The 61,553-nt window shown below is 27.8% G+C and overlaps 3 protein-coding genes across 3 annotated transcripts; 2 read left to right on the top strand and 1 right to left on the bottom strand.

Annotated features, from left to right (window-relative positions):
- The first annotated feature begins 5,844 nt into the window (after positions 1-5,844).
- Positions 5,845-32,019, top strand: LOC135922476 (uncharacterized). Its single transcript, XM_065456841.1, has 7 exons — positions 5,845-6,022; positions 6,205-6,390; positions 6,438-6,668; positions 7,062-7,226; positions 8,371-8,616; positions 30,020-30,235; positions 31,754-32,019. Exons 3-7 carry the CDS (start codon positions 6,572-6,574, stop codon positions 32,017-32,019), a joined length of 990 nt encoding a protein of 329 aa, XP_065312913.1. The 5' UTR covers positions 5,845-6,022; positions 6,205-6,390; positions 6,438-6,571.
- Positions 32,020-39,354: 7,335 nt separating this feature from the next.
- LOC135930981 (uncharacterized) lies at positions 39,355-60,744 on the top strand. Its single transcript, XM_065467814.1, has 12 exons — positions 39,355-39,469; positions 39,516-39,563; positions 39,613-39,737; positions 39,789-39,950; positions 40,122-40,250; positions 41,728-41,922; positions 43,285-44,058; positions 44,268-44,398; positions 55,619-55,794; positions 58,140-58,321; positions 58,553-58,741; positions 60,163-60,744. The coding sequence occupies exons 1-12, from the start codon at positions 39,376-39,378 to the stop codon at positions 60,334-60,336; spliced, it is 2,379 nt and encodes a 792-aa protein (XP_065323886.1). The 5' UTR covers positions 39,355-39,375; the 3' UTR covers positions 60,337-60,744.
- On the bottom strand, positions 52,275-52,947 carry LOC135932044 (vacuolar protein-sorting-associated protein 25-like). The gene has a single exon (XM_065469381.1). The coding sequence runs from the start codon at positions 52,909-52,911 to the stop codon at positions 52,324-52,326; it is 588 nt and encodes a 195-aa protein (XP_065325453.1). The 5' UTR covers positions 52,912-52,947; the 3' UTR covers positions 52,275-52,323.
- Positions 60,745-61,553: the final 809 nt, after the last annotated feature.

The following is a 61,553-nucleotide window of genomic DNA, read 5'->3' as shown; positions in this document are numbered from 1 at the left end:
AAGCTTGTGTAATAAAAGTAGGGGTTTACTTCAGTGCCCTTAATTTATTGTAATTTTTAAGTGGTCTATGAGAAATGATATGTGGTTCTAATATTAATATACTAATGAGTCTTTTATTTTTGTATCGTAAAGTTTTAAATATATATATATAACGAACATAAAAATTAATAGTTATTTTTAAAATATTTGTTTGCGCGCAGTTTAATATTTATACTTCTCTTCTCTCTCTTCTCTTCTCTTCTCTTCTCTTCTTCTCTCTTCTCTTCTTCTCTTCTCTTCTCTTCTCTTCTCTTCTCTCTTCTCTTCTCTTCTCTTCTTCTTCTTCTCTCTTCTCTTCTTCTTCCTTCCCTTCCCTTCCTTCCCTTCCCTTCCTTCCTTCCTTCCTTCCCTTCCCTTCCTTTCTTTCTTTCTTTCTTCTTTCTTTCTTTCTTTCTTTCTTTCTTTCTTTCTTTCTTTCTTTCTTTCTTTCTTTCTTTCTTTCTTTCTTTCTTTCTTTCTTTCTTTCTTTCTTTCTTTCTTTCTTTCTTTCTTTCTTTCTTTCTTTCTTTCTTTCTTTCTTTCTTTCTTTCTTTCTTTCTTTCTTTCTTTCTTTCTTTCTTTCTTTCTTTCTTTCTTTCTTTCTTTCTTTCTTTCTTTCTTTCTTTCTTTCTTTCTTTCTTTCTTTCTTTCTTTCTTTCTTTCTTTCTAATTCTTTCTTTCTTTCTTTCTTTCTTTCTTTCTTTCTTTCTTTGTAATATTTTATAAACCACTGCACAATAAATCAGTCTAGTAAAACAATGAAATTAATTATACTACTTGCGCTTTATAATTATTTAATTGCCTGAATAAATTAGATATACTATATATATGTATAATATTTTTTACTATATTTTATTATTTAATATTTATAAAAATTAAGCCATGAACACATTGAAACCAACCGTTTATAGAGGTTATAACCTTATTTATTTTTATTTTAAGTAGTAAGTAAGTAAGGAAGGAAGGAAGGAAGGAAGGAAGGAAGGAAGGAAGGAAGGAAGGAAGGAAGGAAGGAAGGAAGGAAGGAAGGAAGGAAGGAAGGAAGGAAAGAAGGAAGGAAGGAAGAAGAATAATGATTAGAAGAATATATATATTTTGTATTTTATTTCTCGATCGAAACCATTTTTTAAAATATAATATTATTCATTTCTAAAAAAAAAATTAAAAACTATGATTGTAACGAATTAGATGTCGAATGCAACAGAGAACTCAAATATGGCCTCTCAAAAAATGATGGCATTAATTATAATAATGCATCGATAAAAAAACAAGTAGGAGTGATATGGATGGGCTTAGATAAAGTCCAAAGCCAACAGGTAACGTTAGTGAACGAGGATAATAAAATCTGTATTAAAGTATCCAATTGTAGTTATGATACTGAGGGATCATATAGAATCATAATTGACGATCACGTGATTTGTCAGATTCATCTGACTTATACACAAGGTATTTATTTTAAAAAATATAAAAATATAGTTTTCAGATAAGTTGACAAATTTACCTAAAATTATTAATATAACCGATTATATAGTAATGCTATGAAACTTACTTCTAAATATGAAAGCGTTACTCGTTACCTTGTGGAAAAAAGTAACGCGCGATACTTGCTATTCATAAAAAAGTAAAGTGTTACTAGCTACTTAAGGAATTGAATATTATATAGAACCCCCCCCCCCCCCTCCCCATATATATTATATCAGAATCAAGCCTGCATTTTATTTGTCAAAATCTTTTCTCAAATAGGGTTCCTTCCTCCGCTGCCATCTAATATTTAAGGGCCAATCTGATTTAAATACAGGGTGAATTATTGCTGAAAAATATATATTCAAACAAAAATAAAATATTATCACTATATAAACTGCGAAAAATATTTCACCTCGGTATATACCTTTTATCTTTGTCTTGCAAGAATTGCATTAATAACTAGTTTTATTTAAAAGCTATTTTTTACAATATTATAATAGTTATCTTAGGAAGTGAGATTTTCCGAATGAATTTTTTTCTTATCCTTAAAATCTAAGAGCAGCGGGAATAGGTTCCATGACCATATAAAATCACATATATAGTCAGACTATATTCATCTACGAACGACTTTTCATTATCTAAAAATCTGTGATTTGAATTTATCACAAGATTTCTCAAATTTGTGGTCATTCTCTCCTTAACAAGATTATTAATTCACGGAGTTATAGAAAGAGTTCCCACTTGTTATATTCAAAGATATCTCATTTTTTTTCGTTAAAACGGTTGTAGTTTGGAGGATGCCCATATTTATTCCACAATTGAGGTTTAAAGTATTTGAGTTTAGACACAATTTACACTGACAAAGTCGTAACACTGCACCCTTAGTTTTCTTCATTAGTGTAAGAAATGTTTTATATTGGAGCCAACATCTGCATCTGAAGAAAACGTACACATGACTTAAATATACTTTAGAAAATAAATTACTATATTAATAAGAATACTAAATTTATATACAATTGATTGATTCGATATTAATTAGATTATCACATTTTTCACTGAAAATTTAAACATAAAATTGAAGGATATTTTGTGTTTGATGTGTTAATTAAAAACTCGGCTTTAATTATTTATATAAAATTTCAAAAATAAAAAGTAAATGTTTTTGCAATATTTTTTAAGAAAGATTTGAAGTAACGAGTAACTTTTAGAATAAACGCGTTACCGTTACTTTTAGAAGAAGGTAACGAATAGGCGTTCCTTTTCTTCCAAAAATGTATGGCCGTTACTTTTGACGTTACTTTACAGCATTTACCTTTATATAACTTATATCTATACAAACGAAGACACGATTGTCGAATTAACGGAAGGCAAACCTGGTATCATTAAGATCAAATTTCCCTCACATTATGTAGAAGACCAAGTAATCCATTTTAAAAATAATATTGGTAAATTCTCGATTGATATCTCCAATAATGGTCATGTTGTATTAACATTTGACGTGGTTACAATGAATATGAAAGGGGAACACCAAGTAGGTGATGGCGATAGTTGGATAAATCTCAAAATATACGTGAAAAGTATATTTATTCAATGTTTATGACGTTCCCAATGACATATAATAATATATAGAACCGACGATTGCATTCATTGACATGGTGCACATCAATGAAAAACAGCTGAGGACACCATTTTTTGTTACCGATATCATTATTAAAAAATTTTAAACGGGAGGGCTAAATTAAATTCCTATGTCTAAAACGTAAACTTTATTAAAAGAATTGCCCTTATCACCGCGATGATAAGGAAAAACAAAGTTATCAATTTAATTGTTAGTTTTTTAAACATGAAGAATAATTAAAATATGGATTACCAAAAATGGCGGGTCCAGCTGATTTGTCATTCATCGACGCTTTCTAAGGCATTATTTACGAATTCATCGTCAGTCTAGATATTATATGTCATTGAGAATTTCTAATTAGTTTATATGTAAAATTGGCATCGGTATTTATAATTAATTATTCTTAAAAGTTCCTCTAAATAAATGATTTTTTAAAGTTCTGAATTTCTTATTATCATTTCCCGCTCCTTGAGTCATTATATTATTATCCGCAAAATATAGATTATTTTTTTTTAATTAAAATTATATCTTATTAAAATGTAATAATAAGTATTAAAAAATAATATTTAAATTAACTTTAATATATTTTGTTCAAATTCAATATGGCGGAATATAAATTTAAATGGTTTTCGTATATCTTTATAAATAATATTTCATGATTTTAAATTGTGTAAATACAAAGGGGAAATATCTATGTACTGTCACGATAATACTCTAGAAGATTGTAACCTGACAGTGAATACTGGATCTTTCCAAGATACTGAGAATCTGTTGATAGAAAAATCTGGCGATGTCGAAGAGATAAGTTGGACAAGTGCAGAGAACGCCACTATGATTCGTGTTTCCGTTCAGAAACGATATCGTTCTCCTCTAGGCATAACATTTGAAATCAACAATGATTATTCAAAAACACGTGTGCGATTAGTACCATTGGGTAAAATCAATATTTTGTATCATGCTAGATAATATGGATAGATGCACCCATGAGGGCCTTAACAGTTGGGCAGAAATCTCTAAAATGATAAATAAATTTTCATAAATCTAAAAAAATGGCTCTTATTTAACCAATCAAAATTAAAACAGAAATGATTTAGTACAAATATTTTGTTCATACTAATAATATACCCTTTAACCTAAAAAAAAATAAATAAATACGAAAATAAGAATTGAAAGTCAAAAATTTGGGGGAAGTAGTAAACATCTCGACATATGTCACTTATGACATTCAAGAAAAATCTCCAGTTTGGATTCACGAAAAAGGTGGAATGAAAAATGAAATAAATGGCTATTGGGTCGGCAATTTAGCAATGCTGGATGTACGAATCCTTGATGAATTAATTGGCAATTACTCTCTGAAAGAACAGCAACCTGAGGATAAATCATATCAATTGGCAATATGTAAAAAAAATAATAATAAATATGTCTCTTAGGGAATATTTAGGCTTCGATTTTTTTTATGGTGCACCAAGGAATAGCTCTTCAGAGATCAAAAATCTTTGAACATCTTGAACTCTGGCGAAAAATAAACAATTTTTTTTTATATGAGAAAATAGAGAAACATAAAATTATATTTTGTTGCATTTTATTTTTTATAGTCACGAGATTCGAAAAACAAGTAAAATATTGCGAGTCTCTCGTTTTTAATTGGTCAGCGGTTGCCGATTATTTGGCGCCTAACAACTATGACCCGCTACTTCAAGTGAAATCACCTGATACTGATGCCGAATTAATAAATCTTACGATCTATGGTGATGATTTTATTTTCGGCATAAAAAAATGTGTTCCTACTGGAGTATATAGAGTAATGATCGAAGATGTTCTTGTTGCAGAAATCAGCTTGGAAGTAAAGGGTTAGTTAAAAAATAATATATTTATATACTTTTTCCGTTTTTTTATGTCAGGATGGATTCATGGTGGGATTCAAATTAGGCACTAACTTAACAGCTGATGATATGATCGATTTTTCTTTATTAAAATCGAAATTTACTGATTATTTAATCATAAATAGAAATTAAAAATAACCAATCTCATATACAGATCCTAAAAAAATCGATCAGCTGTTTAATCGATCCCACTATGTATCCAGACTTAGACTAACTGCTTATATTCAGCATGTCTTTATCCACATCCGCTCCGGGGATTAACCTGGAATCTGATTCTTTTTTCGCACGACTTAATTCCAATGAATCGATATTTAGAATCGTGGTCAGCCTATTTCTATGTCTCACAGAACCGTTTTTCTTTAAATTGACGCACGCGCAAGATATATTTTATAAAAATTTGTGGAAACATATGATAGGACTCACAAGAAATAGGCCCCATACAACATGGAGTCTGGAACTAGAGCCCTGTATAGTTAGCCTGAAGTTATAGAAAAATATATTTTATTTTAACTACTTTTATTAAAATGTAAAGATCATTAGAACTTTCATGGCAATTAGGTCAAAGTAATTCTAGAATTTATTTCACCTATATTTTTAAAAAAATTCAATGAGCTTAGAATTTTTATCAATATTGAGCTGGCCAGTTACTAGATTCCAAAAATTAAACTAAAATTCTGGTTGGGAAAATAAGAATTCACAGCTTTATCTGATATTCTTAGTCGACATCTACAGTAGATATTTTCGACATTAAAAATTTATTTAAATTATTTAGGCTACATTGTGAATATTGAGGCCTCTTACAATAATGAAAAAGATGTCGAGTTTGACCTAGGCAAATTTAATATCAACGTTTCCATAGATCAGATTCTAGTTTACTATTTGAAAGATTATTCTCTGGATGAGAGTGTCAAAGTGAAAGCTGTTTTAAATGACAACAAATTGACAGTGGGTCTTAAAAATTTATGAAATCAACCAGGAATCTACCATGTATCTGTTCCTAGACTAGGACCAATATTCAGAATTAATGCTATCGCCATAAGTAAAAAAAATATATATACACGTTTAGAATTTACTATTTCATTTTGATTACAATGGGTCTGCTACAAAAATGCTAATTTTTTAATTAAAAAGTATACATATCTAAAGCATTTTTATTGACAATGTTTTAAATATTCTCAGAAAATTTTATAAAATATATAAACAATTTTTACTTTAAATCAGGCCTAGTCAAGAATGCTAGGACTGGTTTGCCGAAGGTGGCGAGTATGGTTAAAATGATAGGAATGAAACAATGCTAATTTATAATTTCTGCGCATTTGAAGATTCTAAGATGTACCTACTAGTCATTGCTGTTGAGAGCCTGCCTGGAAAGGGCCTTATATTTATTATTTTATTTTTTTTCTTCAAGTTTTCATTTTCTCGAAATTATAAATTCACATTTTATTTGAATTCAGGAAATTATCATCTAAAAGATGGACAATCCTTGCATATCAATTTGCCAAATTATTTCAAAGATGGCAAAAGAGATCTTAAAGTGAGTCCAGAATCTGTATTCAGTATTGATGTCTCGCCTATATTATACATTGAGATGGATTTAAAAGCAACCTTTACTCCAGAAATCAAGGGAAGATACCAAATATCATATAAAAATTTTAGACATACCATTAATCTATTCCATTTTTTAGGTATAATTATTTTAATATATTTAAATCTTCTCTTCTCTTCTCTTCTCTTCTCTTCTCTCTTCTTCTCTCTCTTCTTCTCTTCTCTTCTCTTCTCTTCTCTTCTCTTCTCTTCTCTCTTCTATTCATTTTATTTTATTTTCTTTCATTTCATTTCACTTTACTTTTCATTTATTAATCTGTTTTTGACATTCATCCATCTCACTAAAAAAAATTTAACCTTTCTATATGGATTTAAGGAAAATAGTGCTAAATAATCTAATTATTTATTTTTTTCCTACTTTTAAAAACAATTTACTACGCATCCACTAGGTATATCAAAATCAAACCAATTTATTTAATCATATTCGTAACCCACCTAATTATTTATAAAATGTTTATAATAATATGATAAAGGAACACAGAAATTAAACTTAGTAGAGGGCAAGGAATACAACAAAACCTTTATATTTAATGATGGAAAAGAAATAGAAGCATCAGGAACTGCGTGGTTCAAAGATGCTGGAATTCAATATATCGACCATAACTATGAAATCCAATATCTAGAACTTATTGTTCAGAGTAAGACTTTAATTATGATAAATAAAATGCAATATATTCAGTTCTAAGGAGTAGCCTGGGAGGGGACAAGGGAATATTCCACTCTTACAGAAATATGTAGCACTGTTAAACGGCTAGGTTTGAGGCGATTTTTATAAACGGCAACTCAGTATTCAGAAATATATTAAGCTAGCCTGAGGATTTCGTTCATGGCAGGCATAAAGGTATAGAACATATATCAGTGAAATTTTGAAGTCGAAGTTATAGCGATATTTTTCTAGCTAAAATATACTGAGTTTTAGTCGATTTCTAACTCGGCTCAAAACGGGCCAGCCGTTCAATAACAACACTACTGATATGCCACCTTTTGTTGTGAATATCATTTTAAACTTATAAAAAAAATTATATTCTTGCCTACCAAAAAAAAAATGCATGCATATATCTTAAAAAATGTTTTGAAAAAGAAAGAATGTAAAAGTTTAGTCTCAATGCTAGCTATATTTTTGGTCTAAGGAAAGCAAAACTGGAGGCCCCTAAGAAAATATTTTTATAATTTGTTTTTCTTTCAATTTATATCATATTAAAAAAATAAAATTTCTTATTGACAAAGCGGGGAAGTTCTTGCCCTGAGAATGTACTCTCTCTAGTAGTATGTCTTGTCGTCGGTAGTACGCTAGTAATATTTTAGAATGTGAGGTTCAGAACCGGGGTTCAGACCGTCTTAAATAACAAATTTAATGATGTAGCAATAACTGATTCAATTTTTATAATATAAGATCTCTTTTTATATTCAAAGGTAATTCAATTATGTATTATATATATATATATATCATATAAAATAACGTTTTCTATATCCAATTTACACAATATAAAGGTTTAATTTTAATATATCACACGATCGCCTATAAACCCTCATTATCTAAAATGAAAATGTATTATTAACACAATAAACAATAAATCGTTACAAATAATGTAACATTTCTCAATCACCCTCTGGTATCCTAGGAATATATAGCTTATCATAAACAGAGGCGATCTCGGATTTTCGCGGGCTATTTATTATATATTGATTCATCTATGCTTTATATTAGAATTTTTAGTTTAATACTAAATAGAGTATTATAGTGCTTTTGTTTTTTTTTAAAATAAAAAAAATAAAACTTAGAAACTTCGAAAATATTTTACGATCTTAACATTAAGCATCCGAATTTTCTGATAAAAGCAAATGGGATTGATGCCGGTAAATCACAGATAATTGCAAGGAATGGAAATAAGGATGAGCACGATTTCAGTACCACAAATGTAGATGGAAAATTATATTTAAAAGTTACACCGATGCTTAGAGATGCTATATCCATCGATATTAGATTTGGTGATTACAAGATATTGACCGTTCACCTAGCTCCTCAAAGTAAGTCAATAATAAATTTTATTTTTACCCATCTGTAAAATAATCTACATTAAATAAACACCATGCGTGTTAATTAATTGTATGTATAGTTTAAAATGCCTAAATGACGGTCAATTCGGTTCAATATAGGGCGTACTGGAGATAATCCGTTAACATAAAGATGTTTTAATTTATATATGAGCCGCTATATTTTTTAGCCCAAGACCCAAGTGATAGTTATCGGCTAAAACCTTGGTTTTAACCGATCTTTTAGCCTATCTCAAAAATCAGCTTAAACAGCTAAAGATATAGTAATTATTATCCAACTATAATTGTGTGTACCAGGGATCTTTATGAATAATCATTTCGAGATAATAAATAATTTGGAAGCAAATCCTGCTTACCCCGTTCCACAATTATTTTTAATTCTTACTCTTTTATATATATATATACGGTTAATTCCCCCCCCCCCCCCTCCAACCTCACACTCTTATCTATGTATACTGAATTATTAGGTGGTTATTGACGAAGAAACATTATAATAACAAAACTAATAAAATCATAAACTTGATATTTAGAAATTGTCATTCTAGAAAGCGAACGGGATTCGGCACTTTACTTAGAAGCCACATGTAATAGCTCAGAAATTGAATGGATCCTCCCTAACAAATCTAAGCGGAGTATAGATGAACCAATGAATCGTCTTATTATCAGAGCAAATGACGGATTTGATGGTTTGACAGTTGTCAATTGTAGGAACAGGCCAATCATGGCCTGGTTAGTAATTTCCTTGGGTAAAACCATTTTTTCTTACATTTCAAGCTAATTTAAACATATATTGGGAATTTATTATGTTGGATACTATTTAGTGGTTCACTAATTTTTTAATATGGCAAAACCTTATTTATCCCATTAAATTATAACTATTATTTGATCCTGAAGTTATTTAAAATACATTTCTTGTCTTGGCACCTTGATATACTACATTATAGTTTTTTTTTTGCATTTTATATCTTTGTTTCAATGAACTATTATTATTTAGGTATTACTTCCCTGAATACATTTCTCAGCAATAAAGGTTACTTTTTGTTTAATTCCCAGAAAACTATCTATTTTAGGGTTAATCTTTAACTATCAACTCTCAGTTTTATTTTTCTACTTTCGTCCATTTAGAATGAGTTTTTATTATTAAACCAAGAAATTGTGCTTTATATATTATATATATAAAGTCGTTGGAATGCGAAATTCATCTAAAACTTAAACAACCTTTAAAATTAACCAGGACATCTAACAAAAACACATTTCTAACTTGCATCCAATGCTAAGATTATTAGCAGGAGCACCCATACATTTTTTTGCCACGTTATAAACATATATATTTTTTATTTATTTGTATAAGGCTAATAAAAAAGTTTCGGTTATAGCCGAGAAACACTTAGATTAATGTGATGATGGCATCATAAATTTTAAATTTATTATTTAATATTTGTATTGAACTAAATAATAGCTTCATCTGAAAAATTAATTAATTAATTGTTTCTTAATCATATATATATATATATGTTTACTATATACTTTCACGAATGAACCATAATTGGGTATACCAATATATAAATAAAAGAAAGGAGAATTTAAACGATGAATTTGAATGTCATGTTTTAATTTTTTTTTCTTCTTCTTAGGAGTGAACATAATGCTCTTTTGACTATGCCCAATATGTGCGTCAATAATCATTAATAAAATAGTACAATTATCTGTTTCGTATATAGAATATGTTTCTCAAATAATTTTTCATATTTTAAAACAACATATTAAAAAAAATATGAAAATGTCAAGTTTTCACCCAAATAAGGCTATTTTAAATACATCTATACCTATTAATAATTTATTAAATTCATGACGCTACTCCCTATAGACTTTATGTCAAACTTCATAATAATAACATAATATGTCTCATAGTGGTATATTATCAAATGAGATATGAAACTGAATCTCAAATCAGTGCTGTTAAAAGGGCATTTTGAACCGATTTTTTAAAAAGGGCTAAATCAATATTTTAACTAGAAAGATACTGCCTAAGCCTCAAGATTTCGATAATATAATGTCTAGACATTTGTGTTCCTTCTATGAGCAAAATCTTCAGAATTGGATAACATTTTTCTAGATGTAGCATTGAGTTAGCCATTTTTAGGCTCAAAACAAGTCGTTTAACAACACTATCTCATAATAAATCTTTAACATTTAAATAAAAATTATGGTTTAGCATTCATCATAATCATTCATAAATATATTCAATTTAGACGCGTTCAAATTAACTTAGATATGTATAGTAATTGTTACCACTCCTTACATAGGATTGTAATTTATTTGTCGAAGCTAGTGGGAGAGACTTAATACAAATAAGGATCCTAGTATTAAATAAAATTAATATATAAATATTTAATAATTTCGGTTAATAATCTTATGAATGTTACAATTCCTTATATGACTTGTAATCAACTTGTCGAAGGTTGTAGTAGAAACAGTAACAACTCTAATTTTGATTTTATTTAAAATTTTTCCATTTTATATACATCTTTTTAATATGCAAAAATTACAAGTATAATTGAAAATTCATAAACATAATTAAAATTACCAGTCTATAAAAACAATAATTTCCTTGACTACATATTCAAATTAATAATTAACCTTCGTCGATTTATAATAAAAATTCATAAAAATTACAAGTATGTATTCAAATTAATAATTAGTGCACGAATACAACAGTAATTAATTAATTAATCAATCGATATCTATATTCTTTCTAACAATAAAAAATAATTAAAACAAGTATAATCATAATAAATATAATGATTAAAAATTACATATTTTAAGGGAGTAAAAAAAAATATACGTAAAATATAATTTCTTAACGAGATCATTTTTTTAGGAACATTTTCAAATAATTTCTAATATTTTAGAAAAAATATATTTTATATATAGCTTTTAATATTATTTTTACAGGGCTCGATTTGAACCGGTTTTTAAAAACCGATAACTCAGTACTTTCGCATGAAATGTAAAATATTGAGTTTACCGGTTTTAATAATCGGCTCGAATCGATCAGTTTAACATTTCTAAGTTTTAGTTTTACTAAAACATTGATATACCCTGAGATCTGAAATCTTTTTAATTAATATTGCTTCTCTTTATGTTTTTAATTTTTTTAAACTAAAATTATAATAGTATATAGATGGTTTTAAAATACTAAGCTATTAATAAGTTTTAGAAAGTAGTTCTATTTAAATTAGTGAAATTTTAAAGCTTAAATCAAATGTATTTAACTCTTAAAATTATTGATTTTAAAAAAGGGGATTTTAGTTAGTTCTATTTCGTATGATTAAAATATTTCAAGATGATCGAAATATACTATCATTTTCTAATAACTAAACATTATAATATGAAATATCTTGAGAATCTTGTCTCTGTTCTTTAATGTAAGAATTGTCATAAAAAAATTTTGCGTCACATTTAGTAATTAATGAGCAATATACTATCATTAAACCATCTAAGTCCATCTAAGTCAGTGTCTCTTGCTTAGGAGCAAATTTGTTGGTAATATATTTTAATAAAATCTTATTGGTTTTCTTTAGGTCTTCAACTAAGCTAAATTAACTCTATTTCCCCTCTTAACACAAATATGATTCATATATTATATATAAAGTTTAAATTATTAGTTTTTGTAGCTCTTGTTAAATATCGTTTCGTCTTTTATAAAAGTGCTCACTTTGATATTATACAAGTTTGTCCCAACAATTTCTATCTTTTAGACTTTTTATAATATCAAATGAAAAACTGAATCCTATCTTCCATATAAATAATACAACTATATTCAATTACAATACTTTTCCTGAAAGTATACATTGTTTTCTACAATTAATTTAAATGCAAAAAAAAACATTTTAAAACGAATTAAACGTTAAATATATTAATAAATATATAATATAAAATAAAAATAATAATAATTAAATTAAAATATTAATTAGAATAATTGTAATAGAATCTTCTAAATAATGTTATTTTTGAGCTAAGCCTTATATCTTATGATGATAGTCCAGTTATGCGTAGTTCATTGCTATACACGATAATATAGCTGTATAGCAACCGAGACTTGTGCTATTTTCGTGGTTAATGAAAACAGTAAATTTAAAAATAACATAATTTGCCCACTTAACAATAATATTTTATTAAAGTTGTAATAAGCATAAATAATAAATAATAAATAATTAATTTTATATTTTATTCAAGGGACGGAAAATCTAACGTTGAACATGACAACCAAGACAGCAGTATTAACAAATGCTAAAAGATTCCTAACACAAGCCAAGTGCTTATCTTAAGTCTTTAAGGATTGAAATGGAGAATACAAAAATAGAAGCTAAAGATGGTTTCAACTGTGATACGGATACTCTAGAATTGGTATTCAAAAGTTTCACGTTAGATTTGTTTAAGAAATCTCCCTCGTTTCCGCTAAATATTGAAGGCCGTCATGTAGTGGACATTCGCTTTATTTAAATATTAACGACTTTCGGATAAACCATACTTTACTTGATTGTTATAATAATATCATAATAATTTGCAAATATAGGAACTTTATGGGTTTAAATTGAAATCATAAAATTTTGGGGAATTTTGATAAACATGAAATATTGTTTTAAATAAATAAAAAATATTTCAAGTATTATAATATAGGAATCGTTTTTCATATAATTCACTCCTTAAAGTTCTAAGTAGAGCTAATAATATAAGACTCTAATAAACATGTTAAGATATAGTAAACACGTCATATAATATAGGTATAATACCTTGAAGGGTTTTGATTTCAGATTATGGTAATCTAGAATATTCTTAACTTTCTCTTACTATTTTCTAACAGAAAAAAATTATTTTGAGACATAAAAACTATCTATTATATGTGTAGTAGCAAAATTCTCAAGAAAGGACTGAAAAGTTTCACTTGACCTGATGGAATCTTATATGTTTTAAAATATCTCAAAATTCAATAAACTATTTATTTTTGATGTGTTGTGATTATAGTTAATATTAATTCGATTTAATTTGAAATAGTGAGCTGTTCTCAAAATATAGCAGCTAACTCCACACTAACTTTGCAACTTCCTGGGCCAAATTCAAATTTCGAAACAAGTAATATTTTAATTAAGGTACTCGAGTAAAAAGATACTTTTAAATGTATCTGGGATTTTAGGGATAAATTAAAGGTTAACACACATATCTAAAATATATATTATAAAATAATATAAAAAACATTTATTTATTAACTTTATAATATTTTAAACTTTATTATAAGGTTATTCAAATAAAAATAGTTAAAATACTAAACATCTTTTTGGTCAAATAATTAAGGGAAAGATACATTTCAAAAAAGTGCAAATTGTCACGTTAACTCTTGTCACAGTTATCAACTTGAGGTTAAGAATGATATTAAAAGAATTTCAAAGTGATATTTGATTGAAACAACTCCCGCAAGTTAATTGTCTAGTTTTACTTTTTGAATTCCCCGGCTGCCAATTTACCTTAAAAAAATTTGTTAATCTGCTCTCCTGGAGGATATTTAGAAATTATTTTTTTTAGAGGGGATTTGGCTCCTTATTTATTTTTACTTAATAGAAGTTTTATTTAACTCAAATAATAGTATACATTCTTGATCTTATTGGGTTATTTAGTCCAGAGGAGGAAGGAGGGGGGGGGGGGTTAAGAAAAACAAAAATTGGATATGGGGTATCAAATAAAAGGTAACACCTATCCTCAAAATTAAAAAGGAGATTCAATAATTTTTCGATAGGACGAGAAATATTTGCTATTAGAAATATAGATAGGTGAAGTAAAACAATAAATAAAATTAAAAAAAATTTTTTAAAAAAAGTAATTCGATTGTGGACACATTATCTTACTATGGATCCAATTACTTCAAAGATATGCATTCCCATGTAAATCTTATAAATCAGTTACTTCAGACCAACAGTCGAGGTTCCACTGTTTTTTTCTAACCTGTATAGTATTAGAAATCTATTTTACACATTTTAAAATAATGGTCGTTAAAGTTGAAATGATACTTTTACCAGGTTAACTGACATAATATTATAAAATACGATTAATAAGTAATACAAATTTTTTAAAAAAAGTTGGTAATGCGCATGAGAGAAATATTAGTTAGCTTAGGCTTCATATTCTAAATATGCTGAATATACATCTTACTGGAATGAGAATTTCTTTCAAATTCAAAAAAAAAAGGTTTAAAGTTAAAAAAAAAAAACAAATGAAAATAATTTTTCAGCATATAGAGAGTAAAATCTACTGTTATAAATTTAAAAATTTTTTCCCTTTAAAATTTATAACTAAACACAAACCTTTAACGGAGAAAATTGGTCCGAAATTTTTAGCAAAGATTTTCTACATGCATTAGATTAAATTTCCTATCAAAATCAGATTTTTCAAAAGTAATTTGATCAACCCTAATAAATGATTTTAAAATTCAGAGATTTCGAATCTCTCCATGAATTCCATATCCAAATATGAAATATATAACTAAATTTAACCTTTGTTTTATCGAAACTTTGTTCTATTTCAAATTTATTTATATATATAAAAAAAAAATTCTTTAAAAATTAAGATTGATTTTTAAAAAATTTTTTTTTATAAAAGATTAATTATTTTATTTAATATAATTATTATAAGAATATCTTTATTTTTACAACTAAAGAAATTGCTAAATTTTTATTATTACGATAAATAGTTAAATAAGGTTTTGATATTGTATGCTTTCATTTTACATTTGCTAAGACTTACAAGATTTATTCTTAGGTAATTTTACTTCCGTAGCTAATATATTTTTTTTTATATATATTTACTAAAATTAAAATTAAAAATAGAAATATTTTTTAATATTTTTATAGAGATATGTTTATCTTAAAACAACCATATCCTTTATATTAAGGATAAATAATACAATTGAGAACCTTCCTTAATTTAGCACTATAGGACTGTTCCCTAATTTGGATTCTTTTTGTTGGAAGATATTATACTTTAGGTAAAAGATATGAACTATACGATTTTGAGAAACCAAGTTAATAGTCATTTTAAAGAGGTTTCAGCTCAGTAAAGATGGCCACTATACGATGTTTTGTTTTTGTATACTGAAATATTTTATTATTTCAAATTTGTTTTTATAGTTAGAAATATATGCTTGTTTTTAAATAAAAATATCACGTAATCTTTTTCTAATATCCAAAAAAAAATGTAAAATTGAGCAATTATTTACAGGGGTTTACTTGTATATTTTATAAAACTAGATAACTAAAATGAAAGAAAGAAAGAAAGAAAGAAAGAAAGAAAGAAAGAAAGAAAGAAAGAAAGAAAGAAAGAAAGAAAGAAAGAAAGAAAGAAAGAATAACGCGAAGAAAATTCGCCAATTGTGTATAAAATCTTAAATGCTTTCAAAGTGGGGTTTATAGGACCATAATTGAGAATGAACATTACATATAAAGACACAAGTTAATTATTAGGATCAAGAATATTCAGTATCTCCCTTCCCCCCCCCCCCCCATTAAATATATCTTAAAATATGTTATACTTATAAATTTTATTAATTTTTGGGTCTCTTCTCTTCTCTCTCTTCTCTTCTCTTCTCTTCTCTCTCTTTCTTCTCTTCTCTCTCTCTCTTCTTCTCTCTCTCTCTTCTCTTCTCTTCTCTTCTCTTTCTTCTCTTCTCTCTCTTTCTCTCTTTCTTCTTCTCTCTCTCTTCTCTTCTCTTCTCTTCTCTCTCTCTCTCTCTTCTCTTCTCTTCTCTTAACATCCACTCTTAAAATAATTATCAATTTTATAAATAAATTGTATCTTATTTTATATAAGTTTATATTTATAGCTATTGGTTTAAATCTTTTAAGGAGAAATAATATAAAACTTCAGTTAGTTGACCAGGGTAATATTTTATCAATACACCGTGTCAAAAGAGCAGCTCATTTAGGCTAAATTGGATCCACCTAACAACCATTTCTAGACAACTATTACTAACATAAAAAAAGGACATTAAATTTTATGTGCCTTAGAGAGGTTAGAGCTGCAATTTAGACAATATAGAAAATCTTCCTTAAATAAATTTTGAAAACATACCAATTGAAACAATTCCAATTTAATTTTTTTTTCTGATCTAGAAATATGGCCAATCATATTTAAAAGCTATAATCAACTGATAACTAAAATAAGCCCAGAGAAACCTTCTAATGTAGATCTCTGATTTTCGGGTATTTAATAAGCGTATAATATGATATATACAAATATAATGGATGATTGAACTGTAGCTAACAAGCTCTTCTCTAAGTAATAAAAGAATACCTGTAAAAGTATACTAGTCAGACATCAATAAGTACTATTTTAGAAAAAAAAATTCAGAAGAAAAGTGTATATGTACATGATATTAAACACGTTTATTGAAGAAAAAAAAAACAACATTATTTCTTATAAGCAACGAAATTGGATACCAGAAAATATATGATGTACAAGTATAAAATGGTTATTTATAAAAATTTGTTTTCGTAATAGGTAAAAGGTTAAAGAAAACATAATTGTTTAGGGGGGGGGTGATGTGGGGGGGGGGGAGGGTTTTAAATCGGTAGATGTACATTTAAACCTATTTTGATACTTTAAATTTCTTTTTATTTTAAATAAAAAATTTATTAATTTCTTTATATTTTTTAAAAAAAATTAATTAAATCTAAAATAAAAAGTTTTACTTTTCTAAGATAGACTGGCAATCAGAAGGAAGATTTATCGGAAAAATAAGGTAAAATTTTTATTTTATTTATATAGTTATAATGTAGTGTTGCTATACGGCCCGATTTGAGTCGATTTTATAAACTGTTAACTCGATATTTTAGCCAGAAAGACATTGGCGAGCTTAGAAATTTCGCTAATAAGACGCCCGGATCTATGTGCCGTTCTGTAAGCAAAATCTTCAGGCTTCGTGCAATATAATTTTCTGGATAAAATATTGAGTTTGCCGTTTTTTAAATAAAATCGGCTCTAATAGGGCAGTTTAACACACTAGCATAATATTTGTGATTGGGGTGGGGGTGGGGGGGGGGCGGGGGTCAAAGTGTTGTTTTCTAAATTTTTTCGATTTTGAGGGAATATGCCCGAAAAATGTATTTTAGGAAATGTGCAGATAACTAACTCTTACCCGACACTGTCGTTCATTCGATACTTTTACCCATATTATAAATGAATGAAGAATGTGTTAAACTGTTTTGAAATAATTAGAGTTCGAAGCAATCTCTTTGAAAAAAAATTTTAAAGTAGTTCTTTTTTCAATGATGAAGAGTATTTTGTAAAAACTTTTAAAATAATTAATTCTTTATCCCTTATTCCGATGATCTTTATATATTTTTTTTGTGATATTCTCATTACTCCTTATTTCCGCCCATAGCCGATTAGATATACTTGGCGCGAGAATCTTAAATGTCGAAGTAAATGATGAAATATTTTGTTTTCCGTGCCGTTCTACGAGAGTGTCAAAGATGAGTGTTCTCTTAATGTTGGAATAATAATAACGCTCGTTAGAGGGATACATTGAATTAATAATATGTCCAGTTTGTTTAATCGGTAAACGAGCAGTTTATCAATTTTTTTCTCAATTTTTTTTTATAGAAATATAAAGTTTTTTATGGAAAAATATCGTTTTTTATAGAAAAATATCGTTTTTTTATAGAAAAATATTATTTTTTATATAAAAAATTCGCAATGCAGTTTTATTTTAAACATTAATAAAATTTAAAAAAATATTTAATCGTAAATTAATTAATTATTTTTATAAAAAAATTATATTTTATTTTATTGGTTCAATTTAATTTGTTAATTAATATTATAGTTTAGTTAAGTATTTAAAACTAGCTCATTCTGCGACAAATTTTCTCTGAAACTTAGAAGCTGATAAGCATGTTATCTTAGGGTTAGACATATACCGGTTAAGATTAACAATTAAAAATAGGAGTTTAAACCTTTGAAACCAAGGAGTTTATAAGTAGGTTATCCTAGGGTTAGACATATACCTGTTAAGATTAACAGTTAAAAATAGGAGCCTAAACTTCTGAAATCAAGGAGTTTATAAGTAGGTTATCTTAGGGTTAGACATATACCTGTTAAGATTTACAATTAAAAATAGGAGCTAAACCTCTGAAACCTAGGGATTCATGAGTAAGATTTATAATTAAAAATTAGGAGCTTGAAATTACCATTTTTATCTTCTCTATTTTGATGGGTTAAAATTTTATACAAATTTTTTTTTAAAAAAATAATTCAGCCTTTTAAAGCAGATATATACTTTCGCCATTATTAAATTTTTGAAACTGCGAAACTAATTTAGTAGCTTTAAATACTTAATTTTATAAATGTTTGGGCTGTCTGTTTGGGGTGGTTATATAGTTGACTCATAGCCTAGAACATTCCGAATTTGATTCTCATCGGAATTAGCTTCCATCTTCCGAAATCAACCTCTTGGGAACTTGTTGAGGATAAGATTAAAAGGAACTCTTGTCCCATTTCTGTAAGTTATAAAGGGCAGGGCGTTCGTAAGAAAGGTCAGGGAAATTAAAATTCGTCACTTTTACCCTTTCCTTTTACAGATTGTAAAATCAACATACACACAAATTTTTGAAATATATTTTTTTTTAAAGATTGTTTCGGAAAAACTCGCAAAGAAAATATGATCCAACTTTATAGATCGATAATTTTAGCAATTTGCCTGTGGTGTTCCGTCATGATTCTAACAGTAACAGGTATTATATATATATATTATAAATATAATATGATAATTAGAGTTGGTCGGTTTTCAGTAGTCTACGGAAAAATGATACTTGGCTCTAATAAATATACTTAAATAAGCCTCTTATTATTTTTTTGTAATTTGTAAAGTTTTAATAATATATAATGAACATAAAAAATAGAGGGTTAAACAGTTAATTTTTTTTCTTTCTTTCTTTCTTTCTTTCTTTCTTTCTTTCTTTCTTTCTTTCTTTCTTTCTTTCTTTCTTTCTTTCTTTCTTTCTTTCTTTCTTTCTTTCTTTCTTTCTTTCTTTCTTTCTTTCTTTCTTTCTTTCTTTCTTTCTTTCTTTCTTTCTTTCTTTCTTTCTTTCTTTCTTTCTTTCTTTCTTTCTTTCTTTCTTTCTTTCTTTCTTTCTTTCTTTCTTTCTTTCTTTCTTTCTTTCTTTCTTTCTTTCTTTCTTTCTATCTTTCTTTCTTTCTTTCTTTCTTTCTTTCTTTCTATCCTTTCTTAAAAAAAGAAAGCTTATGCAAGATCAAAGGGTCTATATGAGTAAGATTGTTAAATATTTTGTTTTACAAAAGAGTATAAAATTTAGTAATCCACTCCACAATCAATCATTCAATCTAAAATTTAAAAATAGTGAAAATTTAATTTATCCAATAACGCATGCGCATTACGATTATTTAAATTTTCGCGAATAAATTAGATAAGATATAAATATTATTCATTTTTTTTTATAAAAATTAAGCCATGAAAACATTGAAAGTAACCGTTTATAGAGGTTATAACCTTTTTTTTATTTTTATTGTAAAGGAAGGAAGAGAATGGAAGGTTGAAAGTAAGGAAGGAAGGAAGGAAGGAAGGAAGGAAGGAAGGAAGGAAGGAAGGAAGGAAGGAAGGAAGGAAGGAAGGAAGGAAGGAAGGAAGGAAGGAAGGAAGGAAGGAAGGAAGGAAGGAAGGAAGGAAGGAAGGAAGGAAGGAAGGAAGGAAGGAAGGAAGGAAGGAAGGAAGGAGAAGGATAATGACTATTAATATTATTATTTTTGTATTTTATTGAATAAATAGATTTCGAATGTCACCCAGGACTTGAATATGACCTCCCAAAAAATTCTAGGCTTAATTATACAAATGCATCGATAGAAAGACAAATAGGGGAGATATGGGAGGGTTTAGATAATATCCTAAGGAAGAAAGTCAAGTTAGTGAATGAAACATTTAAAATCGGGATCAAAATATCCAATTGCAATCACGATACTGAGGGATCATATAGAATCGTAGATGGCGATCACGTGATTTTGCAAATTGGAATAACTCTTCCACGAGGTGTCTTTTTTTAAAATTATTATTTAAAAAAAAAATACAAATACATATATTTACCAAATCTACAATTTTGAATTTATTTTAACGGACATTATGTATAACTATATAAAAATATATCTTTATTATTTCATACAAAATTTCTGAAGATTTATTTTTTATCAATTTAATAAATTAACAGTGAGAATATTTATATAAACCATTATAGTAGTTCTGTGAGCGTTACTTCACAAATAGTAACGCGTTACTAGTTACCTTGTGAAAAAAAAAGAAACGCGTGTTACTGGTACATTGTAACGGGTTACTCGTTACTTTAAAAAAAAATTAAACATTATATAAAGAAATTTTTTGTTTCCTATATGTATAATGTCAATAAAATTATGCTTATAAATATACAAAAATATAATTTTTAATATTTTTTTCAATTTTATTTTCAACAACAATTGATTTTTTAAAATTTTGACGAGATAAACAAGAGGCTAAACACAGCTCCTCCCGCTGTGCCTCCCACGCATTCAAATTGGCGCAGAGCATGGGAGGGAAGGAATCAAGTCTGCCCTTTTCATTGTCAAGATCTTTCGCCCAAACAGGAAATAAGTTAAAGCTTCCTTTCTCCGCCGACATCTAATTTTACGAGAGGCCATTCTGACTTAAATAAGCGGGCGAATTATTGCTGATTATTCGATAGAAATAAATGTGAAAAATACTTCACCTTCATTTAACGACGTCTTGCAAGAATTGGTTTAATAAGTGGTTCACGAAATAAAATTATAGTAATCGTGAGAGTGAGATCTCCTGTATATATTTTTTTCTTATCTCTAAAAATCGAAAGAGCCGCAGGAAAAAGGTCCCATAACCATATAGAATCATATACATATATAGCCCATATACTATATAAATCTAAGGAACGATTTGACATTATCTGAAAATCTGTGATTAAGATCTATAACAAGATTCGTTAAAATTTGTGGCTATTCTCCTTAATAAATCTAATTAACTTCACTGAGTTATAGAGAGTGTTCCATTTTGTTTATAAAAACTAATTTATAATCAGATATTTCCATTTTTTTTCTTCTTTAAAATTGGGTGCACAGTATCAAGGATGCCCATGTTAATTCCAACAATCGAGGTTAAAATATTTAGGTGTAGACACAATTTTCACTGACGAAATATTAACTTTGTACTCTTTAGCTTACTTCATTGGTGTAAAAAAAAAGTGTTTCATGTTGGTGCCAATGGCAGGCTTTACTCATCTTCATCCGAAGAAAGGTGTAAAATTGACTTAATATTACTTTATAAAATAAATTATAATATTAATAAGAATATAAATTTACGAATACATTTGATTCATTAAATATTAATTATTATAATTAACAATCTTGACTGAAAATTTTAACAACGAAAATTTAAAACAAAAAATGAAGGAATTTGGTGGTTTGATGTCAATTTAAAACTCGGCTTAAATTATTAATTAAAAAATAAATAAAAGCGATTTTTAAGAAAGTATTTGAAGTAATTTATGCGTTACCGTTACTTTTAAAAAGAATGTAACGAATGGATTACCTTTTCTTCTAAAAATTGTAACGCCGTTACTTTTAAAGTTATTTTATAGCACTCTTACTTTTATATAAATTATATCTATACAAACGAAGACACGATAGTCGAATTATCGGAAGGCAAACCTGGTATCATTAAGATGAAATTTTCCCCAAAATACGAAGACCGAGTCATCTATTTTAAAAATGATATTGTCGGTAAATTCTCGTCCAATATCTCCTATTACGGTGCCGCTGTATTAACATTTGACGTGGTTACAATGGATATTAAAGGGGACCACCAAGTAGGTGATGGCCATAGTTGGAAAAATATCAAAATTATCGTGAAAATTAAATTATATTCATACATTTAAATGTTCCTATGACCTTCCCTGGATAGATTTACACGTAGAATCTCGGTATCGGTATTTCTCAAAAGTTCTCATTAATATAAGCGATTTTAAAGTTTCTGAAATATGTGTATTACCTTTGGCGCCCATTGAGTTAGTATATTTTTTTATCAGCATATAGATTGTCCTTAAAGAATATTAAAATTAGATAGTTGTTATAAAATGTAACAATAATTCCGAAAATTCACGAGTTTTTCATAACCTGTTAGCGTATCTCTTTTCACATATTTCCGCAGTTTTGGTAAACATGAAGCAGTTAAAAATCGCCAACACTTTGCCCGACCGCCTCTTTATAATAGCCAAAGAATAGTTACAATTATGTCATTATAAACTGACAAAAAAATAATAACTAATCAATAGAAAAATAGTTATATTATGAATAACGGGCAGATTAACCTTATATCCATTCAAATTTTAATCTGGCGGAATAGAAATTCTTTAGGTTCGTATCTTTTATTCGTTATTTTTAAAATTGTATATATATATGTATACAAAGGGGAAATATCGATGTACTGTCACGATAATACTCTAGAAAACTGTAACTTGACGGTGAATACGGGACCTTTCCGGAATACTAAGAACCTGTCGATAGAAAAATCTGGTGATGTCGAAGAGATTAATTGGGAAGGTGCGGAGAACGCCACAATGATTCGTGTTTCAGTTCGGAAACGGTATCGCTCTCCTCGAGGCATAAGTTTTGAAATCACCAATGAATATTCAAAAACACGTGTGCAAGTAATTCCATTGGGTAAAATTTTACTTAGATTCCCTCCTTTCATTTTAATTTGCTACAATTTTTATTTTCTTTCATCATGTCAGATAATATGGATAGATGCATTGATAGAGGCTCTCGCAATTGGGCAGATACTCTAAATTGATAGTTAAAATAAAAAAAATAAGGCTCTTAATTAACCAATCAAAATTAAACCCAAAATTCTTAGCAAATATTAATTTTTTTTTGCCATTATTAAGGGACATCTAGGATAATTGTTAGCGATGATTGCAATATCTTTCTTTATTAGCCTTCATTTGAATATATTCGTCAGATGTTTTTATATACCCGGCCCCTAACCAGATCTAATAGTCCGCGCATGATCCAACAGTGAGATTATCATAGAACTTAAATGTAAAATAAAAAGCTCATAATTTATGGATAGATGAAACCGAACTTCATGATTCATATGGAAAAATACGGAAGTGTAATTTGGGAGCAAAATAAATATATAGATTAAATCACGGGATTAGGTTTACACTGGTAATTCCCCGCCATATGTATTTATAGTTGAGTTTCCGGTTTCCCGCCAAAGATGAGGCTTTTGGAATTAATGGATGAATGGTTGAGTGCGGGAAATATGGCGATAATATTAGAAAGGTGGTAATATTGTCGTCGAATGGAATGGATAAATGAAATATTTTGCAATTAAGAATATGAATGATGGATAATAGCCACGTGTAATCAAATTTTATTTTTGAAAAACTGATAAAAACAAATTAATATGAAAAATGAATATTAAATAAGCGAATGGTGGTTAGATCAAAAATTTGTCTCTGTTAAAGTATCGGTTCAAAAAAAATAGTGGGAGTGATGCATTTCTATAAATCTGGCAACCTTTTACCAAGAAAATAATTTTATATTCAATTTTTTATTTTATATCCACAAATATTTTGTTCATACCAATAATATACCTTTAATCTTTAAAAAAATAATATTTCGAAATAAGAATTGAAAGTCAAAAATTTGGGTGAAATAGTAAACATCTCGACATATGTCACTAATGACACCCGTGAAAAATCTCCAGTGTGGATACGTGAAAAAGATGGAATCAAAACCGAAATTAACGGCTATTGGGTCAGCAATTTGGCCATGCTGGATGTGCAAATCCACGATGCATCAATTGGAATTTACTCGCTGAGAGATAAGCGACCGGAAGATAAAGCATATCAATTGGCAAAATGTAAAAAATAAATAAATAATTATATGTCTCATTGGGAATATTTTAAAGCCTCAATTTTTTTCTTACGGTGCAAAAAATAATTTTGATCAAGGAATAAATCTTCAGGAAGATCTTTGAACAATTTTTATTTTATTTTTTTTTGAAGAACATTTTAAATTCTAATACCTTGGATTATATTGTTTAAGGAGAAAGATAAAGTTTAATTCTTTTGAATTTTATTTTTTTATAGTCACAAGATTCGAAAAACAAGTAAAATATGGTGAGTCTCTCGCCTTTGATTGGTCGGCGGTTGCCTACTATTTGGCGCCTAATAACTATGACGCTCTACTTCAAGTAAAATCCCCAGATACTGACGCCAATTTAATAGATCTTGAAATCGATGGTGATGATTTTATTTTCAGCTTAAATCAACGTGTTCCTACTGGAATGTATAGAGTAATAATCGAAGAAGTCCTTGTGGCAGAAATCAGCTTGGAAGTACAGGGTTAGTTAAAAATACTATTTTATTATTTAGGTTGACCTCAGAGTGGGATAAAATTAGACACTAATTAACAGCTGATCAATTTCGAAATCTTTTAATAAAAAACAATTTTTCATTTATTAAAATCAATAATTCATAGATTATCGGTTTAAATAGAGATTAAAAAATCTAATAGGCAGATTCCAAAAACCGATCAGCTGTTAAATCGATTCCACTATGAATCTAGACTTACACCAACTGGTTATATTCATTAAAGCGTAGCATGTCTGTTTCCACTCCGATATTAAACTGGGGCCCGATTTTATCGGAATAACTTAATTCCAATGATTGGTTATTTGAAAATCGTGACAAGTCCGTTTCCATGTCTTAACCAACAATTTTTTTTAAATTGGTGCATGCGCACGATATATTTTGCAAATATTTGTGGAAACATGGTAGGACTTTACGAAAAAATGGGTCCATACAATATAGGATTCTAAGAAGCACTGAATTGCTAGTCAGAAGACATCGAAAAATAACCTAATACTTTTTATTAGAACTTTCATGGCAATTAGGTCAAAGTAATTTAGAAATTTATTGTAGTATTTTTTTCACTCATAAAAAAAAATGCACTGAGGTTTATAAATTTTTAATAATATTGAGGTGGCCAGTACTAGACCCCAAAAATTAAACTAAAATTCTTACTGGGATAATAATAATAAATTGAGTTGGCTCAGCTTTATCTAACATTCTTCTTAATCGCCATCTAACAGAAGATTTTCAACAAATAAATAAATAATTGAACATAAAAAAATTATTTAAATTATTTAGGTGACATTGTCAATATTGAGGCCTCTGATGATAATAGAAAATACGTTGAGTTTGATGTAGGCAAATTTAATATCAACGTTTCCATTGATCAGATTCTAGTTTACTATTTGAAAGATTATTCTATGGTAAGAAGGACCAGTGAGGAAGCTGATTTAAATGGCAACAAATTGATTGTAACTCTTAGAAATTTATGGTATCAACCAGGATTATATGAAGTATATATTCCTAGACTAGGACCAATTTTCAGAATTAATGCTACAGCCATAAGTATACAATATACATATATATATAATGTTAGAATTTACTATCTCATTTTACTTACAATGGTTCTGCTAAGAAATGCTATTTTTTTTAAAAATAAAATTTACATCGCAAAAGCATCTTATTGCAAAATGTTTAACTTATTCTTAGAAATTTTTTTATAGAAGAGAATGAGAAGATTAAGATGGAAAATCCTATGAGATCTAGAAAGCAGGGATTTCAGTATTTCTATCTGCAGTATTTATCGAGGAACAATATTTAGATATTTTGGATTTAAATTATTAATCTACTGTTTAAGTTACGACACAATCCATTATTTTTATATTTCGTTAATTTATTTTAAATATCATGTTTTATTTTAACGTTTTAATTTATTTTTATTAATAAATGCATTTCATATTAAATAATTTTTCAACTTTATAATTTTAATAATATTTATTTTTTAACAGTGGCGTAGCTTAAAAAATTATTTTTGGGGGTAGTTTTTAATGAACATTCAAATAATTTTTGAGATAATTTCGTTATAGATATTATTTATTAAACTTTATAATATAAAATAAATTTTAAAATATAGAGATTTTTATATATAATGTTAAAAACTTTATTGTAAATAAACTATATATATAATGGTAGAATATATAATTTAACAGTTATGCCTCATGACGATATTATTATCAAAATATAAATAATAATTTCTCTTCTCTTCTCTCTCTTCTCTTCTCTTCTCTCTCTCTCTTCTCTTCTCTTCTCTTCTCTTCTCTTTCTTCTCTTCTCTTCTCTTCTCTTCTCTTCTCTTCTCTCTCTCTTCTCTTCTCTTCTTCTTCTCTTCTCTTCTCTTCTCTTCTTCTTCTCTTTTCTTCTCCGATTGAAAATAGTATAATGAATTGCTAAATTTTTTAAGAGTTAATATAAAAATTATATAAATATTATCTCACGAATAAATTTGAATTATAAATTATTAGTGAATTAAAATATAGATTATTATAATATTAACTTAATAATTTAATCATATTTAAAAAAATTTGATTAGAAATATATAAAGAGAGGTCTACTTTTCTCCAAGATTTTTAATAATTCATCTAAGATTCAAATTTTTATCTAAGAATAATCTCCTTATAAATAATTTTATAGGACTAATCAATATAAATGGTTTTAACCGTTACTATTTTCTTAAATGATTTAAAGGTTGAAAAAGACCTTTCATTAGTCCAGGCTAATATAAAAGGTAGCTTAAATAAGTTACTAATATTTCGATACTAGGCACACGAATCTAAAATTGCAATTACGCATGATCAGAAAAATAAGAAGATTAAAAAGAAAGAAAAAAGAAAGAAAGAAAGAAAGAAAGAAAGAAAGAAAGAAAGAAAGAAAGAAAGAAAGAAAGAAAGAATGTAAAGTGTGATTTACCAATCAACCTTATAATAATAAAAATTAGTTTTATCTTTACACGGTAGAAATAATAAATTTCTTTATATTCACCAAAAAAAATTCAAATTCAAATTTTTTAGACAACAATTATGGTTCCTTTTTGGGAAATAAATTTTAGAACTTTTTTTTAATTATGTAGAAAATTATAAATTTATAAATTATAATTTTTAACTATCATGTAAAATTTTATTATTTGTAATATATTTTTTTATAATATAAATAAAGTAATTCCACTACAAAAAAAAATTATTTATTATTTTTTCAGGTTTTTTATTTACTCGAAATTTGTATTTCCTTTTATTTTGAATTTAGAAAATTATCAGCTAAGAGATGGAGAATCACTGGATATTAGAATAAGTAGGTATGTCGAAAATTACGATACAGATATTGAAGTGAGCCCACCTTCCGTATTCGGTGTTCATGCCTCGTATAATCTCATCGAGATAACTTTGAAAACCGCCTTTACCCCGGATATCAAGGGAAGATACCAGATAACATGTGATAACCTAAGGCATACCATCAATCTCTTCCATTTTTCAGGTATTTAAATATATTCGATATATTTAAATCTTCTTTTTCTTTTCTATTCTTCTTTCATTCATTTACTTTTCCTTGTTTTTTGGCATTTTGTTTTTATCTCACTTAAAAACAAAATTAGAACTTTCGAATTAGTGAATAATTCAAAATATTAAATAGTGCCAAATAATCTAATTATTTATTATTATTTTTTTTTCTTCTTTAAAAAACAATTTACTACGCATCCACTAGGCATATCAAAATCGATTCAAAGATTCATACAATTATTTAAAAAAATGTTATAATATTATGGTAAAAGGAACACAGAAATTAAATGTAGAAGATGGCAAGGAATACAACAAAACCTTTATATTTGAAGATGGAAAAGTAATTGATGTATCGTTAAGAGCATGGTTTGAAGATGCTGGAATTCATCATATCGAACATAACTATGAAATCCAATATCTGGAGCTTCATGTTCACAGTAAGACTTTAATTTATGAAAAAAATGCAATATATAGAGTCATAAGCATGGCCAGGGGTGGGGAGATAATATTAATATGTTGCTTTTTTGTGAATATAATTTTAAACTAATAAAAAAATATTCATTTTGGCTCCCATCCCCATTCACTGTCGCATTCCTTTTTTTCAGACGCCTTCCTTTTTTTTCAGACGTAACGGTAATGTTATTTTTGAAATAACGTTTTAAGCGCTATAGAAAATACATAATGATTCGGATGGAAATATTTACTAGAGAGAAATGGGTATATTAAGGATAGACGATGAAATTTTTAAGCTGGCCTAATATTGCTCTAATATAAATATTGTGTGTTAGCCATTTTTAAAAATTGGTTAGAATTGAAACTTCTAAACAACACTAATAAAGGGATAAATCGCAAAGATAATTTCAACACACCCTACAGTTTATTATGATCCAAGGAGAAGAAAACTTATCATAGGCGTAGACAATCTTGGATTTAACTGACTAATTGATTCGTTTATGCTTATATAAGAATTTTTAATTGAATACTAAATAGAGTATCGTATTGCTTATAATTTTTAAAACTTAGAAACTTTGGAAATATTTTACGATCGTAACGAGAAGAAACCAGAGATTTTTCTGATAAAAGACAATGGGATTGATGACGGCAAATCGCAGGTGATTGTAAGGAATGGAAATAAGGATAAACATGATTTCAGTATCAAAAATGTAGATGGAAATTTATATTTAGAAATTAAGCCGATGATTAGAGATACTATATCCATCGATATTAGATTCGGTGATTACAAGATCTTGACTGTTCATCTGGCTTCTCAAGGTAATTCAATAATAAATTTTATTTATGCCAATCTGTAAAATAATCTACAAACATGACGCGTGTCATTTAATTGTATTTATATACTTTAAAAATGGCTAAATGACGGCTAAATATAGCGCGTACCGGAGAAAATCCGTTAACATTAAGGTGAGTTAATTTATATTAGTTTTTTTTTAAATTTTGAGCTGTTATATTTTTAAGCCCGAGACCGAAGTGATAATTTTCGGCTAAAACCCTGGTTTTAACCCATCTTTTAGCCTATCTCAAAAATTAGCTTAAACAGCTAAAGATATAGTAATTATTAGCCAACTATAGTTGTGTGTACCTGGAATAATCTTTATGAAAAATCATTTCGAGATAATTTTATCAACGTCTAAATAATAAATAATTTGGAGGCAAATCCTGCTTACCCCTCTCCACAATTATTTTTAATTCTTACTCTCTTTTGAATATATATATGATTACCCCCCCCCCCCCAACTCACACTCTTGTTTATGTATACCGAATTATTAGATGGATATTGACGAAGAAACATTATAATAACAAAACTAATAAAATCATAAACTTGATATTTAGAAACTGTCATTCTAGAAAGCAAACGGGATTCGGCACTTTACTTAGAAGGCACATGTAATAGCTCAGAAATTGAATGGATCTTCCCTAACAAATCCAAGCGGAGCATAGAGGAGCCAATGAATCGTCTTATTATCAGAGCAAATGACGGATTTGATGGTTTGACAGTTGTCAAATGTAGGAACAGGCCAATCATGGCCTGGTTAGTAATTTCCTTGGGTAAAACTAATTTTCCTTACACTTCAAGCTAATTTTAAATATATATTGGGAATTTATTATGTTGGATTATATTTAATGGTTCACTAAATTTTTTTAATATGACAAAAAGTTATTTATCCCATTAAATTATAACTATTATTTGATTTTGACGTTACTTAAAATTTTTTATTTGTCGCCCTCATATCCTACAATATAATTTTTTGCATTTTTATATCTTTTTGTATCAATGGACTCTTATTATTTTACTTTCTACTTTCCTAGGCAAATTTCTTGGAAATAAAGATTACGGTTTTATTTAATTCTCAGAATATTTATTTTAGGGTTAATCTTTAACTAACATCTCTCTAATTTAGGTCATTTCCAGTTTCGTCCATTAAGAATGAGTTACACAATTATTATTATTATTAAACCAAGAAATTATCAAGTAATATATATATATATATGTAAAGCAGTAGGAATGCGAAATGATCTAAGACTTAAACAACCTTTAAAATTAACCCGGACATTTAAAACAAACACAATTCTAACTTGCATCAAATGCTAGGATTATTAGCAGGGTTGCCCATAGATTTTTTACCAGGATGAAACCTATATGTTTTTTTGGATATGGCTAATAAAAAAAAGCTTTGGTTATTTATATCTGGAAAACAATGAGTGATGTGAATGATATCATAACTAGATGAACAATTGATGATATTAAAAATAAATAAAAATTTTAACGATGGAGAGTTTTTCCTTTAGAAGTGAACATTATGCCCGTTTGACTAGGACATATGTTCGTCTATAATAATTATTCAAAAAACAGATTATATCTGTATGTATATAAATAGAATATGTTTCTCAAATATTATTTCTTATTTTAAAACATCATATTAGAAAATATGAAAAAATCATTTTTTAACGCCAAAATAATGCTATTATTAAATAATTATTAATAATTTACTAAATTCATGACGCTACTCCTAGACTATCTGTCAAATTTCATAACAATGACATTATATGTCTCATAGTCACATATTATCAAAATACGCAACTAAATCTCAAATAAATCTCTAACATTTAAGAAAAAATTATATACATTATAAAGATGGAATACTAAGATGATAATAATTTAGTAGTAGCTTTACAATACTTTTCTGAAAGTATACATTGGTATAAAAAACCATTTAAAACAAATTAAAGTTTAAATATATTATTAAATATATAATATAACAATAAAAATAATAATAAAATTAAAATATTAATTAGAATAATTGTAATAGAATCTTCTAAATAATGTTTTTCAAGCTAAGCTTTATATCTTGTGATGATGGTCCTGTGATGCGTAGTTCATTGCTATACGATAATATAGCTTTTAACATTGAATTTTGTAATCAAGACTTGTGTTATTTTCGTGGTTAATAAATGTGGCCTTAGGTTAAATTTAAAAATAACATAATATGCCCACTTAACAATAATATTTTATTAAAGTTGTGATAAGTATAAGTAATAAATAATTAATATTATATTATTTTCAAGGGACGGAAGATCTAACGTTGAACATGACAACCAATACAGCAATACTAACAAATGCTAAAAGATTCCTGACACAAGACAAGTGTTATCATAAGTCGTTAAGGATTGAAATGGAGAATACAGAAATAGATGCTAAAGATGGTTTCAACTGTGATTCTAATACTCTAAAATTAGTATTCAAAAGTTTCACGTTAGATTTGTTTAAGAAATCTCTTTCGTTTCCGCTAAATATTGAAGGCCGTCATGTAGTGAATATTCGCTTTGTTTAAATATTAGTGACTTCCGGATAAACCAAACTTTATTTGATTGTTATAATAATGTCATAATAATTTGTAAATATAGCAATTTTATGGGTTTAAATTGAAATCATAAAATTTTGGGGAATTTTGATAAACATGAAATATTGTTTTAAATAAATAAAAAATATTTCAAGTATTATAATATAGGAATCGTTTTTCATATACCTTGACTTTGAGATCAATTATCACTAAAATAATTATAAATAATAGTATATTTAAAGTTATGAAAAGAGCTAAGAATATAAGACCTATATAAATCATTTTAAGATATAGTACACGGCATTTGATATTGATAGCGTAACTTAAAGATTTTGATTTCTGTAATTAATCTTAGTTATATATTACTTATTTCAACAGCAAAATTTAATTAATTATTCTATTATTATATGTTTATGTAGCAACAAAATTCCCCCCAAAAAAACTGAAAAATTTAACTTTAACCATCAAAAATATATAATTAAATATGAGTTAAAGAAATTAATTTTAAAATTAGGCATTTTTAATTTAACCCATCATATTGATAAAATATTTTATTTTCCAATTTTTTATAATCCATATTTTCTAATCATCTTCTCCGCGATATAAATTCAGCCACCATACCCGCTAATAAGATTTGGGATATGTTGGGATTTAGTAGCTCGTAGAACCAGAACATTCGGTATAGTGATCTCATTTTATGGCGGTCACTAAGAATATAATTACTGTTTCAAATATAATTATAATAATGATAACGATAAAATTTATAATTTTAAAAGTAAAATTAAATTTACTAAAGCAGCTATCTCTACTCTCAGAAATATAAAATTCAAAATCTAAATGTTAATCAATATTATTTATCCTTTTTTGTGAATTAATTTTGTTTTTATTGTTTAATATAAAAGTTGCATGTTTTGTTTCGTAATCCATGGGGATTCGGAATCTCTCAATTTTAAATCATTTACTAATGAACAAGAATAGATAATATAGAATAAATTGTAGAATGTGGAATCCGTGAAGATAAGGAATGTTAATAAATAACTTCTTTATTTTCAACTAAGATCAAAAAAAAAAAGTGAAAGGTTATCATAATTATTTAAAGTATATATACATCAATTTAATATTAAAATAAAAATCATTTATATCTTTTCAAAACATCAATTTAATATTAAATATAGTGTAATATATCGTTTTAAGCCTTAAGTCTTCTACAATACAAAATCCATTAATAAACAATGTTACTTGTTTTAACATTTACTAAGGGCGATTTTTGGATTTTAAAACTCTGATTTTACAGGAATGTAGGAATACAATCTCATATATGTAGAATATCTTAATTTTTCCGTTAGTCAGTACAGGGGAGTATATTAACATCGATTGCAATACAAAAATATTCTGAAAATGAAACTATATTTGGGGAAATCGTATACATCTATTATGTAGTTCAACATTCAGAGAGCTCTATATATCATTACAATGTGGGTCGAATCTTTTTCTCATGATATTTAACGAATACAATATAAGTGCAAACCTTACTTGTGGCAATAAAAATGAGCAAGGCTTTCACAATTGTTTTGGTACCTGAATCCTAGAAGTCAATTCTAGACGATTTGAAAGATGGGCATCCATATGCAATTCTAACAGATGTATCTATTAAGGGAAATATTTCCCTTGATCTTCCGCTATTTCAACAATAAGAACATTTCAATAAAACTGTTAAAAAATTGTCCTCAGATAGGGAAAAATCCAACGATGTAGTTAGCCCAATGTTATTATATCATTGAGTTAGCCACATAATATAGCTTCAGGTCAATGATTGCATGCCAGCTTTCTGTGCTGATAATGCCTCTGTAAATTTTAAGCTAAAGTTACCGAATTGAAGCAGCATAAATGAATTAATACCAATTGGCTGTATATGCCATATATACTACATAATTCTTGCAAGAAGGCAATGAATGTACTATCTGTGGATGTCGAAATAATTGTGATGAAATGTTTTAACGAATTTAGTTCAACTAAAAGAGTTAATGAATTAAAAGAGGTGGTGAAGTGGTCTGACTTGGAATGGTGTGAGTTGTTGCGATATATACCTATCAGGTGATTGTCATTAATACCTGCCTTCGATAGAATTTTAAAATTTTACAAACCCTTTAAAAAAATACTTCTTAAATAAAGATTTTAAAGGCTGTCCTAAAATTTTGAAAAAATTTTTCGAGTATGAAATGGCAGAAGCATATTTGGGATTCGTTTCACATGTAGGAAATCTACTGCATGCAGTTAATATTCAGTTGCAATCAGAATATTCTTTATTAAATATGAATCACAAAATCATGCTACAGCTCTGTTCATCTCTATAGTTAAAAATTGATAATAAATTTTATGACGCTATTGCTAAAAATATTATATTAAAATGTTCAAATAATACTCTAATTAATACATTTTTAAATGAAGCAGATATTTTTATTAAGACAATTTTAGAATATTTACAATCAAAATTTGATTTTAATAACTCTATTAACAATTGTATAAATATTATGACATTGGAACAGAAAACCATCAATTGATGGTTTTTATAATTTAATAAATATATTAAAAATACCGAAAGACATTGATGTCTTGTTTGAAGATATTGTAATTCAATCTATTTTTTATGATTCGCCAAAACTTCTCCTTACCTCATTCTAATGCCTCATCTGAGAGCATTTTTAGTCTGAAGAGGAATGCCTTGGAAAAGGAAAGAAATCGGATTTAACAACATTAAAGAACGAACTAATGGTTAAATAATGAATAATATGTCATTCCAAGAATTTTATAATCTCGATAACGACGGTAAACACTTAGTTCTATTATTTAAATTTCAAATAAAATATAATTAAATTTTAGCAATGGCGCCATAAAATTTATTGTCAATTTTTAACTGTAAAGATGGACACATCTGCAGTATAATTTTGTGAATCTTTGTAAGATTCTTCTGATTGCAACTGCACATTCTAGCAATTCCTAAATATACCTCTTCCATTCATTATTGAAAAAAATTTTCAAAATGTTAGGACTATTTATAAAATATTTTTTAAAGGTTTATAAAATTTTAAAATTCTATCGATGGCGGGTATTAGGAACATATCACAACCAACATTGCGCTGACTCACTTCTGTAAATACACTCTGATTTTACCAAATTCACTGAGGCATTATCAGATCAGAAAGCTGACTTGCAATTTATTGATCATCTCGAATCTGATATATTTACCATTATATGGTTAGCTATGTCTTTGGATTTTTCACTATTTGAGGGGAAAAAATTTAATAGTTTTATTGAAACGACCTTAATTTTGTTGAAATAGCGAGATCAAGGGAAATATTTCCGTTAATAGATGCATCTGTTAGAATTGCATATATATGCCCATCTTTCAAATCGTCAAAAATTGACCTCCTGGATTTAGGTCTTAAAACATTAATGATAGCTTTGCTCATTTTTGTTCTATAAGTATAATTTTCATTTATATTAGAGTCGTTATTATGGAAAAATGATTCTACCAACATTGTGATGATAAGTATCTCTGTGAATGTTGTACTACAAGATAAGTACAATTGCCGCAACTGTAGTTGCATCTGTATTATATCTTATTTTGGAGTATAATATGTATTTAAACGTGATACGTGATAATTAAGCGCCTATCCCTATAATGTTATACACATACGGTAGATTTCCAATTGCTGTCGTTTTGAGGGACATTCGCATAAAATATATTTTAAATTGTAAAATTAAAATCGTTTTTTTTTATATTTAAAAAAGATCGTTGGTTTTTTTTTTATAAATTAATATATTTTAATTAATCAAGATGTTATTGTATTTTGAAAAATAGTTACCGACTTTGTATTTATATAAACTAATTATAAAAAATAATAGGCGGATAATTAAGTCAATTCAAAATCCCTGCCGAAGGCCGCCCGCAAAAATTTTTTTTAGCAATTTTTATATTTCTACCACAATTTGAAAATGTTGACCTGGCAACCCTGTTCCAAATCCGGGTATTGTTACACTTGTCACAAAAATCATAAAATGTGGCAAGCCTTTTATTATATAAGATCATAAAATAAATTTATAAGAAGTTGATGTTCTAGAAAATTAGAGTAGCGTATGTGATTTATTTATAAATAGATCACTTGGTGGAAGAAAAATCTTTTGCTAGGATCTACTGTGTCAGATGTTATTCCCACTACCACATCCATCTGTAATTTTTCAATTTTGAAAAATATCCCTCATAACGATCTGTAATCATTTATACTTTCGATGCTAGGAGTAAAGATAGCTAATCTACATCATAGCTGATGTACCAGAATCTCGAACATAAATGCCTTGGAATTAAAGACACCTGACATAAATACCCACGGACAAAAAGAAAGACAAATACGCTCGAACAAAAATACTTTAATTTTATGAAAATTTTTGAAATGCTTAGTTTTTTTTAAAAAAATATTGGATTTAAGTTTTACCAAATGTAGTAGGTTTGATCTCTAATAAAATTAATATTTCTCATCATCTACTATAAACATTAACTTTCCTCTCTGTGAGCTCCAAACCAATCGATATGCGGTTCATTAATTGATATCAGGACTTAGTTTGGTTCAGCAAAAAGAAAAGAAACTTATTGGTTGCTAATCTTTTTACCTACTATAGTGGAGTTTGGTATCTAATAAAATTAGTATTTCTCCTCATTAAATATAAACACTAACCCTTGTCTTTGTTGCATAACCCTAAGCTATCTACTAACGTGTTTGACGAGCTTGGTATTAGATCTAAACCTGAACCGCCTAGGTTGGTGTTATAAAAAACAGCTTCAAAGAACTTTTAGATTTTACCGAATGTAGTGAACTGTTCTAATTGATCATATAAACGTAACCCTATATTTGGTGCATAAGCGTTAGCTAAAGGCTAACGTGGTTCTCGAGCTTTGCATCGTAACTTAGCCTAAACCGCATGGTTTGGTAAAAAACTATAAAGAAACATGCTAGCGGCTTCACTAGATTTTACATAAATGTAGTGGGTTTTACTTTTGCCCAACTATGGGCCAGATTTATATCCTAGATTCATATCTTCTACTATAATTTTACATGTATAATAAAAAAAAAATATCGAACATAAATTTATAGTTTAACTCCAAGGTTTTACTCTCAAAGGAATAAAAAAAATATTTAAATCCCCCTATCTAAATACTTTTTTAAAAATTTTTTTAAAATATTATTTTCATTTTAAGGACCTGGCTAACAAATTCCTCTGATTCGTATTCATTGGATCAAAATTTTGTAAAGCAGTTAAAAATAAATTTACATAATGTTACGAAGTTACATTTTTTTAAAGTAACGTTAACTGAATCGTCAGGGTGATCTGCATCCAATCTAATTTTTCAAGCCCGGCCAGAAATTTATTTTTATTTGCCACGAAAAGCCCTACTCGAAATATAAATTATTTGTCCGCTAGACCAGAATTTATTTAAATACAAAAAAATTTAATTATTTTTTTTGATTGTAAAAAAATATTAGCAAATTGTTTCTTAAATATCATGATATTGGGGCAAAAAAGAATACCACTGACTAGTATTGTTAAAAGCCGGTCGATTTTTCAAAATGGTCCTGATTTTAGCTAAAATAATATTATGTAAACTTCTAGATTTGGCAAATAGTCCAAGTATTTCTTCCAGCTATGAGAAAAATAGACCTACATAATGTTATTTTGGTTATAATCTTTATAGGGCACTTTATATTTCAGTCAATAGTCATTTAAACTAACGGCAATTTTTCACAGTCTACATATATTTTTAAAAAAACTTAATCTCGTAAAATATTTAGCATAACAAACGAAAACCGCGAATCTTATTTCTTAAACAAAAACTTCAATAAGAAATTTTTAAACATAATTATACTTGCTTTTTAGGTACATTTTGATTATAAAATTAAGCTCTTAGAGCCTTCGATACTTTTAATATACATTTTTATTTAGTCATTTTATAAATTTTTACATATTTTTATATAGTTGTTTTAATATTTTAGTGTTTTATCTTCTTTTTAAAATTATATAAATTATTTTGTAAATTTTTCAAAATCAACCTGAAACGGAAGTTTTAAGAACACTACTATTAAAAAAAGGTGCATTAAAAACTTGAACAGCAAGTTTTTTCTTTAAAGTATTTAATAGCTATTATTTGATTGATCTAACTTACATTTTTTATCGAATGCAATATTTTCTTTGCACAATTTATTATATAATTCTTTAAGCTCATATTCGAGTAAATCAATCCTTCAAGCTATTGCAGTTTGTATGATGCAATATGGGAATTCCAAATAACTAAGGATATTCCTAATTCTATTTATTTATTAATCAAACATGCTCATTCTTTTACACATAATATTGGCCAGCGTCTACATGACAGGATTTTCACTGGATTCAAACCCCCTTCAAAAACCTTTGCCTACCCCCCCCCCCCCCCTAAAAAAACCTGCCGCCGCGGCGGTGTCTCTTTATCATTATTTTCACCTATTTATTTATTGATACTCTTTTCAAGGAATTTATAAAGAATAACTTAAATTAATCTATCTCTACTACCAACTATCGATATTTTATGAATATAAAGAATTTATTTTTAAATAATAAATTCAATTAAAACCTCCATTATTTACAATGAATTTATTATTATGGCATTATGAGCTTGCTGAAATATCTAATTAAATTACATTTAAAAGTATAGTTTATTTGGAAAACAATGAGTATGATTGTTTGCAATATATAGATTTGGTCGATGAATTGTATTATAATAATATTATAATAAAAGTATTAATTTTTACAGCAATAAATTTTGTCCTATTTCATCTCAAAATTTATAAGCCCCCCAAAAATTTATCCTACCCCCATTCCTACCCCATACCCCCTCAAAAAAATAGGATGCAAACTGTTCCTACCCTTCTCGCTTATATAGACGCTGATATTGGCTCAAAATATTGAAAGTTTTTTTATTTATATTATATATTTAATAGGATTTTATTAATTACAAATAACCAAGTATTTATAAAATCATAAGAAATAATATATTTTATTAGGCATTCATTATGTGTTTAATATTTTTATTTGACATATAATTTATCTTTTTAAAACTATCAATTTTCACAAAATAACATAATAGAATGTATATGTAAAAAATGATAATATACATATAAATATTATACACTACAATATTTTTCTCCCAAAATAATTTTTATCATTTGACATATCTTGTTGAACATCGCACAATACTGGAAAGATAATTTTGCATTACTTAGGGGTCGGTCAAACTTATCAATAATTACGTTTGAAAAAATGTATCGTAAATTATTAAAATTGAAGATAGGGTCTTTGAATATTAGTAAAGTTAATTGCTACATAACAAATGCATCCCTTGTTCGAGAGGAAGGTTTATTGATATTAATTATACAATTATTTAATTCATTTAATCTAAGATTTCGGAAATTTAAACTTGGATGAAAGTGCTATCAAGAATAATCATGGTTAGATTATAACATATGTTTTTTAAAGTGAGTAATTTTATTGAAATAGATCTATCTACAACATTGGATTCTATTGAGGCTGAAAAATTATCAGAAACAAATAAAAAATTCTTCAAAAAAAATAGTCCTTATTGGTATATGTTTCAAATTCGAAAATTAATTAACACAAAACAGGTGCCCATACACCTTGTAAATTGATTTTAAATTAAAATATTCACATCACAGCTAGATAAAGCATTAGAAATGTTTGAGATTACTATGATTAAGGAAGATGGTTTGCCTCCAATACAAATGATAAAATATCCATTAACACAAATTTTTCAGATTTTAATTAATGGTTGTGGGCATTCAGGTAATTTGAACAAAGCCTTCCAATTGTACAAAAAGGTAAATTTATAAGTTTTTGATAAAAAAATATTACCCTTAAAATAATTGAGATTATATTAAACCATAAACTAGAACAGTTTTATAAACCTTTAATATTTTTTTAATTAACATTAAATTCATTTATATTAATTTATCTTCCTTTTATGTTTTAAAAAAAACATATGATTATAGATGAAAGAATATGGACTTGAAGTTGATACATCTGTTTATACAAGTTTAATAAATTCGTGTGCAGAATGTCATGATAAAACTATCGGTCTGCAAAAACTTCAAGAAATAAGGGAGCATTTGGATCAAAAAGTTAATTAAAAAATTCCCTGAAGATGTTTTTATAATTATAAATATCTATCTATATTTATTGGGTATAGAGGTTTTTTTTTAAATATAAGATTAGAATCTATCTTTAAAGAAATGACTTTTAAATGAAATAAGTTTATTTCTCCTTGATAATAAAATAACCAAATCAAATTTGATTAGTAAAATCAGGAATGCATACAATCCTAATGTTACAGGCAGAGGTTTTGTATTGGCTATATATAACTTTCAAAACCAATACCCATAAAACAAACATTACATTACACAAGCGATTATAATGTACAGAAGTTTTATTTTTTAAATTATATATTTTATAGTCATTTGTAACTATTTTCCCCACCCAGGAAATGTTAGTATTTTAAAATCATTGTATTTTAATTTCTATGCATTAGGAATTGATTATTATAAATGTTCATTAGATTTTTTTAAAATATGAATACAGATGGGCAATAGTTTTTAGAACATGGCATTAGATGATATGTCCATAAAATTAAATCGTGGGTCAATTACAGAGTTGTTATAAGATACTTTTTTAATGGATCTAGATACAGATACATCATCTAAAATAATATCTAGATACAGATATTTTAATCAAAAATCTATCTAGATACAGATACCACATTTTTATATCTAGATACAGGATCTAGATACTTGTATCTAGATTCTTTAACAACTCTGGTCAATTATTACTAGCCCAAATAATTCTGATTTTTGAGGAAATAACTGTTAAGTATACTATGTATACTAATATATTATATTTAAAATTAAATCTACATTCCACAGAAAGAGTTATTTTATATATTCATATATATTCGTTAGCAAACTTGGCTGGATACAGAAAATTTTTTTATTCGATCTAGTGCGCAGCAGGGAAAATATTAAAATTCTTTACATTCCTAGTGTTGAAAAAACATTTTCATATCTTATTTAAAACAAAAATCAAAAAAAATAATTATAGAAAAGGAGAAGTCAAATGGAGATTTTATGGGTTAATTTAATAATATAACTTTTTTTTTGGTAGTATATAGATGATACCGGTCTATAATATTATTAGTTGATGTTGTATCTGTATATGCTTAAATAATATTGGCTAATTTCCGATACTGTATCTGTTTCATAGATATATTTTTATATAAAGTACATATATATATGCTTTTTCTAGATACTGTTTAAAAAGTATCTTCTAAATAAAACTTCTAAATAAATAATATTATCATAATAACAATTGTCCTCAAAATCGGTGGCGTAAAATGCTTCATAATTTTAAAACAGTTTTTTGATACACACTCATCTTTACTTTTGGTTCTGCATCCACACATACCAATTATAAATGTGTATTTTGAACTTGAAAGGAAAGAAATAAGAAAAGAATAGAAAATTTTTTAAAATGAAAGGAATAGAAAAGAAAAGAGTTAACGATGTTCAAAATAAATTTGTTTTTTTTAAATAAACAACTTTTTAGGACATTCCGCTCAATCGCTTCCTCTATAATTCCATGATAAAAGCGTATGGTAGGTGCGGAGATGTGGTGCAAGCGTTCGCTTTGGTAGATTCGATGAAGGACGATCCATCCACGAAGGTCGGCAGGGACACCTTTGTACAATTGTTACAGGCATGTTTGGAGGATAAATCTAACGGGTTTTTCCTGGCTTTGAAAGTTTTTTTTTTTAAACAATGAAATAAAACGTAAATAATAAGGATTCGAACTATTCGTTTTACTTTCTCCATGTTCGATTTTAAGTAAGCATGCCCAATGTCTTAGTTCGTATTGCCCCATGCCCATACAAACGGGTGGGTGTGGGAAGAGCTATTTACCCTATATAAATTTTAAATATGGGTGGTAATGAGGGGCTAGCCAATGGGAGGTCGCCCTCGTATACATTGTACTGTTATGTAGACGTTGCCCCATTGTATAAAAAAAATGATTTGTACAGGGGTAACTTTTAAAAACCGACCACGAGCAAGTATTTACCGGGTTTTAAATATCGGATTAAGTAGGCCCGATTACGATTATTCGTTTTTGTAGAATATCCGGGATGGCGAATATCCGAAAATTTATCCCACCCTTATGTGAAAATGATTGGTAAATTATTTTTTTGAATGAAAATGTTTTTGGATCATAAAATTTTTTTATATCTTCAAAAAAAAATTATTCAATTTTTCTTTTTCATCATTTTAAAAATAATTTTAAGGAATGCGATCCGATGTGATTTCCAAAAAAAAAAGATTTTTTTTAAAAAATTAGTTACGACTTACTACATCCGGTTCCCGCCAAATTTTAAAAATCTTGAAAGTTTAAGTGATGGGGGGGATTAGTTTTTTGGATTCTTCGCAGTTTCGAGACTCTGATCCTATTTTATGGGTTACTTACCGTTCAACCGAACCCAAAGAATTTTTTTATATCGATTAACTGACCTTACACGAGCCTAAGACATTAGATGGATGGAACTAATAGAAATATCAGGAATTAGTGATATCCGATAATCCTCTTCTCCTTTTCCGTTTAATGGCGATTTCCGGGTTTACCCAGGTGGGCCAGTTTTCCCTCTGATTTAATCATTAGGAAATTTTGTAGCAAGATTTTTTACAATCGGATGATCTTCCTGACACGGCCACAATGAAAAACTGAGTGACATGTTTTCAAAAATATGCTGTTTTTCGAAAACCTAGATAATAATAATAGATCGAATGTTTAACATTTATTATAAACATGTTTTTATTTTAAAAAAAATCCATATTAGATGCATAAGAATCATTCCCATAAAATGTCTATAATTTTTAAAATACATTTGTTTTTTAGTTACCCCCCCCCCCAACCCTTACCCCACCCCTGAATAATTTTGAAAAATATCACTTACAATTTTGTCATGTGATCAATGATATTTTATTTACTGAAAAGATTGATTAAAATTTATTGTTTACCTACAGGAATAAAAATTAATTTTAATTTGAAACAATAAGACCAACCATTTTTTGTTTATTATCTAACTCTTTAAAAATAAATAAATATCTTTATAAGGTATGGAAACAAATGAAGATTTACAATTTTATGCCCAATACGCTTCATTACAACACCCTGCTTAGATGCTTAAGAGATTGCGACGTAGAACTGCCCGAACGCGTTCACAAGAAGGGCCATCATAGCGTGACCTGGAACGCGGAACTTTTGACGCAAAATATGCTACGAGAATCGCGGCTCTTGAAATATATCTTGGATACAAGGAAGCCAGCCAGCGAGAAATCGTCTTTGTCCAACGGCTCTAGTGATAACGACCTCGCTCATCAAGCCGAACCAGGTGATTTTACTGGCGTAATTGGAGATATTCCTGGAGTTCCCGTCGGAAATCGCGGAGAGACCCGCATAGATCACACGGAATCATCAATTTTGCCGGAAGAACCTGGAGAGTTAATTGCCCAAAATGAATCGTTGAGTGAATTAATACCCTCCGAGACGCATGTTTATGGCGGAAAAATCGGAAATCTGGGAAATGAAGGTATTTATTCATCTAATCACCATCCTAATGATTCGCCCAATATTCCTGCATTATTTATTGATGACGCTTATTTAGTCCATGCTGATTCAACTTCCTTGACATGCCTGTTAGACAGTTCAGACCTCGAAACAGATGTTAGAAACCATTTTGACTCTTTCTCGAAAAAACAACCCCCCAAAGTTGTTTGGCAGGGTGATACTGACACGCAGGGCTTGAGCAATATCGAAAAGGATAGGTGGTCCAAGATGATTATGTTAGGTGGATTAACGGGACTGTTGGCCAAAATGAACCAAGATCTAGTATTTATATATTTTACAAAATAATATAAATATTTATCTTAAGGTATGTAGACGGTTTTTTCAAATATCGGACCGGGTCGACTCATTCGGATTTTTTATAATATCGGTTACTGGCTTTTATTGTTAGAGGGTTTGAAAATGTCTTTTAGTCGTTAAAATGGGTTTAGATCTGATAAAAAATATTTATATTTTTAAAAACAACAAATCAGGCTTTCCCGGACATAAAAACTCTCTCCTTATTGGCCGAAATCTTACCCACCAATCAAATTTATACGCGTGCTTTACTTAACATTCATCCATTCTTTTCTTCTCGTCCCTCGAATCTCGATACCCTTAACAAGTTTCTTTCATCAAAAAAAAAACAAAAATTTGAAAATGATATCAAAAATTTTTTTTATTTTTTTTTATACACTTAAAAAAATATGCGAAATCATAATAATGCATTTGCAAGCGTCATTGAAGGCAAATCAGCTGGACCCGCCATTTTGGTAATCCATATAGTAATTATTCTCGTGTTAAAAACTACTTTTATATTGATAACTTGCTTCCTCATCATCTCGATGATCAGGCAATTCTTTAACAAAGCTTGCGTTCAGACATAGGAATAAATTGGCGGATTTCTCGTTTAAAATTCTTAATAACGATATGGGTAATCAAAATGACGTCTCCAGCTATTTTTCACAAAATGACTTCTCCAGCTGTTTTTCAATTGATGTACACACTTTTAATGAAATGCATCATCAGTCTAGGTATTATTATATGTCATTGGCTGCACTCCATACATACAGAAATGCTAGATTCAGTATGCTTTTATTCTAATTTTTTTTTGTCAAATATGGAATTTCTCAGCAGCTATTGCTGCCCCCAGCAGTATCTAATATTTTTGTTAAGAATTCTTAAAAAATTCGCTAAGAATTCCCCAAAGTTCGTAGAATATATTTCTGCAATTTTTGGTGGAACGGTTGTTATTTGATGCTTGGTAAATTCCATGACAAATCGACCAGCGATTCTGACGACCATTTTAAAAATGAATGAAACTTGATATGGTTGGTTAAATAGAATTGCTATATTTTATACAAATCCAAATTTTAATACCCTCTAGCTCAAATATTTCTCGAGTTATTGGGTTTTCATAAATTCGGTGAGACGCTTTTCCCCTTTTAACGTATCTCTGAATACTCGCTAACTTTTTTGGTAGCTATAGCTAATAGCGGCTACTTTTTTTGTAATTATTTAATTTTTTAGCGCGCTACTTTTTTTGAAAGTAGCTAAGTAGCCTCTACTTTGCTACTTTTAAAAAATATAATGAAGTTAAGTATAAACATGAAAATTTAAATATAATATAATTAATTATAATTTTTATTATTTAATTTTGAAATTGAAATATAATTTCAATTTGTAATTTATATTTTCAATTGTATTATAAACCTTAATCACGTGTTAATAATTTAAAATGTCATTGCCTATGATATCCAAATCGTTGAAAGTGATTTAGACAATGATATTAATGAAATGGAAGATACCAGGGAAGAAAATGTTCTTAATAGCTATAATATAAATTTCCCATTCCCTAGATTTGAAATTTTTTTAAAATAAATATATAACCAAAACTGGTTTCAAATTTATTTGTTTAAAATGTAAAAAAAAATATTTCCTTAAATCAATCATAAGCTATAACCTCAAGAAACGCCTAAAGGTAAATTGTCATTTTTACATTCTAAATTTTATAAGAGTGTTCATGAGTTTTAAGGAAATGGAGAAACATCTAAATAATTTTGGTAAAGTCTACATCCAAAAAGACTAATTCAATTCAAACCAAATTAATTAATAATGCAAATGACAATATTTCTCAGAAATTGACTGATAAAGTTATTGTTGATTTTATAATTTATACTATACACTTCAGCCAATGTCCTTAGTTGATAATCCATCATTTACCATGATGATTAAAACTCTATCCCCTGGTACAACTTATGCCTCCAGACACTAATGAATAAAATAGCGGATAACTTTAAAATGATGAAAGATGCTCTAATAGTAGAGTTATCAGAGCTATCATATATATGTACCACGGGAGATAGTTCGACACATAACAGAAGGTAAAAACTTATTTATATTTATAAATTGATCTGATTAAATATTTTTGAGCTTATTTGGGAATCACAGGCCATTAGCTAGACTCTAAGACTTTAAAAACAAGATCTGTGGCATTAGCCCTCAAAATGATAATAGGATGCCAGATATACGATATACTTGCAAATAAAATTATTCATAATCTATCTTATATTAAAAATATGTATATAAGATTAAATACTCCCTTACCCTCAAGTGCTAGTGTCAAGAGATTATTTAGTAAGGCAAAACTTATACTTTCTGATCGTCGCTCTAGACTTGGAGATGATAATATTGAAATGATTTTATTATTAAAATGCAACAAATTACCATAAATATTTAATTTTATTACATAAATTTTTTTATAATCAAAACTAACTATATTTTAATATTTATAAATGTTGATTTTTATATATTTACTATACAATAACATTATAAGCAAAAAATAAAAAATTTGTTTGTAAATTTTTTTTATAAAAAGTAGATTAAAAAGTAGCTAAAACTACCTTTAAAAAATAGCGATAGCGGTAGCACGTAACTTTTTTTAACAAATAGCGATAGCACGCTACTTTTAAAAGTAGCGTTTAACAACTCTGGTAACAAGTTATAGTAGCCCTTAAAATTCTCCTTTAAGAAAAATGCAAAAATTGTTTTTTTTAATAATCTTCAGTGTCGTTTTATTTCCGGTAAAACACAAAAATTAAATATTTCGAAAAGTACCACATTTAAAACGATGAAAATTATGAAATGTGTTTATTACCAATATTAAATTTAATTGTTTTAAGAATAAAATATTCAATTATAGAGGGCGCTTTCGGTAAAGATAATTATAATATATTTTCTTTTTAGCGGGGGCTTAAAGAAAAATGTATTTTTTTAAAAATTTTTTATAATATATAAAATAATTTTATAGAAATTTATAATGGTTATTTATAAATAAAATGTATATTTTTATTTAAAAATTCCATTTTAGTTATCTTTAAAGATAACGCCATCTATAATTGATTTATATATTCTTAAATATGTATATATATTGATAATAAAACATATTTTACGAGTTTTATCGTTGTAAACGCCCTTTTGATTTTTTATTCCTAAATTATAAAAAATTAAATAATATTTAAATTCTTATTTTCTCAATTAATATTTAAATATATAGGTAATAATAAACAAATTTCATGAGTTTCATCGTTTTAAATGGAGCATTTTTCGAAATAATTTAATTTTTTTGTCTTACCGGAAATACAATCGACACTGAAAACATTTTTGAAAACCATTTTTGAAATTTTTCTTAAGGAAAATTTTATGGGCTACAGAATGATAAATAACTTGTTACCTTAGGATCTCTAAGTTTCAAAACATAATCTTTTTTATTATCGGATTGGCAAAATGCTAAAATCTTTTTATTTGCCTATAACTCACGAACGGTTCATTCCGCTGGTATGCGGTTTAAAGATTCTGGAGGATCAATTAACGCTCTACACTTTGGCATAAATTTCGGTAATTGATCCTCACTTTTAAAGAAAAATTCCGCTTACTTCACGTTTTTAAAACGGTTATTACTCGGTTGCGGTTATTTATACCGATATTCAGCTTGGAGTTTATTAATTTACATATTGAATACAACATAATTGCCAAGTTTCAGATCTTTATCTTTTATATCTTCGGTTTTGGCAAAGTGCCAACACTTTCTTATTTTGCTCATAACTCAGAAACGGTTCATTCCGCTGCTTTCCGGATAGAAGATCAATTTCAATTAACGGGCTACACAATGATATAGGTTTTGATAATTGATCCTCAAATCGTTCCGCCAGCCTTAAAATTTCACACTTTCCTTATTTTGCTTATAACTCATTAACCTTTGATTCCGCTGATGTTTGGTTTGAAGTTCAATTAGGATCAATTAAATTAAGACTCTAAATATCGGCATAGGTGTTGTTAATTGATCCTCACATCGTTCCGCCAACTTCACGGACCTGAAGTATTTTACGGGTATGACTAAGGCTGCATTCATAGTGGAGATGGATCCGTTTTTTTACATCTGTTCCGTCAAAAGTCAATCTCATTTAAAATGATATATGTGTTCAAAGTGCGTCCGTTCCGATACCTTCCGATTTAAAATCGGGATCCGGCAAATATTATAGAGCGTTATAACGTTACTTATAATTTTTTTTAAAAATGAATATGAATTTATTGATAATATCTTTCTTTCTTTCTTTCTTTCTTTCTTTCTTTCTTTCTTTCTTTCTTTCTTTCTTTCTTTCTTTCTTTCTTTCTTTCTTTCTTTCTTTCTTTCTTTCTTTCTTTCTTTCTTTCTTTCTTTCTTTCTTTCTTTACGACAGATGAAAAATTTGCTTTATAATTATATCATTTATTATGACTTTTATTTTTTATTTATAATTATATCATTAAAATCAGAGTATCAATTTCTAATAAATCTTATTATTACTCATTGACCTAGTATTTAATTTGAATACAATAGCACACAATATTTATTTATATGTGTAAAGATATTTTAAGATTTTCAGGCAAAAGCTTTTCTTATGCAAACTAATTTTTTAAAAAATGACACATTATTTAATGACTTATGATATTTTTTTATTAAAATAAAATATATACCAATAAAGTATACAAGAATTTAATACATATAAATTTTATAATACAAAATATTGAATATATAAATATTCGTTTAATATATTATTTTGCCAAGGCAAAATATTAACATTGTTAAAATAATGAGAATAAATTTCTAATATTTTTGTTTTGATTTGAAGTATTCTTGATGCTTTGTTGGTTCCATATACTAGGAATTGTATCTCCCAATTCATAATTTGTGATGTTTAATTTTTCTTTTTCCAAAATAATATTGTGCAAAACACAACAAGCCTTGATAATGTCTTCAAAGACAGGAAGGCTCACCTCTACCTCTTTTAATAGAACTCTCCATTTGGATGTTAAAATTCCAAAACTGCATTCAACTATTCTCCTTGCCCGTGATAGGCGATAGTTAAATATTTTAGAGTTATCATCATTATTTCTATATGGCTTCATTAAAAATCTTTTTAGAGGATAAGCCCCATCCCCTAAAATAACATGGGGGACCATTATATTGGAATTGGGTATAGCTTAGGAGGTGGAATTGGGAGTTCACCACTTTCTTCTTTTTGATAAAAGTGAGTTGGAAAATACACCACCATCACTTTGGCTCCAATAGCTACCAACATCTATAACCATAAATTTCCCAATATGATCAACAAATGCTTGAAGGATCAATGAGAATCCATGCTTGTAATTTAAAAATTGGGTTCCAGAATGTGGAGGCTTTTTTGTTTTACAGTGTTTCCCATCAATGGCACCTAATAAAATATTAAATGGAATAATAAAATAAAAAATATAATTATCTTTTGCTTGAATTAAATAAAATTAAAACCTATACAGTTTGAGAAGTTCCACATTTCATCAAAGCCCTTAGCACCTTAAACATATAATAATTAGCCATTTTAAATTCATTTTTATGCTAATTTCTTGATACTTCATTTGATCTAGATACCTATGAACTGGTAATTCATATGTCACCACATATTCTTATAAACTAGGGATAGCAACCATAGAGTTAATAATAGGAGAAACAACAAAAGCTTTATGGGATATTATGCAACCCATCCATATGAAGGTCCCAACATTGGAGACTTTGAACACATATATCATTTTTAATGAGATTGACTTTTGACGGAACAGATGTAAAAAACGGATCCGTCTCCACTATAATGCAGCCTTAACATCATAAAAATTATCAAGACACACTACTAGAATCTTTTTGTCACTTTCAAAATTAACAATAAAGTTTCTCCACACAAAAAGGGGATAAACAAGGGTGTTGTTTCCTCGTTGCTGTTTAATATTGTCATGAACAAAATTATAAAAGATACGTTGGGAACTGCGAATCTTTTAGAACTAAGGTCTATGTGTTACTTAGAGATTGGGGTGATATGAAATATACTCACTATTTTCATACGCATGTAATTATAAAACTTGAGGTCATCTTTAAGTAATTTTGGCAGCAAAGTAAAATTTGCTCCCTCCTTTCTTCTTTTCGAATTAACTATATTTTTTTTCTTTCTTGAATAAGATCATATATCACTTTTTATAATTTAAGTAAAGATTATTGGTTCATTTTAAAAAATAAAATAATGTCTAAATCTGTCTTAAGTCGAAACGTTAATAAAAAATCACTATGAAAGCCTTGTCGGATGCCTTCAAATTAATTGTTTTGACGTGGGATCCGTATCCACTATGAATGCAGCCTAATAAATGCTGTATTGCTAAAAAACAATTAACCATAATTAATATAAATTTTATTATACAATATATTTTTTTAAAGCCGAACTATGAATATATTTAAACCAATCTTTTATAAAATAACAAATAAGATAAATTTTATTATGTAAACTCGCTAATGATTGGATGCTGGCTTTTATATTCTGAAAATACAATTTCACTACATTTAACGATGTGAAAGTTTATTAAAAATTTTAATTTATATTGCTCGAATCAAGCAAGATGCATGATAAAATAATAAAAATGTTTTCAATTTAATAAATATACCCCCAAAAGAGGGCGTTAATTATATTAAGAAACCCGAATGATTATTGATTGGCGTTTTTTTAAAAAATATATTGGGTTTGGATAATGGAAAACGTAAAAATTAAAAATAAATGAGAGGTTTCTTTGACATTTAATTCATAAGTAAGTTTAGAATCGAAAAATAACCGCAACCTTCTAAGTCACATATTGCTGACTTTTTGATGGAAATCTCTTCATCTTTCTGCTTATATTTAAGTGTATACCATTATCACAAAAAATATTGTGATTTGACCAATTGACTAACTCAAAACCGACCACTTGAATAAGTGTTATTCTGTTTTTTTAAATTATAAATTTAATTTTTAAGTATATTTTTATATCTGCAAAAAAGATGATTATTACATTTCTAATTAGACGTCATTTTTTATATCTGAAAAAAAGTTTTGGTATATCTCTAATTAAATATAATTGCTTTTTGTGAAATATTTGTTGTGCAAGTAATAACTATCTCTTGATACGAAGTCTATAGAAATTGCATATAAGTTCGCACAGAATAGCTTAATATTGAACATATTGATATTATAATTATTAATAATTGTAATATTTTTTAAATATATTATAAATCAGTTTAAATATGCTGCACATTTTTTAGATTTCCTAAAAAGGATTAATAAGCCATTTTTAAATATAGTATAGGTAATTCTTAATAAATTTATCAATAGAATAGATCAAAAATATTATATCTCTAAAAAGTGTTTGGCAATAATTATAATTTTTTTTATATAAAAAATGGATTTATTTTATTAAAATCAAACTTTATAATATATGTAAAATATGGCCTGGAGAAAAATAATTCTTGAAACAGTTATAAACCAAACATGCAGTCATAAAAACAATATATATATACTAGAGGTTTTCAATGCCTGACCCATGGGCTGAGTAACTTCAGTTTTTTATTTGAACTGGACTTAAAATATTATTGGTTTGAAATATTGCTAAATTCTGATAGAAGTGATAATCCCGAAAGTGCATTGTTCATAATAACTACTCCTCAATATTATAAATAGCTGATTATTTTAGTTTACAACTATATATATTTTAGGTTGGGTTTTGTATTTAAAAAAACCAGGCTGGGAAACCTTAATAAAAAATTGAAATGGTCCAGGCTTAGCCAGGTAAAAATTTCAGGCTAGGCTGGGTAAAATCTAAATAACAAAAGGTCATAATTTTGCCATTTACCAACCCCTAAAATATACTTTCAAAATAGTTAATAAAAAACTGAATTTTTTGGAAATATCAAGAAGATCCAATATTTCTTAAAATGCTATATATTGCTCCCAATCTGATATCTAATATGGGCATAGGCCTATTATATAAAAATATTATTCGCATATTGAAGTGCATTACATACAGACTTTACTAAATAATATTTAAGTATAGTCAGATTATAATTAAAAAATTATTTATTTACAACTCAAGGTACAAATTTCAGTTATCTAAATATTTATTAGAATTATATATTCATTTAATATATTTTTAAAAAATTATTATAATCTATACTTGATTTGATTAAAAAAATTTAACACCTTCTAAGTCTTGCTGAATAATTATTTCAGCTTTTTTTTGAGCTTCTAATTGTTTTAGAATTTGCAAAAATAGGTTTTTTGGCATTCCCCAAAATTCATTTATAGCAGAAAAATTGTTTACAGGGGCCTCAATCATTTCATAAAAGGTACAAACAGTATTTTTTAAGCCTTTATTCATGGCCCATTTATATATAACATTGGCCCATTCTTCAATACTGTACCATAATACATATCCACCTTTTGTTTTATTATGCCTGTCATGCCATCTAAAATTTCCTTTGATATATAATTCATCTAAAATTAGGATAATGCCCTCTTCTGATAAATTTCTATTAATGGTGTGGTTTTTAAATAAGATAATTTTGTTATCATATTCCAAATTAATAAAATGTGAAGAAGGTTCATGCTTAGGATTTAATTCAAAGCATTTAAAATGTTTACAATAAGATAATACAAATTGAACCCATGAATCTAATTGCTTTGTTCTGGTATTTTGATTTAATTGTATAGTGTAATAAGGTGGAAACTCATATAACCATGGAGTTTTAAATTTATCTACATTGTTTGACATGAATTGAATCAAAATTTACAATAAAAAATAATAGGTGACATGACAGGTAATATGTATGAGCTGTCAAGTTTCCCAATTTTGACATTGTGTCATACCTGACTGCTTTATATCATTTTTTATTCTTTGAGAATAAAAACAATCAAACCAATTACAGTATTTAATTTTAAAAAAACCCTTTACTCTAGGAAGAAGAAGTATTTATTTTTAATAGTATCTATAATTGTTTTTTAGTTTGATCAAGATACGCTATCTATCGCTCTTCTCTATAATCTCAATCCATCCCAATATAGTAAAGATGTTGTAAATGCCATTAATTTTATTTCTAGAGTAATTTTATTTAAACTCCTTTTTTAATTTTGTCTCAGGTTATACATCCTCATAAAAGACACTCAAAAGATTTTTTGGATAATATTAAGTTATTTATAGAAGAAAAATGTATATGCTTCATGCAGAAATGAAATTGGTAAAAAATTATGGTTATTATTCATAAGATAGAAAAGAAAAATATCCAATTTTTTAAAAAACTTAAACATTGATATTTAAAAATTATAAAAAGAAAATAAAATTATATATAATTTTTTAAAAAAAATGATAAAACACTAAAATATTAAAACAACTAAAAATATATAAAATTACTAAATAAAAATATATATTAATTGTGTCGAAGGCTCTAAAAATAGCTTAATTTAATAATGAAAATGTACCTAAAAAACAAGTATAATTGTGTTTAATAATTTTCAATTGAGGTTTTTGTTTAAGAAATAAGGATTCACGATTTTCAAACCCCAATTTGATATTTTCCTTAATTGTTAACTTATGTTTCTTGTGAAATGTTAAATCCATATTTTATTGTAATTGATATATATGCATTTTTGATTTAATTTAAAATAAAATATTTTATAAAAATTTAAATATGTTAGAGGTCTTTAAAAGTAAGTTGCTATGACTGATTTATAATAAAATTATTATTTTTTGGATCTGATTGGGGTCTAAATTTAAATATTCTAATTTTGCGCTTAGTGGGCCCACCCTGTTTTGAACACTACCATACTGTTGTAATATGTAAATAAACTTATATATTTTTTTTTAATATGCAAAATTACTTACTGAATTTATTTTGAAATTTGTTAAAAGAGAAAAAGGGCTCTCATTGAACTTTGAAGAGTCCATAACTCAGAATATCTTTAAGCTAGAGCACATTAAATTTCTTATTTGTATAAAATATGCAATTTTAACCTTCATGCCAAGTTTCATCCGTTTTTTAAGAATGGACATCCAAAAATCACTTTATTTTTGGTCGATTTGTAATAGAATTACCCTTCTGCGAATATATCTGTGCATCAGTAGTCCCAAGCAAAGGGCTCCGGTTATCTATCACACTTATGCATTTATTTTCTCCTAGGTTCAAGAGTTGATGTATGCTTTCCTTATTTTAAGGCTAACATATTAGGTAATTTGTAATTTTGTGTCTGAGTGACAGTCTTTTAGAGTATCTAACTGGAGAGGGTGGTGTCCATTGGATGCAACCAACAAGTATTAGAAAGCGTGGAATGTAGTAGTAGTAGCTATGGGATAAGTAGGTCGGACATTAATATAAACACTGGCTCGAGTTTTTTACCAGAACATGATCAAGTCATTCATCGCCTTTTTTTTATGAATTCTAGAATGTTCATTGTCAAAGATTGCTCAGGAACTGAGTATCAGTCATTTCGCGAGGACAATTGGGAAGGAAATTGAAGGATCAGGACATCAAAATTTGTCCAAGCCTGATTGGGGGTTGGGGATTTCCTATAAACTGGGTTCATCTTATAACACCAATCTTGATGATGCAAAGCAATAAAGTGAGAGCCATAAGATGGAAGGAAAACCAATGCCCCCAAATTTACTGATGTAAGATGGCCTGTAGCTAAGATAGAGGTAAAAGTCGGGTTAAGGAGTTCTTCCAGAAAGACCCTGAGTTTGTCTTCATGATCACTGAGCATTTTGACATGGGCTAATTTTGGAGTCCATGAGGGAAGGCACATTTAAATTATTTTTGTATACTTTGAATTATACAAACTTCATATCCGGGCCTAATTTTTCGAACTCGGTCCGGCTCGAATTTAGAATAATTACTATCCGACCCGATTCCCATCGAATTTTTTGTTATTTTCCCAAAAAGATCGACTCGAAATAAAATTTATTTTTTTTGCGCGCCATAACCTGTCCGAATTTATTTAAATATAGAAAATATTTATTTATTTTTTTTTCGAATTTTTTGATCATTCTCTCTTACAAACATTGGAAAATATTGGCGCCTTTATTTCCTTGCAACAAAAAAATTTTTTTTTATTTAAACCATATATCAATTTTATTTCAAAATATAAGTAACCCGGCCCTAACCGAGAATATATTATTTTTTAATTTTTTAAATATTCGGTCCCGACTAGTGTTGTTAAGCGGCCCGATTATAGCTCATTCTTAGAAACGGTTCTAACTCAATATTTTACCCAGAAAAAAAAATATTATAACCCGCAAGCCCGAAGATTTTGGTCATGGATGGCCGCTAAGAGTTGGGCAGCGGAATCTCGAGGGCTTAGGAAATATTGAGTTAGCTGTCTTCAGAAACCGGCTCGAATCGAACCGTTTAACAACACTAAGCTCGACCCGATCTTACCCTATCCAATTTTTTTAGATCCTCTAATTTAAAAAATTCTCATTCAAAAAGCAAAATAGCAGCCAAGCACGTCAATCCCAAATATGCTGAATATTTGGGTATCCATCAGCCTCAAAGTCGTTCCTATGGCCGGATCGCTTTAGACTCCGATTTCTTCAAGTGCCTTCTCAAAGGGTACTGCCTTCAATACTCTCGCCAATACAAACCCAAGAATTTGGAAAATGAAGGTTTTTTTAAACTTTTTTTCTATTTTGCTTTTCTGATATCCACCATTAAATTATAAAACGGATCCGATAATTTTCGGAACGTTCCGAGATATCCCTATATTTTTTTAGCCGGAAATGGAATCGTTTGCCACTTTTTCGGCTCCCGATAAACTTTCCCTCGTCACTGGTACGGGAATGATTCTCCTCTCTACCAAAACCTAATTTACTATTTTTCATATTAATGTTCGATAGCTAGATAGTAGATGAGTCGTCTGATCAGTATTCTATATTGTGAAGCATTATTTGATAAAATTACATCTAAAATTTTCTTTAAATCGTCTATATCTGCTATTCATAATTACAGATAATAATAAATTTTTTTTAATTTAAAGATAGAATTTATATGAGTCGCTGTACATCAAGCAACAATACAAGCTCATCTATTAATAAAAATAGCTTATTTCTTTTAAGATTCCCTATCACGAATAAAATTTTATTGTCAAAATGGATAAAGGCAAAGAATAAGTAAAAATTTCATTCCTAATTAATGTGCAATGCTTTGTGGAGCTCGTTTTAGAGCTGATTGTTTTGTACCCTCAGTTACAGGGTGAGCTAATCTAAAGGATGGTTCCTGTACCATCCATTTTTAATTCCAGATCCCTTCAAGGACGTATAAATATTAAATATATATTTAATAACTCAGCCAAACAAAGGAATATATGTGCATAGTGGCTCAATCCTTAAACCAATTTTAATCTTAAGCTCTCATCTTTGAGAGTGTTAAGAAAGCTGGCAGATGTTTTCTTAAAATATAAAATTTTTATTGCTATCCATAAAGTCAAAATATTCCACTGATGAATATAAATTATTTTAATAAATAAGACTCACCAGGATTATTATCTCTAGCAGGCTCTTCCAAGCCTTCCGCTTCTAGAGTATTACTAAGGATTTATAATTTTTTCTTAAATATTATTGATCTTTTTATAAAATTAATAATATTTTAGTTATGGAGTAAATATTGGCAGCATATGTATGATGATTTTTTTTCTATACAAATACTTTTTATAAGAGTATTATTTCTATTCTATGGAATAATTGTTATCTTAAAAAATATATATATCATTTAGAATAGATAGAAAAATATTGTTATCAACTATTTGCAGCAGTGGCATTGCTGGTTCCTCAACTTAAGAAGACTTACTTATATTAGAAATTGAGAATTATTATCCCGAAAGATTATGGTTATTTTATTTAAAAATGAGTGAGATTAAAATATCTAACAGCTCCCAAAAAATAAATTTAAATTTCAGTGGGCTTTCCAAGGTTTTAGGATTGAGCCCACTATGCATTTCCTCTATTTGGCTGAGCTAAAATTTTAAATATATATTTAATATTTATACACATTGAAGATGCCTGGAATTATAAATAGATGGAACAGATCCTTCCTTTAGATTAGCATACCCTATAACCGAGGGTTTAAAACAATATGCTCTAAAATGTGCTCCACAAAGCCTTTCTACATTTAGTAGGAAATGAAGCTTGTATTGTTGCATGATGTACAGCGGATCATATCAATATATCTTTAAATTCGAAAAGATAATTGTTATCCGTGATTATGAATTGCAGATATATACAATTTAAGGAAAATTTTAGATGCAATTTTTATCAAATAAGCATTACGATAATAGAGTCAGATATGAAAACACGAACTGAAATGTTCATAAATAATGTACTATTTTTAACAGATCATGGTATGAACTAACTATTTGAAAATAATTATTATAAGTAAACTTAAACTAAACTAAGTAGTTAAAATACACAAAAACTCGTTACTTTCTGATTGAAATATTTTGTCATATGTCATTAGGCAATGCTCTCATCTGTAACAGCCACATTTTCCCATCTGTTGTTGTTTAATTTTTGACGTGGTTACTATCTATTTTCAAACATTTGCATTTATGCTTTATTAATCTTTAAATTGAATTTTATTTTGCTTATGTTGAAACGGGTAAATATCAGATTTTCATCCACGTTTATGTTATATTCTTCCATGCCAATCAAATCCAACATGTTTTCGATACATATTTTCTGCCTCATCAATTTCTTCGGACGACTACATCCCCTCAGTTATCGGAACCTTGGTATTAAAAATGTTGAAATTTCAGAGGCCATGCCCACCCATAGTTTAAATTCTTAACCGTCCATTCTGTAAAATATTTAACTCACTTGTCCCGTGCGGGCTAAAAGCCTGACAAGCCAACCTCTAACAGGCGCTATTCACGAGCATCAGCCAATAATGTAGATACCAAATATGACTGCAACTGCCAAAAGTTATATTTTATTTTTAATTATTTTTTTGCTCCTAGCGGATTCAAACGATGAACCGGAAATGGGAGCACTATCCAATGAGTGTCCCGAGAAAATGATCCAATATCTGATTGAAAATATGGCGGCTCTGGGACTGAGCCCAGACATATCTCACTTCGGGGTGCTCGCGATGGCGTGTAAAGACCTGTATTCGGCTCAGAACTTGCTATCCGATTTGCTAGTAAAAATTTTATTCATTTATTTTATCCTTCTATTCATTAAATCTGCTATCACGTTAAAAAATGTTAATTTTTTGTTTTTGTTTGTAAGAATCGCGTTATCTACAACTGGTGGTTAATATTCCCATATCATTTTTTCTTTTCAAAAGGTCTTTTTTTATTGCGATGAACTGTCATTTTCTCTCTAATATGCCAGTCTAAAATAATATTTATATTTTATTTTTTGTAAATAGGAATTGAAACTGACCCCCAATTTAATCATCGTGACGTCATTGATGAGTAACGCCTGCCGATCCTTCGATTTATCCTACATGTTTCTCTGCCTGGAAACGTGTCAAAAATTCGATATAGTTCCCGATAGACAGCTATCGAATTTGATTCACTCTACTTGTAAGAGGATCGACAAGGCTTATATCAGAAAAGTAATCTTTTAAAAATAAATTAGAAATACTTTCCTTTTTTTCACTAGCTTTTTTAATGAAGGATTGATAAAGCTAAAAATACGAAGAAATCTTATGACTCCACTAATAAAATAAAACAATTTATTTGTATACTACCTTGATTCACTTTAAACCATTCTTAAATTTTTAAAATGACGATTATTAAATTTTTTTTTAGAAATAGAACGAAATATTAATTTTAAAAAGATAAACGTTTTTTTTAGTTCTCTTCAAAAAAAAAATCCCACAAATTTGCCCCCGATATATTATTATTGAATGACGTTTTAGTTAAAATTGATTACTAAGCTGCTTCGTGAGGTCTCTAGTTTAGCTCACAACAGAATTCCAAAATAAAGTTATATTTTCATTATTTTTAACGATGTATGTTTTAAAATAATGGCCCCCAATATGTCTCATATTGGTTTCTATAAAGGATTAAAGTAAGCAATCGACACATAACATACCATCACATTAAAATATATACATATACATATTTTTATCTCTCAGCTATCTTTTTGTAGATTTTGATTTAATGTTGAGTTGCTTTATCATGATGAAACATGAACAAACCCAATGATATTTTAACTCAGATTGACGTTTTCTTTCGATGTGTTAAAAACATGGTAAATCAGTCAATGGACGCCACTTTATTTTCCGCACATAGATTAAATGGCATGAATCTATTTAATCTTTGAAATTGAAATTCTTTTCGAATTTCAACATCAGCTGTTACACGCACATTTAATTGCCATATTGAATTTATCTTTATTAAATGTTTAATGCCTTTGGTTTAGTCCCCTTTTTAAACAATAAACTTAATATAATATTAATTGTATTTCATCTATTTTTCGACATGTTTCGATAATACAAATTTTTGCGAGTTATCATAATTTAGGTTTAATCAGGGTTGATACAAAGATATATTACTAAATTCTACGATGAAAATGTAGACGGGTTATAGCTAGAAATAGATTTATTCCACATAACCTATAAACACGTGTTGCTGAAGAACAGCCGCTAAGCATTGGGATGCGCGTTAACTAATTTACGCTTTCTTTGAAGTCGAGTTAAATTTTTAGAAAAAAAGATGCGAGAATGAGATTGATAGTTTTCTCTGCTATAAAGCTTCTTCTTTCCGTGTCACGAAAAAGCAAACGTGGCGAAGCGGAAGTAAAAGGATATGATTTTTTTTATATCCCTATAATAATAATAATTCCCTAATTAAAAAAAATAACAAAACACAAATGGCGTCCTTTAAATCGATTTTTAAAAAGGGGGAATTTTATCTATATACAATATATAAAATTGAGTAACCGGTCAAAAACCGGTTATTTACCTAAAATATAAACTTCAAACATCTTATTTTATTCTTTACTTTTTTCTTAATTTTATAAAAATCACAGGAATACAGCAATAAATTCCCTTCAAAATCCGCGTCTACCTTATACGACTTCATCGACGATATGTGCTACGACAAATTATTTAAACGCGCCAAAACGGCTTCCAAAACCGAAGATTCTTATCCTAAATTCCGCGAAAATTTTCGGGGCTGGATTAAAAACCCGCGAAACATTTAATAAATAAATAAAAAATATATTTATTATTAACAATACGGTGTTTTTTAAAAAAAATCTATATTTGGTTTTGTAGAAAGTGGAAAATTCTCCCCTTCCTTGTTAGAAGCATCTGATCACCCTTTTGATCCCTGGGCACCTAACCCTAGGAAGTATTTGTTAAAAATACTTGTTAGAAACATCTGATGACCTTTTGATCCCCAAGAACCTAACCCTAGGAAGTGTACATTTGAAAATAAATAATCGGCAACTATTTCTAATCCTATTTTCTTTATTCAACTGATTAATTATATAAAATTATATTAAAAAAATATTAAAATTAAGTTCCTTTGCAAGATTGGTAAAATTTTATTTTTGAAGAGATTATTTATCAGAATTATATCTTGCATGAAATAAAGATACTCTGACAATATATTTCAAATTAAAAACTTACTAACTTTATAAATGAGTATTTCTTTATAAAAAAAACATAAAATATTATAATAAATATTTGTTCCATCTCGCAAAAAAATTAATATAAAATATTTAAACTATCATTATGGGGGGAGAGAGGCGGGGGGGTGATTGAAAAGATCACATATGGAGTTTTAAACTATTCATTTGCTGCCCATATTATTCAACAATTCACCTTTGAAACAATTCGCAAAAATATTGTCATTTATTTTTCAAATTAGCAACATTTTTAAAATTCCGAGTTAAAATAAAGGGATTTAAATCATTTTAACCTCTAGATATCTGATAATAAATCTATTTCTATATCAATAGTATTTGAAATATTTATTAACTGTTTTTGTTAGCATGTTCCTATGCCTCACTCATGGGCTATTTTTAAGGGGTGGGGTTCCATTGTGTACCATTTTTTATCATTAAAAATTAATTTTAAAACCAGATTTTGCACAAAATTTAGCCATAATCTAGGTTTTATCCATAAGGAATTGTAAGATATCGTTTCATTTTAACTTCTTTTTTTTACCCAAATCATCTGAAAATTTAATTTGTATTATCTCTACCTTCCCCCATCTAACTTATTGAGAGTTAGGTATCTTATTAGTTTACTTAAATATTAGAATGAGAGATTTTGGTAATAGTGAAATATTTTATAAAATGTTTAAAGATGAAACTGGAGATCATAGGTCGTCCCTATAGTCTTATCATAAATATTTCGTTTACTCTCTCTATTAATATCACTTTGATATATTTAGGAATATTTTTTCCTGTAT

Source organism: Gordionus sp. m RMFG-2023, chromosome 1, assembly GCF_954871325.1.
Source record: "Gordionus sp. m RMFG-2023 chromosome 1, tfGorSpeb1-WG-v2, whole genome shotgun sequence".
Taxonomy (NCBI): domain Eukaryota; kingdom Metazoa; phylum Nematomorpha; class Gordioida; order Chordodea; family Parachordodidae; genus Gordionus; species Gordionus sp. m RMFG-2023.
The sequence above is the reverse complement of the archived record's forward strand: the minus strand, read 5'-3'. Positions and strand labels throughout refer to the sequence as shown.

Coding starts and splice junctions, on each gene's coding strand:
- LOC135932044 (XM_065469381.1), bottom strand. CDS start 52,911: ATGTCAAACAATGTAGATAAATTTAAAACTCCATGGTTATATGAGTTT.
- LOC135922476 (XM_065456841.1), top strand. CDS start 6,572: ATGGATTTAAAAGCAACCTTTACTCCAGAAATCAAGGGAAGATACCAA. Junction 7,227..8,370: donor TCTAGAACTTATTGTTCAGA/GTAAGACTTTAA, acceptor AATAAAACTTAG/AAACTTCGAAAATATTTTAC. Junction 8,617..30,019: donor CGTTCACCTAGCTCCTCAAA/GTAAGTCAATAA, acceptor CTTGATATTTAG/AAACTGTCATTCTAGAAAGC.
- LOC135930981 (XM_065467814.1), top strand. CDS start 39,376: ATGTATCGTAAATTATTAAAATTGAAGATAGGGTCTTTGAATATTAGT. Junction 40,251..41,727: donor GGGAGCATTTGGATCAAAAA/GTTAATTAAAAA, acceptor ACAACTTTTTAG/GACATTCCGCTCAATCGCTT. Junction 44,059..44,267: donor CCAAAATGAACCAAGATCTA/GTATTTATATAT, acceptor ACAACAAATCAG/GCTTTCCCGGACATAAAAAC.